The sequence below is a fragment of the Triturus cristatus genome, chromosome 10 (genome assembly GCF_964204655.1).
Source record: "Triturus cristatus chromosome 10, aTriCri1.1, whole genome shotgun sequence".
NCBI classification, from domain to species: domain Eukaryota; kingdom Metazoa; phylum Chordata; class Amphibia; order Caudata; family Salamandridae; genus Triturus; species Triturus cristatus.
The window spans coordinates 522,438,616-522,510,704 of NC_140593.1; positions in this window are offsets into that span (position 1 = coordinate 522,438,616).

The window sequence follows — 72,089 nt, forward strand, 5'->3', positions numbered from 1 at the left end:
AGCTTGCTCCATGCGCACACCTCGAGTTATGTGACTAATAAAACATCACTTTTAATTGGTTTTCATTACTTTCAGTTTCAGATTGTTTCAACACCACACCCAATCCCCTCATGGCAAGTCATGTGATCAAGAAACAACACTTTTCATTGGTTCAAAGTACTTTCAGTTCCAGATTCTTCCAAAACCACACCCACTCCCCTCATTGTTAGTTCTGATTCCCTTGGAGAAGGAGCTACTCTGTTTTTGTGAGACAATGGCAGAGCACCAGCCACCTTCTGAGAGTGAACAGGACACTCTTGAGAGACAGAGGCAGAGGAAGCAGAAAGACTCCTTTATATGGCAGTTTTTCACTTTTCCTGAGGGACAAAAGAAGGTGAATGCACCAAAAGTCACCTGCATACTTTGTCAGCGCACCTTATCACGTGGGAATGCTAATAAGAAGTACTCTTTTAGTATTCACACAATGTTGAGGCACGTTGAGAAAATGCATCCTGTGACTTTTCGTCAAGCTTCTGGAGCAAACCCTCCACCTGCTCAGCCGACAACATCTGCAGCAGCTCAGCCGAGCACATCTTTGGCAGCTCAGCCGAGCACTTCTTCTGCGATGGTGCCTTCACCTTCTTACACACCTCTGGATATTCGTCCTTGTTTTGGGAGGATGAGTACACGGTGCATGGATTGTGGTACTCTTATTACTATGGGTGAGAGCAGTGTTGATCTCATTCAGAGAAAATTTGAGGAGCACTCTTGCACTGGGCCATAGTTTTGTTATTTTTTTTTTAGTTTTTCTCTTCCTCTGTCCCTACATTAACTCAAGGGCTCTTTTTAGAGCCACCTAAAATCTAAACACAAAACCTTGTTTTTTGAATCTATTTGTCAATTTTTTTTTTGGGGTGCAAATTTGTTATTTATAATAAATAATCATTTTTTTCACCTTTAGTAAACCTTCAGGGACTCCCTGACAAAGAGAGGGGAGTGGCAAAGTAATTAAAAAAGAGATGGTGTACATTTCACAGATGAAGGGAAGAGAGTCTTCCTATTAAACTTTAAACTCTGCATCAGTACTTACGTATAGGTACCCTAAACCTATCAAAAAAGATAATAGCTCATTTTAGTGCTGCGTTTGAATTGGCTGTGTTTACAAGGAGAGGAAAAGACACACAGAGTGGCTTATCCTCTCCTTGTAAATATGGAGGAGCACCCTGCGCCACTAGTACGTCAAGAAAAGTGACGTAGTGGTGGTGCAGGTGGCTTGTAAATCTGCCCCAGAGATGTTAAGGAAGTTAAGGGTAAAACAGACAAACAGAGAGTGACAGATACAGAGACAGAAAGCAAACAACTGAGAAGGAGTAAGGCAGTTAAAAAGACTAAGACATATGGATACAGAGAAAGAAACATGGATGAAAAATTAGTGATGGAGGTAGTAAAGGTAGGGGAGTAGTAGAGAAGGAGTGAGGGAGTTACAAAAGAATAGTAAAGCAGGAAGAGAGAGTGAGAAGAGAAAGGAGAAAAGCAGAGTAAGGAGAGGTGAAGAAAAGGAAGCATGAAACGAAAGCAGTGACACATACAGATATTTTAAACTTACCTGACCGTCAAAGTAACTTATTTAGAAATAAATGTTTTTATTTAATTGCAAGGAAACTGAATTACATTTTCTAAATTTTCTTTCCAGTTCTGAAAAAAAGAAAAAAGTATTAATATTCAACAATACATTTTATTAAACAGTACATGTTTTTTCATATTTAGCAAAGCAATTTTTTGCCCTTTTTTTGCTGTTTTCAGAATGTTTTGATTTTCACTGAAAATAGTGAAATCAATTGTATTCATCATTTAACAGCGGGCAAAAAAAAAAAACAATCTGAAAGATTGTTTAAAAAAGCCCTGAGTCTATCCTCACTAAAACATACCTTAATAGAAATGTCAAAAATATCTTTTAAGTACAATAACAATTTTCAAGAAATAACGTCTGTAAACCTTGTTGCAAAAGAACATATGCCAAAATAATATCTGTCAAAGAAGTCCACAATTGTTTGTTTTACCTTTCCTTGAGGCCAAATGGTAAGTTTAAAATCCTTTTTGAGTGAAATATTCAATTTTAATCCTTTAAATTTAAATAATGCTTTCTTCAGATGCTGAATTTAGTATTTAAAATTTGGGTTTCAGAAAAATTAAGTAACTATTGGGTAAATCATAAGGCAAACGTTGCTTGAAAATCAATTGAGAATCGTTACACAGTGTCCATCCTTTTTCACATTTAAGATAAACTGTGTAATGACCAGAAGTTATAGAAGGACCGTCATGAAAAATTATTGCAACTGCTACAAAAGTTTTTCCAGATATCGATAATTGATTACCAACAAACTTCTTTAGTAAAGTTTCAAATTTTGTTCCATCAGCTCTACAACGTTGTACCATTAAAATTACATACTGTCCATATTTCTTTAAAAATAACGTTGACAACATTTCAGATTTACATTCAGAACATTCCATGTTGTGATTAGCATCTTTAACTAATTTACTAAAAGTCACTGTTTTACTTTCTGGTAATGGTAAATATATGAACCTTTCAGAATCAACATTACTACTGCATGTGTTCATACAGTTATCACAACAATGTTCCCATTTATAAGAGACACCAAATACTTTTTCTACTTCTACCCCTTCATCTTCCAGTACCATCAGGATATACATCAAGAATTCCTGTGGATCTTGCTGGACATTTTGTGTAAACTGCACATCCAGAACATACATCTAAAAGATTTCTAACATCAGAAGCACTTTCTATTTTATTTTTATCATTACTCAGCTTCTCATAAAGGAGACTCAGCAAACAACAGAATCTTTTTTCATGATTTAGTATTATCTGCTCTTGCAAACTTTCAAGATAAAATACAACATTCAGCACTACATTTGCGTAGCAGTTGACACCAGAGCTATTTTCAAAATGACAACCAACAACCTCTTCCACACTGTCCTTTTTCTTTTTGCTTGCAGTCACATCACTGTCTTTTTGTTTTCTCTTCTGTACATCCTCATTACAGATATTCTCAAATCTCCTTTTCCGACAAACAACACGTTTTTCAAACACAGGATACTGACCTAAATGAGGGGCATAGCTTCTTCTTAATCTATTATACTCCTTTACACAGTTTGCATCAGCACTTACTTTTGAGTCATCAAAGTCTATCATAAATAAACCAGATAATTTTTTCACGCGTGACAAAGCAACATATGCCATACCTTCTTTAAACACAGTAGATCCAATGTTTACAAAAGCACTATCAACAGTTAATCCTTGAGACTTGTGAATAGTTACAGCATATGCTAGAGAAATCGGAAACCTCTTTCCTACGTACATATAAGTCTTTCACTAGCAAAAAACGAACTGAACAACGACTAATGACTTTAACCTCTTCAATCTGCTCAAATTTTATTTTTAAGAATTCAATTCCATCTTTTTTCTGATACTTTACAATACCCACAACTTTACCCATAGCTCCATTCACTAAACCTTTTTCTACATCCAAATTACGTCTTAAAATTACTCTACAGTTCATACACACATAAAGATTCTTTTCCAAACCAGCTGTTTTTGAAATGTTTTTCTCCAGAGAATCCAATTTAGTAGCCAATTTGCCTGTCAATATAATAGTTATTCGTTCATGTTGAATTTTATCCACAGCTTCCAGTTTTATGATCTCTTCATTTTCCAATTTCAAAAGTTCTTGATTGAATACAGAGCATTCATGTAGTGTTGGCATTAAGCAGATTACAGTATTTTTTTCAGCAATTTTCTTGTATATTTTCTCTGGAACTATTCCTTCTGTTCTAAACAAATTACTCAGCAATCGACTCTGTAATGCTTTTCTGCCATGTTCTGTGAGTAGTCCAATTCTTATATCTTTCAGAATACTTGCATAATCCTCATCATTGGCTTGCCTCATATTGGTAATGAGTTCCTTATACTCAAAATATGTCCAAATATTTACATTGCCTATACTTCCTAACGACTTTTTCGTGTCTTCATGTGTAAGTGTATGGAATATCGGTTGTCCTTTAACTGGAGTAAGTTGCAAAAGATCCCCAAAAACTATGACGTGTTTTCCTCCAAATAACACGTCATAGTCTGTCTTTAGTATTTTCTGCATTCTTAAATGCACAAAGGCAAGCATTAAGTTTGATACCATGCTTACCTCATCAATAATGAGTACTTTCATTTTCTTCAATACTCTTGAAACTTCCAAGCATGCTTCTCCTGCTAGTTTGTGGTATTGTATTTTGCTCTCATGCTCTACTGGTAACATTAACAAACGATGTAAGGTAACTCCTTTTAGGTTATACGCTGCTAACCCAGTTGGAGCAGTAACAACACAAGACAAATTGGAATCCGTTTTCTTCTGTAGATGGCTTCTAATTATATTAATTAAGAAACTTTTACCAGTTCCTGCTTGTCCACTTACATACATTCTCATTGCTTCAAAAGATGTGCATGAGCACTCTTTATTTTCATGTAGTAATCCGTGATTAATTTTTTTCCTGACTTCTTCATAAATTTGTTGTTGTGCATCATTCAGTTGTTCTTCCAAATTCGGTAAGTTTATTAAATCATCCTGAGCTTGATTCATAGCTGTTTCGACTTCATTCATGGCTATTGCTGCTTCATTTTCTACGATTGGTTGTCCTAGAGGATCTTGACTGAATGTCCCAGAACTTTGACTGTCTTGAGAACTGTCTCTAGCTACTTCAGCTGCAATTGTTGCTTCTTGTTCAATTTCTTCATTTAACATTTGAACATAAGTTGTGAAAGTACTGCATTCTATGCTGTCTTTGCTAGCATTGAAGGAATCTTCATAACTCTTGAATTCTCCAAGTATTTCGTCCTCTGAATGCCATGGTTTAAACAGCTGCAAAAGTGCCAAGTAGTAAAATTCCTTTTTGTCAGGAGTGTCGCAACTCAGCTTCCGGTGATTTATCAAACTTCCTTTTGTTTGCTTAACCAAACATCCTTCCTCACCACTGACTTTATATTTTCCATTGTTGATATATTCTGTGGCATTCCGTTTAAAAATGAAGTTCTGCAGCACTTCATAAAGACACATGTTCTCAAGGTGATGACTTCTTTGTGGATAATATGTGTCCAACATGTTTGTTCTTAAAATGTCTGTACTTTCTGGTTCGAACTCTGCTAAATATTCAATTTCTCGAATAGATTTCAGTACCCGATTTCGCATTCCTGCAAGGCCTAAACTTACCCAAATTATTCTTCTGGATTTCGAGTACAGACTTACAGATGATAACCTATCTGAGCATTCGTAGGATCCAATTTCTCGATGCGATAACATCTTTAAACTGAAACTGTATAGCTTCTTACTGACAGTCTTCTCGTGAGAAATCTCTTCCCACATTTCCTTCAATTCCGTTTTCTCAGATTTAGTGATGTAAGATGTGACATACTGAGCAACAGCAATAGAATTGTCAGCCACATACTGTATATCCATGTTAGCATTCCACATGGATAAAATAACTGGGTTGTAGTCATTTATATATTTTGACTCTTCTTTTCTTCTTAGGTTGTAGGTATTCTTAGGCGATTTTCTTGTAATAGTATGTCGCACAGCTGACATAAAACTGTTTACTCTTCCTTTTGAAAGAACAGGTCGTGGAAATCCAAATCGACATTTTGTGTAGAATTTATCTTTACTCTTGTACTTTCGTCGACAGTATTTTCCACACCGATGACTTTGGAAACGTACAACTTTCTCTTTTAAGTTTTTCTCTTCTGTGCTTTTAGGTATAGCACATGTTGCATATCCTTCAATGAAAGATAAAACTGCTTCATCAGTATCTGTTCCAAATTTTGGGGCATCCTTGATCCACACAGCATATGAATATGAGGAGCACCTCTTGCTTGGTACTCTTTTCTCCAAAAGAAATCCACAACTTCTCCAAGAGGTGGATTTTTTTTATTGCAGATGAAGGACATCATAGCCTCAAATCTATGATTAAAATATCTGCAAACATTAACCGGATCCAATGAGCACAATTCTCCTGCTGTCTTGTATTGTATGTTTTTAATGTTTGAATTTGCCTCTCGAAGAAAATCTAGAAGATCATCCCAAGCGTACTCAGCACAGCTTAGGGTAAGGAACCATGTAGGAGTTCCTAAATTCCGTAACATACACTTCAATTCTCCATGGCATAGGTACCAATATTCATTAGTCTCACGCTGACAAGCCACCAAATTGATCAATTGAGATTCCAAATGATCATCTCGCTGTTGCACTTTGTTGATAAAGTCCTTTGCTGACACATTATGTGATTTACTGCATAAAATAGTGCAGACAAGTCACTTTCAAATAAAAGATGGAACAAATAAGGAATACTTTGACGAAATCTGGGATCTTCTGCATATAATCTTGTAGTCCGATACTCCGAAGCAGGAATCTGTACTGGACGTTCATCATATCGTCCACCTTCTCCTGTAGGAAACAGTTGGGGAAAACAACGAGCTTCCAAGCTCTCCTCCCATACACTCACAGGAGTTCCTTTTGCTTTCTTCATCTGAAACAGATCAATAGCGTTTCCCATAACTTCTTTAGAATGAAGAGGATGTATGCTGAAATGTTCATAAATTTCTTCTTCTTTTGACTTATCCACTTTTTCAATTTGCCCAGTTGGTATTCCTATGTCTTCTAGTAAAACTTCTTCATCTTCATTAGGCCTGGGCTGCAAATTCCATTCCGCTCGCGGAATTTGCGTAATTTGCGTAATTTCGCGTTCCGCGGGGAACGCGAAATTGCTCACAAGTCTGCTTTCCGCGATTTTGCGAAATTTTTGCTTGTTCGCGTTCTCAAAATGCATGTTCGCGAGATATTTCTCCTCGAGCACGCAAACAGCAATTGCGAACAGGAAAAAAGCATCGCGAACAAGCAATTCCACGTGTTCGCGGAATTTCTGCGTGTTCGCGGAGATTTTTTACCGTTTCGCGGAGATTTGCGTAACGCAATTGCGCAAATTCCGCCCACCCCTAATCTTCATCCATATAAATGCTTCATACCATTTATTATTTTTTTTCAAATACAAATTTGCTCTTTGTACTTTTCGTACATCCACCAGCTCCTGCCAAATTTTCTTATTCTTTGTAGGTACACCATTAACCAGAATAACTAATGGTTCAGTTTCCAAAGTATCTGCATCAATTGTTTCCATATTTTTTTTCAAATCCAATGGCAAATAGACAACTCTTCCTTTTAAACCTCTTTGTAAATCCGAAGGAGGTAATTTACCTGTTTTTGGCTCCATACGCACTATGGTCTGAAACGGATGGACACATTGAATGAGTATAGACTCATACGTATTTAAATCAGAAAGTTCTGGAGGAATATCAACCAATTCTAATTTATTATGTACAGCTCTTGCTGGCATTCTATTTTCTTCTAACTTGTTATAACAGTATTCACAAATACGCTGATCTTCAAACAATTTTCCAGAAATATATATGTTGCAAAATCTTTCCACTTATAATTATCTTCACTTTCACTTTTTTTATACAGATCAACATTCCTTGCTTGAATTTTATAATGGTTTCTCCGGCAACAAATACAAGTAATATTTGGTCTTTCATTAGAGATGATAGTAAATTTTGTCATTTCATCTTCAAAATTTGTACTAACAGTAAGTTCTACATTCTCTTCCACATTTTCATCAATAACTGTGTCATTTTCTGCACTTTCTTGTTCTGGACCAAAGTAACAAAACTGAATCTCATCAGTAACCTTCACTACATCTAATACAGATCCACGGAACAGAGCATTATTCAACTCATTTAACTTTAGTGCTGGACTTTTAGCAAAATACAATGTTCTCACAAACTTTCTCATTTCAGTATGATGTACTGCCAGCATCCTAAAATGGTGAAAAACACTTTGACACACTTTCCTAGATAGACAAGCCAGAGAATGTCCTTGCAAACCAGTATTCTCTCTCACTCTGCATGGATCCAGTCTTTGAAGCACCTTAATCTTCTGTTTAACACTCTTTTTACTATATTCTCTTAGAAAGTCACGTAATTTATCAATAGATTCCTGACGCACAGTACAAATACTACTACAATTCCAACTGTACACTGGGGCTTTAGGACGTCTCCCCATAACCTCATCAGCCATCACTTCTTCCTCATTTCTTGGAACCATTTTCTCCTTTTCCATTACACAACCATTTTTAACTTCATATGCTCTACCATTGGTGTCAACTGCATGCAACAAACTATTACTTTGAAGATAACTCTCTTCATTAAAAAATGGTTCAGTACTTGAACTATGCTTCCATTCTCCTAAGAACACTTTACAAAAGTAATTTTTTTCCACTTCTCTTTTCCTTTTGCTTTGTGACTTCATTGCATTGACTAATTTATCTAATCTACGCATCCTGTTCAAAATTAAAATGAATAGTTTTTTTTTATTTCTAAAGCCTTCGTAACAATACTTTCAATAAATTTATTTTTCTTATAAAATTTGGATTTCTTCTTATATTTTTTCACATCTATAGTTGTTGTTGCTTTTCTTTTCTCTTTCTTGACTTTATAGGCGTGTTTACATTTTTTCACTGTTGCTCAACAATACCTGCAAAAAACTAAAAAAAATACCTTTATGTAATTGTAATTCATTACAACTTTTTTTTGAGCTTTTCAAATCCTATCACATGAGCTGACCCTTTCCTACGAGTCCAAGTCTTACAAAACAAGAGAAACATGAATTAAATCTCTGACAACAATTCCTGTGTGCACACAGACTCATGGTGTGATTCTAGGCAGAAAACGCTATTTGATTGGCAATTTCAAAGCACATTTACTACTGTGGAGGAGCAAGTGATAATTACTGCGACAGCCTGACACATTTTCCTTATACTTTAGAGAGGCAGAAAAGAGCACATGTCCTTACAGCTACTTGAGAGACCATGACCATGTGTTACAGGGTGAGTGATTAGACTAGAGCAAAGGAAATGAGCCTTGGTGACGTTGAATGTGTTTGCATTACACACTGCTATCTGAAACACCACACAGAGCTGAGTAGTACGCACGGGAGTGTAGGAGAAGCTGCTGCGTGTGTGCAAAAAGTGTGTTTCTGGAGACTGTGTATTGTCAGTTGCAAGAGAGATCTGCATGGAAACTTGCACAACTGCATGAAGAGTGCAGACATGTGTATAAGAGTAGATGTGTGGTAAGGGTTAATTGGACTTTTGAACATGTAGGAACAACCTCAGCCATTGCAAGATTTGATGGAAAATGTACCTTGTTGATTTGAAATGTGTTAGCATTTTCCTCTCATTTTTGAGATAGTGATTTCTGCTGAGTGCTAACCAACACATTTGAAGAAAACAAGCTGGCCCTTAAAGTGCAAGTTTTACAGAACAACAGCAACACAAATTAAAACTCTGACAACAATTCCTGTGTGCACACAGACTCATGGTGTGATTCTAGGCAGAAAGCGATATTTCCTTTAGCAATTTGAAAGCACATTTAGTACTGTGGAGGAGCAAGTGATAATTACTGTGACAGCCTGACACATTTTTCTTATATTTTATTCAAGCAAAAAAGAGCACATGTCCCAACAGCTCCTTGAGACCATGACCATGTGTTACAGGGTGAGTGATTAGACTACAGCAAAGGAAATGAGCCTTGATGATGTTGAATGTGTTTGCGTTACACACTGCTATCTGAAACACAACACAGAGCTGAGTATTACGCATGGGAGTGTAGGAGAAGCTGCTGCATGTGTGCAAAGAGTGTGTTTCTGGAGACTGTGTATTGTCAGTTGCAAGAGAGATCTGCATGGAGACTTGCACAACTGCATGAACACTGCAGATATGTGTGTAAGAGTACATGTGTGGTAAGGGTTAATTGGAGTTTTGAACATGTAGGAACTACCTCACCCATTACAAGATTGGAAGGAAAATCTACCTTGTTGATTTGAAATGTGTTAGCATTTGCCTCTCATTTTTGAGATAGTGATTTCTGCTGAGTGCTAACCAACACATTTGAAGAAAACAAGCTGGCCCTTTCCTGAAAGTGCAAGTTTTACAGAACAGCAACACAAATTAAATCTCTGACAACAATTCCTGTGTGCACACAGACTCATGGTGTGATTCTAGGCAGAAAGCGATATTTTCTTTGGCAATTTAAAAGCACATTTAGTACTGTGGAGGAGCAAGTGTTAATTACTGTGACAGCCTGACACATTTTTCTTATATTTTGGACAAGCAAAAAAGAGCACATGTCCTAACAGCTCCTTGAGACCATGACCATGTGTTACAAAAACAAGCTGCCCCTTTCCTGTGAGTGCAAGGGTAATAGAGCAAGACCAACACAAATTAAATCTCTGATAACAATTCCTGTGTGCACACTGTCTCATGGTGTGATTCTAGGCAGAAAACAGTATTCCTGGGTGATACCAGTACACCTTAACTTATAGTGAAGACATACTCCATAATATCTAACATGTTCAAGGCACTTAAATGTCTTCCTTAACATAAAATGTAAAACACAACTATTAAAGTGGTAGGAAAATGTACCATGCTATTTTCAAATGTGTTTGCATTTGCCTCTCATTTTTGAGATAGTGATTTCTGCTGAGTGCTAACCAACACAGTTGAAGAAAAGAAGGTGGCCCTTTCTTAAAAGTGCAAGTTTTACAAAACAACAGCAACACAAATTAAATCTCTGACAACAATTCCTGTGTGCACACAGACTCATGGTGTGATTCTAAGCACAAAGCGATATTTTCTTTGGCAATTTGAAAGCACATTTAGTACTGTGGTGGAGCAAGTGATAATTACTGTGACAGCCTGACACATTTTTCTTATATTTTAGACAAGCAGAAAAGAGCACATGTCCTAACAGCTCCTTGAGACCATGACCATGTGTGACAAAAAACAAGCTGCCCCTTTCCTGCGAGTGCAAGGGTAATAGAGCAAGACCAACACGAATTAAATCTCTGATAACAATTCCTGTGTGCACACTGTCTCATGGTGTGATTCTAGGCAGAAAACAGTATTCCTGGGTGATACCAGTACACCTTAACTTACAGTGAAGACATACTCCATAATATCTAACATGTTCAGGGCACTTAAATGTCTTCCTTAACATAAAATGTAAAACACAACTTTTAAAGTGGTAGGAAAATGTACCATGCTATTTTCAAATGTGTTTGCATTTGCCTCTCATTTGTGAGTAACTGATTTCTGCTGAATGCTAACCATCACACTTTAAGAAAACAAACTGCCCCTTTTCTGCGAGTACAAGGCTAACAGAACAAGAGCAACACAAATTAAATCTCTGACAACAAATCCTGTGTGGAGACAGACTCATGATGTGATTCTAGGCACAAAACAGTATTCCTCAGTGATACCAGTACACCTTAACTTACAGTGAAGACATACTCCATAATATCTTACAAGTTCAAGACAGTTAAATATCTCCTAAAACACAAAATGTAAAACACAACTTTAAAAGAAGAATGACAATTCTAATATTTATATTAAAAATCACCACATACATCCCCTCTCAAACTCATAACTCACCTTTAAAATTAGTTAGTTGAGAAAGAAATGTGGCACTCAAACAGCAGATTATCAGAGCCAGAATCTCAGAGCTGTACACCTCTCTCCTCTCACCACAACCAGTAAATAGCAATGTTTCCCTCTCTTTTTTCACACATATACATGTTAATGTAAAATCACAGTCCTTCCCACATTTTTTCAAATGGAATCACACATTTCTATTGGTTGCAACTTTCAACCCCTTTCCAAATCATCCCTTCCCCCAACATGACTTCTGCCTGCTACCATAGCAACAGGTCATGGAACACTGGTGTGAGCAGAGAGGCCAGAAGTTCAGCACACAATGTTTCAAATCCAAAGAGCAAGAGTGCTTGACTTTTCAAACCTAACAGCAAATCCAAAGTAATGTTCAGTGGGAACACATTTTTCTGTACCAATCCAAACATGCTTTTAAAAATGTAAACATACAGCCTAGTTTTAACTGTAAAATAGTTTGAATCAGCCAATGAGTTCTTTTTATTAAAAAAAAGTATGTTTGCCTCCATTTTTCAACTGTCTTTCTTTTCATATTGCCATTCAACTGAAAGACACCTCCTGAGTGCATCCTGTTCTCCTTGAAAGATGTTCACAGTGTGGATTGTAGGTCATAGCTATGTCTTCTGGAGTGAAAAATTTGCAGAAAAAAGAGGTATTGTGAAAGACCTTGCTTTGCCAAATGTAGACATTAAATGGATTGGTCAGAGAGGGTTAAAGTGGCACCAATTAATGCCTTTGGTGAAAACCTTTCTACATCTCCAACAGCCTAACCTTATTATTGTGCACTGTGGTGGAAATGACCTAGGCACTTTAACTGGGGTAGGTCTGGAAATGCTTATTAAGGACACCTTTGTGCAATTGATGTCACTTTTTCCACAAACTGCCTTTGTATATTCTAATATATGCCAAAGGCAAAAGTGGAACTGGTCCAACCAATTTTGTCCGCAGATTGACAAAGCAAGAAAGCACGTCAATAAGTCTGTTTCTGCTTTCCTCAGAGACTATTGTATGGGTTCTATATACCACAACAACTTGCGTTACAACATGCAAGACATTTATAGAGGAGACGGTGTACATTTCAATGATGAAGGCAACAGAGTCTTCCTCTTGAACTTTAGACTTTGCATCTGTACTTACTTGTAGGTACCGAAAAACACTCAATAAACACAAGGGCTCTTTTTAGAGCCACCTAATATCTAAACACTTAAACTTGATTTTTATTTCTATTTTTTTTAATGTTTTTTTTCGAGTGCGCGCACAGTGCGCGCACCTCGCGATGTTTTTAAAAAAAATTAAAATCTTTTTTTTGGCCCTTCGTGGTCCTACTGTGACCCCCTGACAAAAGCTAGGGGGTCAGGAACTCCCTACTCTGCCCCCTATTCACGTTCTCCACCTTTCCTTTTCAGTGCGACAGACAAAATGGCGGCCTGATTTCGACCGATTCGAATGTTTACTGACATCTAACAACCAATCAGAATTACGCTCGCGCACGGCAGGGTGCGCGCACAGGGCTTGCACAGTGCACGCACGCTGCGCGCGTATAGATATTGATATGCTTTTAAATGCTATTTTCTCAGGAAATACTGAACAGATTTACACCAGACCTGCGAAAGGCACTTCCTTGACCTTATGGCTACCTCTCTGCCAAATTTCAAGTAATTCTGTTCAGCCGTTCGGGCTGTAGCTGCGACTAATGGTCCTATGGAAAAATGCATGGGGAAAACGCGTTTTGGGACCCCCTCTTTTTCTCGGCCCCCGCTTGACAAATCACCCCAAGACTTTCAGGGTAGGAGCTGAGCGGAGCGCCCCATTAGTTTTGAAAATTTTGCGAGGATTCGTCAACCGGCGCCAAAGTTATTCAAAATAGAATTTTGAGATTTCCTATGGAAACACGGTTCTAACTATAACTATCTACTGGCGACCGCCAGTAGATAATATATATATATATATATATATATATATATATATATATTATCTACTGGCGGTCGCCAGTAGATAGTTATAGTTAGGACCTATTTTCCATAGGAAATCCGCAACATTTTATTCCCAATAAGTCTGGCGCCGGTTGACGAATCCTCGCAAAATTTTCCAAACTTTTGGCCAGCTCCGCTCCGCTCCTACCCTAAAAGTTTTGCGGTGATCGGTCAAGCGGGGGCCGAGAAAAAAGGGGGGTCCCAAAACACGTTTTCCCCATGCAATTTCCCATAGGATCTGTTGTCGCAGCTACAGCCCGAACCACTGAACGGAATGACACCAAATTTGGCAAAGAGGTAGTCCTCAGTTCGGACTCGTGCCTTTTGCATATATGGTGTGAATCTGTTCAGTAGTTCCTGAGAAAATTAGGGTAAAACAGTTAGTGATATCTATGGCCGCGGCGGATCTGCGGACCGTACCCGCACCGTAAACGCATCCACCCCGAACCGAGCGCGCACCCTCCCGATCGCACGCTGAATGCTAATTGGCTGTCGAGTGTCTCTCTACATTCGAAACCAGGAACTGTTGGCGGCCATTTTCTGCCTCGGTAGAAGCGAGGCTGAAGAAGCAAGGGGAAAAAGTGTGTGAAACATATAAAGGGGGCAGAGTGGAAATACTCTGACCCTCTAGAGGTGCTTAGGGGGTCCCAGAAGGACCCTCTGGGGCCCCCTTTTTTAAAAAAAAACAAAAAAACTGCGAAATGCGCGCACGGTGCGCGCATCCTATCGCGTTGGATGCACGGATCCTCTCGCGGTGGGTTCGCAGATCCAAGGGGAAAAAAAATGAAATTGTTGGAAGATAAAGATTAACCTTAAGTGTTTGTTCTTGAGTGGCTCTAAAAAGAGCCATTGTGTTCATTGAGAGATTTTGGTACTTATAAGTAAGTACCTATACAGAGTCTAAAATTGTTGAGGAAGACTCTGTTTCCTTCATCAGTAAAGTGTACTCCATCTCTCCTATACATCTCTTTCATATGAAAGCGCAGATTGTTATTGTAAATGGACCCCATTCTATAGTCTCGGAGAAAAGCAGAAACAGATTTATTCACATGTTTCCTAGCTTTCTCAATCTGTGGACAAAAATGATCGGACCAGTACATATTTCAAGACTGCACTTTTGTGTCAAAGCCTGACTCATTTAATCAAAGCATAAGCCATAACTGTCTTGTAATGCTACTTCACAACATGAAAGGTTTTAAAACAGTTATCTGTCAGCAAATACACGATGTTACCAAACGCTTCTCTCACAGTGGTTCCCAATTGCGCACAGACTCACAGTGTGATCCTAGACAAGCACCACTATCCCTAGGAGTTTACCAAAAACTCTCAATGAACACAACGGCTCTTTTTAGAGCCACTCAAGAACAAAACACTTAAGCTTAATCTTTATCTCTCAACAATTTCATTTTTTTTCTCTTGGATCCACGAACCCACCGCAAGAGGATCCGTGAATCCAACGCAATAGGATCGAGAACGGTGCGCATAAGGTGCGCGGATCTAAAAACATTGAAAAAATATATAAAATACAGTTTTGCACATATAGTTAAAAAAATATTTTGAAAAATATAAAAAATATGTTTGAAAAACCCATTAAGTTTAAATAATATTTTTTAAATTTTAAAAGAATTAATTGAAAAAATAAGTTTAAAATATGGTGATAAAAAAGTATTTTAAAAAAAGATAATTAATGAAATTGACACACTGAATTTGAAAAATATAGAAATCCAATCAAAATCATTAAACATGATATCTTCAGAGATAAGTTATAGATAGGAATTAGCCTTTAAAAAACTTTTGAAATTCACTGAAAAAACCATAGGTTTCATGCACTTTAAAGTTAGGAATTGGCATTTAAAAAACCTTTGAAATTCACTGAAAAAAACAAAGGTTTCAGGGGCGTTATAGTTAGGAATTGGGATTTAGAAAACCTTAGAAATTCACTGAAAAAACCATAGGTTTCAGGGGTGTTATAGTTAGCTGGACATTTCCCTCGTACAAAACCCTAGAAATTCCCCAGTTATAGTTAGTTCAGCTAACTATAACTCGCGCCCCCGCAATGCACTGCTGATGACGTCACAGATTACATCACTCATGACATGGTCAGTGACATCACTGATGACATCACTGATGACGTCATCCATGTGATAAATGAGTGCATCTTCTAGGCCTGGGCGAAAATTTCGTTCCGTTCGCGGAAATTGCGATAATTTGACATTTTCGCGTTCCGCGGAGAGCGCGAAAATGTCAAAAATTCCGGTTTCCGCAGCTTGGCGATAATTTGTTTCTTGCTCGCGCTGTAAAATAATACATTCTCTCGTGCGCGCGATCGCCTTACCTGAATCCCTGCGTTCGCCGACAAGTTTTCTTCATCCGGTCGCGTTCTCCATGAGATGTTGTATTGTTTTTAGCCATTTGCGCTATCTCGCGACAGTTCGCGCCCGCAGTGACGTCATGCATCGCGCGATCACGTCTTTCTTCTCGCGATCTTGCACCGCGAGAACAACTCAAAACAAGATGGCCGCGCCCGCAAGCAACCACATTGGTAAGTTGGCGACCCGCAACCATGCAGAAAATCTCGCGAACATGCCGGAAAAAAACTTCTGCATCTTCGCGATATTTCCGCTTGTTTGCGATAATTTTAAACATTTTCGCGATATTTTGCGAAAGTTAATTCCGCAAATTCCGCCCACCCCTAGCATCTTCTCACACCCTAATATAACCTTTGATACACCGACTCAAAATTTCAAACGGCCATTTTGACAACCATAGATACTCCAATACCAATAACTACACACCCACTCATTGACTTTTAGGTCTACATACATGTCCACTCACTCACCTGTACAGTCACTCATACTTACAGTCACTCTGTGCATTTATACACCTATATAGACACTCACACACCGCCAATCATCCATTGAGGTACTGACACATTTAGTCAGCCATGCAAATAATTAATCACAGTCCAAATTACTCACCTATACAGTTAAACACACTCAAGTTCACTTACTCATAAAAATACTAACAAATTATGTGTCTTCCTGCAGAAAAACAAACAGCACATGACACAGATATCCTTGCACTATGGTGCATACAGCCACTCCCAAAATCACACACTCTCACATATAGATAGTTATATACTCTTACACACATATACACTGCATTTCACATATGTTGTTACTGACACATGTACAACTGAGATATACATTCAATCACTAACACACCCATACATACACTCACCCAACCATACAGTCCATCACAGATGCACTCTTAAAACCATGCAACCACTGAATCACCCACTCACACATCTAGTCACAGAGTCACACACACCCTACCCACACAAACACTCAGGCACCCATACAGATACTCAGACAACCAATCAATAACCCATATAGACACTCATATAGCTATTCCCAAAACCATGCAGCCACTTATACACCAACACACAGACACATACAGACATTCACACAGTTTAGTCACTAGTCTGCAGCAAGATACATTTAATGACTCACTTATAGAGTCGGTTACGCTCCTAGAAAATCATCCATTCACACACTTGTACACCCACTTATTCTTCAACAGGCCTTTCCCTATATATATTAAACATATTAAAACTGTTCAGAAACACATACTCAATGGATGATGTCATCAGTGATGTCATCAGTGATGTCATTTGAGATGTCATCAGTGATGTAATGAGTGATGTCACTGACCATGTCATGAGTGATGTAATATGTGACGTCATCAGCAGTGCATTGCGAGGGCGCGAGTTACAGTTAGCTGAACTAACTATAACAGGGGAATTTCTAGGGTTTTGTACGAGGGAAATGTCCAGCTAACTATAACACCCCTGAAACCTATGTTTTTTTCAGTGAATATATATATATATATATATATATATATATATATATATATATATATATATATTCATTATCTACTGGCGGCCGCCAGTAGATAGTTATAGTTAGGACCCTGTTTCCATAGGAAATCCGCAACATTCTATTTGAAATAACTTTGGCGCCGGTCGACGAATCCTCGTGAAATTTTCAAAATAGGTGGGGCGCTACGCTCCGCTCCTACCCTGAAAGTCTCGGGGGGATTCGTCAAGGGGGGGCTGAGAAAAAAGGGGGGTCCCAAAACACGTTTTTCCCATGCATTTTTCCATAGGACCTTTAGACGCAGCTACAGCCCGAACGGCTGAACAGAGTTACTTGAAATTTGGCAGAGAGGTAGTCCTCAGGTCAAGGAAGTGCCTTTTGTAGGTTTGGTGTAAATCTGTTCAGTAGATCCTGAGAAAATACCATTTAAATCAATATATATATCTGTGGCAGCTTACGTGCGCTTACCGTGCGCTTACGGTAAGCTTACCGTACGCGTACGGTGCCGTGCGCGAGCGCGATTCTGATTGGCTGTTAGATCTAAGTAAACATTCGAATCGGTCGAAACCAGGAAGCGGCGGCCACCATTTTCTCTCTCGCACTCTGAGTGAGGCAGCAAAAACAAAGGCAAAAAACATCTAAATGGTCAATGTATTCAGTTCCTAACCACCTAGCATTGATGATGGTGTCCCCAAAGAACCACCAAGGCCAAAAATTCAATTTTATTTCTTTTCGAAAAATCGCCGATTACGCTTACCGTACGCGTACGGTAAAAATTAATAATAAAAAAAAAACTATCCACACTATCCCCACCCCGTGTGCAAAAGGTGCCAGAAGGGCACCTTTTTTGCATGGCAATATGTACAGCAAATGAAAACATAAATGATTACCTTTCACAACGAAGCGCATAATATGTCCTCCATGTGCGCACGCTGCGCGAAGCGCATCGTGCGTACATGGCCCATCCCGCGTAACGTGCGTGCACGGCACTAACTGCGTAAAGTGGGCGCGCGGTGCGCGAAGCGCACCGCGTGCTCACTGTGCGCGCACGGTGCGCGAAGCGCACCGTGCGCGCACGGAACGAACTGCGTTAACTGGGCGCGCACGCCACGAATGGCGTAAAGTAACTTAGCATTTAAAAAACCGTACAAATTCACTGAAAAAACCATAGGTTTCACACACGTTATAGTTAGGAATTAGCATTTAAAAAACCTTGCAAATTCACTGAAAAAACCATAGGTTTCACACATGTTATAGTTAGCGGAAATTTTAATCATAAAAAACCATTGAAATTCCCCCGTTATAGTTAGTGCAGGCAACTATAACTCACGCAACCGCAATCCTCTGCTGATGCTAATACTGTATTTAGACACTTATTTGCCCATGTCTTCTTCCATTAAATTTTAGCTATACATATATTGCAAATATTTTTTTTTCATAAAGACACATATGTCATCAGCAGAGGATTGCGGTCGGGTGAGTTATAGTTGCCTGCACTAACTATAACGGGGGAATTTCAATGGTTTTTTATGATTAAAATTTCCGCTAACTATAACATGTGTGAAACCTATGGTTTTTTCAGTGAATATATATATATATATATATTTATTTAGTTTTTCAGAAAAAAACAGCAGTTATAGTAACATAATAGTTAGGTGAAATGTTCAGTAACACCGTAACGTTGTAAACTCTAAAAAACACAAATTCACCAGTTATAGTTATAGTTATCTCAAGTAACTATGACTTTGGCCCTAAGGCAACTATAACTTGCACCCAGACCATGCACAATTTTCTCATCAATAATTTAATTGGAAATGTTGCAGTGATATCATCAATGATGTCATAGAAGTTGTTGTGAGTGACGTAATATGTGGGGTAATTAGCAGTGCAGGGGGCACATGGCCCGTCTCCCCAAACCTTATTAGGCCCTGGGGACCCCAGGGCCTTTTTTTTATTAAAAGGGAGGGGGACGCATTTGTCTCACTTTCTGTGCCTAATTAGGCCCCGGAAATCTGATCCCAGAGGGACATTTCCTTAACTAAAAGGGGAGAGGGGCCATATGGACCCTCTCCCTGAGCCATATTAGTCCCTGGGGACCCCATCCCCCAGGGCCGCTACTAAATATGAAGAGTGGCTGCATGACCCACCTCCTTGAGCCTTTTCTGGACTCTGAGACCCCATCCCTTATGGCCCACATTACTGAAAGGTGGATGCCCTGGTGCCCACCCACGACACCCACAATACATTTGTTGGGGGCTGTAGGGGGACCCCCAGGTTCCCCACAGCCCCAGTCAGATCCCTGCATCCAGCAAGAGAGCCAGCATTGCTAACTCCTGGAGGGAGCAGTTACTCATTCTGCTCCATCCGGGTGTGAGCAATATTTTCATCTGTTCCCCTGCCACATCACTGCCTGCACAAAGCAGAGCAAAGGTAGGGTCCCAGCTGGTGAGAGACGTTTTAAAGCTCCTGTCTGCTGGGAGCAGCCTTTGTATTTGCTCCAGCTTGGCGGTTGATTAAAAAATGCTCCTGCCAAGTGGGAGGAAACACAGGTTTCCCTTCCCATGCCTGTGTGGGCAGGGAAACCACTATGTTCTGGGGTGGCTATCCAGGAGATACCTATTGAGCTGGTCCGGGGCGATGTGGTCCCCGGGGCAATTAATGGCTCAGGGAGAGGAGCTGAATTCCCTCGCCCCTGCCATTTAGGGAGATGAGAGGCCTTCGGGGTTGGGGTCCCTGGGGTAGTTAGAGGCTATGGTTGGGGAGCATATGCCCCCTCCCCTCATAAAAGGCTATGGGCCCCAGGGGATGGGGTCCCTGGTGCCCAACACAGCCTTAGGAGGGTCCCCTCACCATAATAAACACTTCTTGGCCATCACCAAGGCCCTGTCCCATCCAGGGGGGGACTTTAAAAAGAAGCACCAGAATCAACTTTTTAAAAACGTTTTGCCACACATTTGCTGATTTTCTGCAAATTTGCAGTTGAATTAAAATTTTGTCCCCAGGTGGAGTCCCGCTGGGACTCTACTAACAGGTCTAGGGGTCAGGCTAGCCCTACTCTGCCACCTTATGTCTTTATTTGTGACTGAGTCCCGAGTCCTAAGATTGCTGCCACCACTTTCTTATTGATGTGGGGCAGCCATTCAGATATCAACAGGAGATCTGTCAGCTCTGTGGATCTTCCATGTCCCATGATATATAAAGCACTCTTTGTGATTCAAGATCTAACTTTTTGCCAAATTTGGTGTAAATCTGTTCAGCCGTTTGGGCTGTAGCTGTGTCTAAAGCTCCTATGGAAAAATGAATGGGAAAAAAGCATTTTGGGACACCCCCTTTTTCTCTGGATTTGTATGACGCTTGGCAGAAACGCAAGATCTTTAGCTTACTACTGATATGTCAAGAGTCATGCAAATCTGCCAAGCTGAGGCACAGTTAAAAGGAGGTCCTAAAAGGTAATTTGCTAATAACTTGGAAACTGTTTATAAATCTGAATGAAATTATACATGTTGTTTGCAAGTTTAGCTCAGCACAGTAATTTTTATTTTAATGAGATCAATTGAGGACGGGGAGAAAAGTTAAAGGGAGTCAAAAAACTTCGATTAGCTAATATTTTTTGTGTATTATGATACATTTGTATGGGATTTGGTAGGCACTTGGCATGTTTACCTTTCTCCTAATATGCTGAGTTTTATCTAGATACTTCAAGTAGGCAAGATTAAGGGGTTGAGGCAAAACATGTTAATTAAGAGTTAACTTTGTCACTCTTTGACAAATCCACACAAAAATCATCAGGAATTTTCATGTTTAGTTTGTAGTTGGTGTTTCAAGATAAGTCCAGTGGAGGGATCTCACGTTTTATGGACATATGCCATAGGGGTAAGGAAAAAGTTACAGGGCGGCAATACAAGCTTTGATTTCATAATGTCTTTATCACCATTTGACAGAGTTTGATTTACCTTATAAACTGCCTAGGCAACAGGCAGTTAGCCACAAAGTAGGTTGATTGCCTTTTGCAAACAAGTGCTGCACACAACCAACAGCTACGTGCAGCAGTAGTAAACTGCAAGATGGTTTTTTTTCAGTACCTGGCCTGTGGCCGGGCCCTGCAGTCCAACCCTGGTGCCCAACCAATTGCTGTGCAGAACGGGGTAGGGTACCAGTGATAGAAAGGCAGTCCCATCCATCACCATTCCTACCATGCAAACACCACATATATTCACATAAACACCAGTTAAATAATTTTACCTGTCCATGTGAAAAACAATTAAAATAAAGTTATGGTTAATTTTGCTCACAACACCTCAATGTACGTTTTAAAAACTCCATGAATTCATGTAAAAAACATAGTTAAAGTGTAGTTATGATTACAAAGCAAAACCAAAAACCACTGAAATGTATAAATTATGGTTAAACCTACAAGCCTCAACAAGTACAACAGTCATGCAAGCTATACCTCAATCCTTGAACAGAGTGCTCATGACCTCGGGCCCGATTCACAGAACTAACTTAAGACAAAATCCTAAACTTACTACTTTTGGTATTCACAGAAGTTAGGATTTTGTCTTAAGTTTGTCTTAAGACAAACTTATGACAAACTTAAGACAAACTTAAGACAGACTTAAGACAGACTTAAGACAGACTTAAGACAGACTTAAGACAAACTTAAGACAGACTTAAGACAGACTTAATTTAGGATTTTGTCTTAAGTTTGTCTTAAGTTTGTCTTAAGTCTGTCTTAAGTCTGTCTTAAGTCTGTCTTAAGTCTGTCTTAAGTTTGTCTTAAGTTTGTCCTAAGTCTGTCTTAAGTTTGTCTTAAGTCAAACTTAGGACAAAATCCTAACTTCTGTGAATACCAAAAGTAGTAAGTTTAGGACTTTGTCTTAAGTTAGTTCTGTGAATCGGGCCCCTCATCTTTGATGTAACAGATGAATTTACAATTGTTATAAATAATCTTGCAGATGGGATTATGTATCAGATTACCTTCAATACCATGAAAGAGACAACCATGGATGCAACATTATTTAGTGGTTTAAGTATGTGTTGTAAAAAATGGGTTGTTTATTGGGATTGATGTGAGTTCACCATAAGGACAAGAGCAGCAAACTTGCAAGGGTAAAACAGTTTCAATCATTTAAACCTGAGCTTAACTCCTTGGTAGCTATGTCATAAAGGAGACTCACTTACCTTAGACAGTATATAATTTAGTTTATCACAACAAAGAAGTTCAAAAGTCAAGGCACAACACAGTGAAAATCCCGCAACCAATTTTTGAAAAGGCATCAACATGAGAAAAATCCAATAAGGGGAACTGAAGATATGAATATTTAAGGATGTAAGGAATAATGTGCAAAGAAAAATAAAAAATAAAGCCCCAATCAGAAGTTACTATTTGTGGTTGACCGAAAACTAGGCATGATTTTAGCTGACTGCATTGTAGCACAGGTTGGATACACCCATCAGGTCATCTGGTCAAAGTTTTTACTTTCACACTTAGGGGCTTATTACTATGTCGGTCAGAGCTGCGTCCGGCTGACACTGCCTCGGTCTTGGGACCGACCGACCTCTGCTCGGCGGTTCTGACAGCATGATTATGATGTGACTGAACTCTGTTTGGTCGCATACTCACTTTTCTCTATGGGAACTTGTGTTATGGCCATAACACAAGCTCCCATAGAAAAATGGGGGGGGGGGGCGTCAAAAACCCTGCACCCTGTGGCAGGCACCCTTTGGTGCATGCCACACAGTGTAGGTATCTATGGAGACCCTGGGTACCCCCTCGGCCCCCAACCATAGGCTGCAGAGGCAAAGGGGCCCTGCTAGGGGCCCCCAAAGTTGATTTCCGACAGCCTTTTCATGTCAGAAAGACCAGCTCATAAAGGCTGTCGGAAATAGACACCGTAATCCCGACAGCAGAAATTCCATCAATAGGGGTTTACAGCACAGTTCTGACCCACCGAAAGACTCAGAGAGCCGGTCGGAACAGCGTCGGAATGACCGGCTGGTTTACGGTCTGACCGCCCACATCATAATTTGGCGGTTGGAATGCAAACCGAACGTGTCAGATGGAAAGCCTCCAACTCAGTCAGAAAGCTTCTGACCAGTGGTCGGGGGCTTTTCAACCAACATCGTAATTGGCCCCTAAGTTTCTGAAATAGAAGTCAAAATCTTCACCCAGGGCTGGGTTAGCAGGCTGTGTCTGCCAAAGTCCTCTCGAAGTTGGATTCCCATGTCTCACAGTATCTCCCGGGGTCTTGGGAGACCAAAAATATTTAAAGTTAAACTTTTCAGACTTTCTGGTGCAGGTACTTTTGGTTGCTTCTAAGGTACCAGGGCCTAAGGAATGGCACTTAGGAGCCAGGTCTCTCTCCACCACAAAGTCCATGGTCAAGGTTCGGTCCAGTTCCCCTTGTTACTGGTCAACTGGTCACTCTAAGGAAAAGGCCTTTTGCAGCTTGTTTCTCCCTGCAGCTAATCAGGAAGTCATCTAACTGCCACCTAGAGTTCACTTCTTGGTCCTTGGTTAAAGTGAGAGCAAGTCCAGTTCACCACAAGTTCTCAAACTGCAAAAGCAGTTTTCTTCTATTTATCCATAGGTTCAGAGAATGTTCTGATGAGCTGTGGGTGAGGTGCCATTTTTGAAGGATTCTCTAACCAGTGTGTGATGGTGAATCTTGGACAATCCCATGCTCCAACTCTTCCAACTTTTGCAGCACATCCTGTTTGCCTTGCTGCAAACTATCCCACAGCTAACCATCCTAAGTACAATTCAACATTCAGCACCTTCCTTCCCTTGCAGGCTCATTTTGTGCAGCTCCTCCTTCCCAGCTACACCAAACTGGCTCTGGGACCAGCTTACCCCTCCCGCTGGTTTGGCGCCAGGTTTGGCTACACATGGCCCACGGGAAGAAAGGCTTCCCTTCCCCAGGTCTCCCCTTATACTTAACTATGAATAATAAGACTTCTCTTCTGAACTTTTTGAAACTTCTGAACCCTTCCCATCTGCCATTCCAGAGCTGATAAGAGTCACATACCTCACGCCCGTTCTTCCTGCATAAGGTATAAACACTCCTCATTAAAGGACACTGATAGTGGCCAGCTGGTTGCAGGCTAATGCTAATTAGCATACTGGGAGCTCAGGCAAATACAGAATAACGTTTAAAAAGTTACTTTTCCTTAATTTGTAATAAATTGTCTCTGCAACGTTTCTCAAACCAAAAATAGCAGAATTATTATTTTATCTGAACTTTCGTTTTTTATAGGACATCTACAGCCCTCTGCGTGGAAATATATTATGAGGGATAATCACTGTAGGTACATGCGTAAACTATATTCTTGCATAAAACACTTTAAAATATTTAGAGGCCCATTAGGATGTAGGGCGGATCGCCTCTGCCTGCATGGTGGAGGCGATCCGCCCTACATCCTTCCCCGCCCACCACCCATTTACCGCCCGCCATATTAGTATGGCGGGGGTACAGCGGCCGAAGGGAAGGCCGTCCGCCGCTTTTCCGCCTGGTCGACAAGTCGACCGGGCGGAAAAGGGTTTAATATGGTGTCGGTGTCTACTAGACACCGCCATCCATATTAGCATGGGTGCGGAAACATGCCTAACGCCGCCACGAAAAAGCATGCGGAAATCTGTTCCGGGGGCCCGTTGCGGGCCCCCAGGGTATTGGGGGGTGCACAGGGGGGTACCTATGGTACCCCCCTGCATTGTCATGGACATGGTGGCAGGCAACTCGCGGTGCCTGTCACCTTGTGCATGACAATGCACGAAGTGCATTCCCAGCATTGTGGCAGGCGGTGCTGTGAGCACCGCCCACCGCAATGCTGAGAATGGAGGATGCCACCACCACGGTGGCGGTGGCATCCTAATCACCGGTGCGGGACCGCCGTATTACTGGCGGCCGGTCCCAGCACCGCTAGGGTGATGGGCGGACGGAAGTCCGCCCGCCATCCTAATGGGCCTCTAAGCAAGGCTACTTATGCGTGACTTATTTGTTTTTTTTAAAGTAGGGTTCTTTTCTGTCAGAACCAGTTATTTTGACAGGCTTGCCTAGAGGTTTAGGAGCTGCAAGAGTCAGGCTACACATGTAAGCCTGAAGACATATTTTATTTGTCAAGCTAGTGAATGGCACAACATTCTCATGGTTGAATTTAATTATGTTGTGCTGTAGTGTTGTTACCTATTGGAATACATTTTGTGAGGTAAAAAGCACTGCACATGATGTGTGAGTTATGGTTTGTATTGTTTTTGTGTAAGTTATGGATTGCATAGCTAAACATAACTCATGCATTTCAAAAAGCTTAAAATCACTTTACTTAAACCTATTTTTCAGTGAATTTCTGTTTTTTAAAATTATATATTAAATCCAATTTCTATGAAACTATACTGTACAGTCCAGCTCAACTGCCCAACACACCATAGTTGCCCGATCCTCCATGCACATGCCCTTAAGCTGTGCACAGCAAGAGTCGTGCCCAGGGTGTGGCCTTTGGCCAAGATCAGAACCCAATATGCCTTGGGGACCCCATCTCCATTGTGCATGCCCTTGGGCCTTACATAGGGGCATATCAGCAACAACCGGCGATAATTATCGCTAAGCGCACTTAGTGCTAGGATAATTATCGCCGGCTAGCGTGGATTTTTATCGCTGAGATAGCGTGCTATTAGCAGCGCTTATTTCAAAAGCGATAAAAATCCTAGCGCTAACTGCCTAACGTGAGATTATCGCTGGAAACCCAGCGATAATCTCACGAAATGTGGCGTTAGCTTGTTGATAGGGCCCCACAAACTTAGCCATGATAATCACCTTCCATAGGATATCATGGCTAAGTCAGTCCTGAAGCAGGCGTAAGGAAAGTAGCGATAACAGGGGTTATCGCTACTTTTCCTGCCGCTATGCTTCATAGCGTGGGGCTTGATGATATAAGAAATGTCGCTTAGCGACATTTCTCCTGTCATGTTAGGTCAGGAACGCCCACTTTGCATCTCATTAGAGATGCAAAGCTTGGCGTTAAGAATTTGTTCACTAATGCAAGGTTTCATGCGTTAGCGTGACCTTGCTAATTAGGCGATAAAATTATCGCCGCTTATCGGCCGTAAACGGCCGCAAAAGCTGCGATAATTTTCTATCGCCGCCTTGTAAATATGCCCCATAGTTAGCTTTGGCCACCGGGCCCCATTTACCATTGGTGGCCAACCCCCACTGCTCATAGCTTTGGGCAATGTGAAGCACGAATTGGCAGCAGGGCCTGGCCTACAGTTAGTCCCTGTGTCCATCCCTCTGCAGGAGGCGAACCTTTGCTGCACACAGACTGCAACGGGTGGGCTCAATGCCTGGGCCTACATCTTTTATTTAAAAAAAAATCAGGGTTCTGCAGGCCCTGTTGTAGGGTTCATGAACTGTTGCAGAATTACGGACTCTGTTGGAATTTGTTGGGGTCTGTGCCCCACTTACGGGTCTGAAAACAAAATGGGGGGTTCAGCAAGGGTCTAAGACCACTTTCCATGTGGGGCTCCCTCGCATTAACCAGGGGTCAAGGGATGCTCTTAAGTCTCTTAAATCTGATTTATTTTTAATTATTTAAATGCAGCAACTGAATAAATGAGACCTGTAATAGTGCCTGCTGCTTTTTTTTACTTCATGGCCAGTCAAAGAGCTTCAGGGTGGCAAACCCAGGCTTTGGGTCCGCAGATAAAAAATGGATGACAGAACAAAAAGTTTCCTCGTGTTATTTTGTGTTTATTTTGGTCCTTGGAAGGTCTATGAACCTGCGTTTGTCGGTTATAATGGACTAACAGTCACGATATCAACGTTTTATCCCTTTTAGACCCACCCAGATGTTTTTAGATGCTAATTTCTCAAAAACGCTGAACAGATTTTCACCCAACCATGCACAGGCGCTTTCATGAGGAAAATTCTACATTTATGCTACATTGGGAATAATTCTGTTCCTCTTTTTCTTCTGTATCTGATAGCAAGGTTTGCTATAGGAGTTAAAGTAGGAAATACACTTTTTTGACCCTTCTTCAATGACCTGCACAATATGTGCCAAGCAGGACCCAAATGGGATGAACGTTTTGTTAATGACTACAACGTTATTTTTTTTTAAAAAATGCGTTTTTAATGAAAACTCCGACCTAGCTATACATACAGAGTCGCTGTATATCAAACTGATCTCCTGTGTGGAAGAAAATTGCTGGTGCTCAGTGAATTAAGCTTCCATTCACTGGTTTATTTAATCTGCTAATGTAGTCTATCACGTTGTTGTCTGCAGCATGGACATTCCTCAAAGGCAGGAACAGTTTCTGTGTCTTCACTACTCGTATTTACATGTTTTGTCATTATGCCAGAATGCTAGCAATGACCAGAAAAGAAATACTACACAATTAAAATACATACACCTTAAGCAAGTGTTACAATCCACATTCTGAATGACGGGAGTATTTTTTAATGACAGGGATTTTTTTTATTGTTTCACAGTTGATTGATTTTGAGAATTCACTGCCCGTGTTGTTTGGTTTGTAAATATCGTCACTGTATACTTTTAGACACAGTTAAGTTCTGTTGACCATGAATCAATTAAAATGCATTTTTTATTATCAGCTCAATATTTTATTTTTTACCGAATTCATTTCATTACGTTTGCCCATCAGAACTAATGTGTGGATTGTGTTTCAGTATCTTTAGCCGCAGGAGAGGGTGCAACATCAGCTGTAGTACTCTACTGTTTGGCTACAGTATTCCCACTGGGTGGGGGGCTCCCCACTACAGGACCACTTTTGCTAGACAGCAAGACTTTGTCCACTGTACAGAGGTTTGCTTTGTAATAAAGGGCTTCTCCTTGCTCTACTAATTGAAGCACCATCAAACTCAAGGAGAAAGAAGGGGTATTTTAGTAAAATCAACATTAAAACCAGGACTGAAATAGGTGGCAACATCAATGATCCAAGGGCCCCTGAGCTTCACTGGTCAATTAGCTCTGCTATCCTAGGTGTTTGGACAAAATATCAGATAAAAAATATAATTCTACATAAATATCATGTCAAGAATAATGGATTTCAAATATACGGTCAACAGGATTATCGAGGATAAAAATATTGTTTTAAGTGTTGTTTTTAATATTGTTGTCAAAAATATTCATTTAGTAAATACAGTAAATATTGTTGCATATAATATTGTTTTTCGTGTTAACTAGTATACAATGTATTTTTTTTTGTATTCTCTGTGTTTATGTTTTTTATTATGTTTTTTATAATGTTTTTATTTTACTAAATTATTTAACTTTAAATTTTAAACTGTATTAATGTTTTTAATTAATTTTTGAAAAAATATATTTTTTTAATTTTGAATCCTAAGTATATAATTTTAAAGCTATGTAAGTTAATTGTTTTGAAATTACATTTTGTATTAATATTTTTCTTAATATTTCAATATTTCATGTCAAATAAGTTATCTTTGTATTGATTTTTTTAAATAAATTGAAAATGAGATTTTTTTTTTTTTTTTACAAAATCACAAAGTAGTATATTAGGATTTATTTTTTGTTTAAATTCAAAATATTATAATATTTTTATGAAATTGTTATAATTGTATAAAAACGTTTGAAATAAAAACCTATTTTGAAAATGTTAAACATTTGTTTACAAAAGTTCTACAATGTAAACATTTTTTGACAATTTAGTTATTTGAGTTCTATTGTAATTTTAAGAGTTTTGAATAATGGGACATATTTTTTAAAATATTTAAGTTTTAATATTATTTTAAATGCATATTTAAAATGTTTAAGTTACATGTTTTATATAAAGGTTAGTAGTTTAAATCGGTGTCTTTTAATATATTATTTTAGTTCATTTTTTAATGTACTAAAATATGAGAATGTGCAGTATTAATTGTGAATTTTACATTTTAATTTTATAATATTCTAGGTAAAAAATATATTTTGAACTGGATTTATAAAATTTGAAGTCTTTACTTTCCAATGCCTTCCTTCACAGTAGAATAGATTTGAGAGTGAATACTAAGGGGCCTATTGTGTTGGCAGTCGGAAAGCCTCTGACCTTCGGTAGGAGGCTTCTGATCGCCATTGTCGGTTTCAATTCCGACAGGCTGATAATGATGCAGCCGGTCGGAATTGAACCCATCGGCCACTTTAAACCTGCTCGTAATCCCAAAGGGCAGGCCTTTCCGCCCTTGGGATTACGATGCATGATTTCCGGCATAGTTTCCATGCCGGCTTGGAAAGCATTTCTGGGGGCCACCAGCAGGGCCCCCTTGTGTTTGCTGCCTCTGTTTGGGGCCCCTCTGTTGATACCTGAACCCCATGGCAAGCACATTGAGGTGCCTGCTACAGGGTGCAGGAATGAACCACACCTCCCATTTCCCTAAGGGAGCATGTATTACATCTGGTTTACGGCCATAATGCACAATCCCATAGGAAAATATTGGAATGAGACCGAACAGTGTTCGGTCGCATCTTAATGAGGAGGGAGGGACCGCCGACCGGGTGTCTGTCGGTCCCGTTTATGGGTCGTGTCGGGTGGAAGCAATTTTACCTGAGATCGAAATCGGCCCCAAAATGTCCCCTTTAGAGTCTAACACCTTCCTCAAGTTGGTTTAGATTGAAGTCGGAGTAAATAGATGTTACCCCATTAGTGCCCAACACCTTCCTCAAGTTGGTTTAGATTGGTATGGAAATAGTAAATGTCCCCCATTTACTGTCCAACAACTTCCCCAAGTTGGTTTAGATTGGTGTGGTAATAGTAAACGCCCACCCTTTGGTGTCGAACAGCTTCTCCAAGTTGGTTTAGATTGAAGTTGGAATAGTTAATGTTATCCCTATAAAGTCCAACACCTTCCCCAAGTTAGTTTAGATTGGAGTGGTAATAGTAAATGTCACCCACTAAGGGCCTTATTACAAGTACGGCAGTCCATAGGACCGCCATACTTACGGTGCTGGTCCGACCACCTCCAATACTGTGGGTCCACCCGCAGGATTCAGAGTGTGGTGGTCGGACCACCATAGGACTTCCACGTCTGCTGGAGGTCCATGATGCCACAGCAGTCGTGCAGTAGAAAGGGACATCAATATGCTGGTAGTGCAGTTGAGAGCACCATCGTGCATATTATGAGTTGCCTGTCCACATCTCCTTTCTTGGCGGTGAGCCCACCATGAAAAGGGTGTCAGAGATGCACAGCTACTATTGGGCCTGGGGTGCATGCAAGGGGGCACATGTTGTGCCCTTTGGAATTGCACCGCAGTTCCTGCACAGTTTGGCATGTACGCCACTGTGCAGGAAAGTGCTGCAGGTGCTGTCACGGCAACATCTGCAGATAAGGCTCACCTATGAGAATTATACATTCACCACCATCAGACCACCACCATGAGACTGCCGCAGCGCTGTCCACCCGCCATGGATTACAGTTGTATTCTGGTGGGTGCGTGCTTGATGGGCTTGATGGTCCCCCTGTCAGCGCAGTGGTGGCGGGCTGACAGGGGGTCTGCCAGACTCGGAATAGTGTCCTCAGTGTATGACACCTCCCCCAAGTTGGTTTTGGTTGGAGTGGGAATAATACAAGTCACCTTTTTAGTGTCCATGATGTTCTCAAAATCTAGTGTAATGAAAAGTTGCCACAAATATTTTAAATTGTAGTTTTCTAAAAACATTTTAACAATCTATTTTTTAAGGCTTAATAGAAGCAATTATAAAGTAAATAAAAAAAAACGTTTCTTAGTTTTTAATTGTAATTTCCAGAAGTAAATCACATTTTATATATATTTGTAAAATTGACATTTTCAAATGTTATTTTTCATTGGTTACAGTTTTTAAATACATTTATTAACACTATTTTAAAATATTGTTCATTAGTACGTATTAAATTATTGTACATATTTTATACTATCATTTAATGAATACAATTTTTGAACAGTTTTATTTTTACTGCTACCTTCTATTTTGTAGTTTATTGGTGATATTTTTTGTCATTTTCCATGATCCAGGCCGTGGTTAGGTGCTGCTGTTTGACAGAGTATTGAAGGTTGGGGGTTTAGGATGCATGTTTAAAACTTGGATATAGTGTTGTTTGTGAGTTTTTGGTGTGATCATATTACTGCATAAATGTTTTATGTTAAATTATGTGATGTTATTTATATTTTGATGATAAAATGTTATATATGCATATATTTTGAACTTTTAATGTATCATGTGGGTGGGTGTTTAACGTTTCTTTTACAGGCTTTTGTTTACAAACAATTTCTATGGGAATTTGGAGTTTAGGATTTTGTTTTAAAGGATATCAGTTTTAGTTTATTATAAACTGATGGTGTTTACTTAGATTTCCTTTTTTGTTATCTTGAGCACTTCTTTTTTTAAAACACTGTTTTTTTTATGGAACCTACAGACTTTAGATTGTTTTGATTCATTTCAATGGGATTGTTTATATTTTTTTTTGTGTGACTTTTGGATTCGTTTATTTGTCTTTTTGTGGATTGCTATTTTTTGTTACATGGAGATGGAGAAAGATCTGCAGCTATAAAACAGTAAGTTTTATTTCTTACTTTTTTGTGAGTAGAAAATGTAATTTTATTTTATTTATGTTATGTGTATGTTATCATTATGTGGTGGAAATTCTGGGATTGTGTGTTGTATGTATTTAATGTGATGTATTGAATTTGCTTTCCAATTTTGTTGGTCGATAATTGTTACTTTAAAAAAAGAAATTATATAAACTTATATATGTTTGGACAATTACATTTTTCTGCACAGCATATCCGAGTGTCTGGTATATATATTATCTACTGGCGGTCGCCAGAAGATAGTTATAGTTAGGACCGAGTTCCCATAGGAAATCTGAAAATTCTATTTTGAATAACTTTGGCGCCGGTTGACTTATCTTCGTGAAATTTTCAAAACTAATGGGGCGCTCCGCTCAGCTCCTACCCTGAAAGCCTCGGGGTGATTCATCAAGCGGGGGCTGAGAAAAAAGGGGGGGCCCAAAACGCATTTTCCCCGTGCATTTTCCCATAGGACCTTTAGTCGAAGGTACAGCCCGAACGGCTGAACAGAATTACTTGAAATTTGGCAAAGAGGTAGTACTCAGGTCAGGCATGTGCCTTTTGATTAAATGGTGTAAATCCGTTCAGTAGTTCCTGAGAAAATCAAAAGTAAAATCACATATATATCTGGGCGGAGCCTAACCACACATCTCATCGTGAGATCTGATTGGCTGTCAGCACTTCATCCAAGAAGTGTTGGCAGCCATCTTGGGACCAATATACATGATAGCACCTCATTAAAAAGCATTGCAGTTAATAGAAGGTTTTAAGACTTTAGTTGCATTATAAATCATTTGTTGATGGTACCATACTCATTTTAGGAACTGTGGTGTGTTCTAAGGTGATTTTACCATGTGAAAAAGCCTTCTGCTGTGATATCATGAATCATGTTTGAGAGAAAACTATTTTCTCATGCTTTTCCCACAGAGGTTTGGAAGGTGATCTATAAGCTAACTGAGATCATATGTTCTGTAAATTCACATTATCTTTCTCAGTCATGTGAGAATGAAGTCTGACATTCTCAGTAAAACATGTACATCCAACAAGGGCAGAGACTGTCAGTTGATTCCTTTGTATTCTACTGCAGCTTCCCAGAGTGAATTTATGGCAAATGTGTGACACATCTGAATGCCTTCTTGATGGAACCAAAATAACAAACTGAAAGTATTCCCACTGAGGAGACTGCAATAAATGAGGAAATTAGGAAACATCATAACAAATAAGTCTCCCAAAATGGCCACCAGAGACAAAAGAGCCCAAATGTAGCCCAAATATCACCCAGATGTAGCCCAAGTATGGCCCAATGACAGAATGTCCCAGAGTGTTCTAATGAACAACCAGAGCGCTAACAGTCTTACTTATGACAAAAGTATGGCACACCTGAAGCCATCTTGAATGGAATAAAGTGGTAACACTTAAAACATTTAATTTACAAAGGAACACAATGAGGGGATTCATTTTGCCATAGAAATTATGATTAGTGCTGCAGAAAGAAAAATTAGGGCACATTTTGACTTCTCAATTCCTCTTCTATGTCTTAAAAAAATTCTGACATGCAGACTGAAACATGCACTTTGAATACCAGCAGCAGACTTGCCTGGTGAGCAGTAGCTTTACTACAGTGATCTAATGAGCAACTAGAGTGCTAACATTCAGAATTTATGGCAAATGTGTGACACATCTGAATGCCTTCTTGATGGAACCAAGTAAAAAACTGAAAGTATTTCCTAATGAGGAGACTGCAGTAAATGAGGAAATTAGGAAACTTCATAACAAATAAATCTCCCGAGATGGCCACCAGAGACAAAAGAGCCCAAATGTAGCCCAAATATCACCCAGATGTAGCCCAAGTATAGCCCAATGACCGAATGTCCCAGAGTGTTCTTAAGAACAACTAGAGCACTTACTGTCTTACTTATGACAAAAGTATGGCACACCTGAAGCCATCTTGATTGGAATAAACTGGTAACACTTAAAACATTTAATTTAAAAAGGAACACAATGAGGGGGTTCATTTTTCCATAGAAATTATGATTAGTGCTGAAGAAAGAAAAATTAGGGCACATTTTGAGTGACTTCTCAAATCCTCTTCTATTTCATTAAAAAGTTCTGATATGCAGACTGAAACATGCACTTTTAATACCAGCAGCAGACTTCCGTGGTGAGCAGTAGCTTTACTACAGTGATCTAATGAGCAACTAGAGTGCTAACATTCAGAGTTTATGTCAAATGTGTGACATATCTGAATACCTTCTTGATGGAATCAAAGTAAAAAACTGAAAAATTTCCTACGGAGGAGACTGCAGTGAATGAGTAAATTAGGAAACTTAATAACAAATAAATCTCTCAAGATGGCCACCAGACACAAAAGAGCCTAAGTGCAGCACAAATATCACCCAGATGTAGCCCACATGTAGCCCAATGACAGAAGTGTGCAAAACACTTATTTTTTGTGTATTTGCAGTTTTATATAGTGCAGACTTGTCAGGTATTGGAATGCTTTACATGAGCATTGGTTACACCACACAAGATCAAATTCATTTTGGTTGTAGACATGGGGAGATTAAGTGATTTGACCACAATCACAGAATGTTGAGCTGAAGCAGAAACTCCAAGCTGGTTCCCCAGTTGCAAAGTCTGCATCTCTGGAAGTAACACCACATCCTCTCGCCAAGGTGCAACATTTAATCAAGTGCTCAACTGGATAAAAAAACATAAAGATTACAAATAATTTAAAAGTTCTTTGTTGCTATTTGAAAGCTCAGAAAATATGTCTTCATTTTAGTTTTTTAGAGCACTAACCATAATTTTGATGCAAATAAGACCCTCTCATATATGTAATTTCTAAAGGAAATACTCTAGGTATTACAGTTTTGATTACATCAAGATGACGTCAGGCGTTCCACACTTTTGTAATAAATATAGAATTTTAGCAATCTAGTTGTTCATTGGGATACTGTTGAGAGGCAGAGGCCAGGGGCATGGACTCTGAAAATTGAAGGCAGGTAGGAGAGTGCAGAGGCAACAATTTGACCACACTGGGCAGGCAGGAAGGGCAGTGGCAGCACAACAGACTATGGAGGGCAGTGGAAAGGGGGGCAGGGGCAACAAACCAACAATACAGGACTGGCAAGAGAGGCTGTGGCAATATAATAGACCATTGTGGGCAGAAGGAAGAGGCAGTGGTAGTACAACCATTCATGCCAACAGACCCGTTTCAGCCAGGAAACGTCCAATGTTTTTAAGCTCAAATGGGCTTTATTTGATCTGTCTTCTGTCTACAATCTCCTCTTTTTCAATGTAACTCAAAGGGAAAAATCAATACCCCAGTTTCTTTTTCAAAATCTCCCTCTTACCAAGTTCAAAATGTTTGCAAGTATGGTACATTGAATCATGGTAGGCAGGAGGAATTGGGGTAGGGACACGGACTCGGATAACAGAGGACAGGAGGGACATGGAGAGGTACACCAAACTGACCCTACAGGGCAGGCATCAGGGTTTGCAGCAGCACAATACATCACACAGCGCATGCAGGACGGGAGTGCAGCACAACAATCCATAGAAAGCAATAGGGAGGGGACAGGACCATGCACATGGACAACAGAGAACAGATGGGAAAGAGGCAATGGTAGCTAGCTGATCATAATGGACAGACAGGAGAGAAAGCTGCAGCATAACAGACCGTAAAGGGCAGGAGGGACGGATCAGGGGCATTACAATGGAACAGACAAGCCAGGAGGGTGGGAATAGGGGGTCTGCACATGGAAACAGAGGGCTGGGGGCAAGGTGGCAGGGCAGGAGCAGCAAGATGACCATGGAGGTCAGGCAGGATGGGCACTAGAAACAAGACACACCATGGAGAGCAACAATTAGACTATGGTGGCATGCACACAGACCATGGAGGGAAGGTGGGAGGGGGTCAGGGGCAGCTAGCTGACCACACAGGGAAGGTGGGAGGGGCCATGGCAGCACAGAAGGCCATGCATGGCAAGCGGGAGGGTTAGTGGCAGCACAATGGCTATGATGGACAAGAAGGAGGGTGCAGGGGCATGCACAAAGGACCATGGAGGATAGGAGGGAGGGTCAGGACCTGGGCACAGACAACAGAGTTCAGGGGAAGAGGCCTCACAACAGACCGCGCAAGGCAGGCAGGAGGAGCAGTTGCAGCACAACAGATCAGGGAGGGCAGACGGGTGTGGCAGTAAAATGGACCATGGAGGACAGGAGGAAGGGGATAGGGGCATGGCATGTGGACAGGCATGGTGGAGGTGGCAGGGACAGGTTACAGTCATCTGACAATGCTAGGCAGGTGGGAGGGGAGTGGCAGCTCAACAGAACACTCAGAGTATATAGGGGTGGCAGGTCCATGGAACATAGTGGGCAAAAAGGATGGAGCAGGGGCATGCACAAAGACATAGGAGGGCAGGGGGAAGGAGAATAGGGGCAGCAAGCTAAGCACAGAGGCTAAGCAGGAGGTCAATGATGGGCCATAGAATTGGGCAATGGAGGGCAGGAGGAGTGGACTGGTACATCATGCTAAATGGAGGGCAGTGACAGCACATCAGACCATGCATGGCAGGAGGGAGGAGGCTAGTCCATGGATTCAGACAACAGAGGATAGGGAGGAGGTGGATGGGGCAGCAAGCTAACTTTTCAGAGAAGGTGGGTATTAGGAACTTTATTGTTTTTAAAATGTGTGTCTGTGCGAACTACTTAAAATATGAACAATTATGCAGCATAATCTCACTTTTATTCAGGAAGAAGAGGACGTCTGTGACTGTGACTCCGGGCTCACTTGGCAGAAACACCCCCTGACTCTCCACCCCCATCGCAAAATATAATGCCCGAGAAAAGGGTAGGTGGACGCAGTGTTATATAGAACATAGTCCTGAAAGCACGATTGAAAATGAAAACTAGATGTAGTATATGGTAAAAACTATGCACCAAAAAGTGTGATATAAGATGAACCGGGCGTGAAATATAATATGCAATACATTGTGCGCAATGACAGATTCATTGGAGAGAACGAGATAGCACAGGCACTAGCGCGTGCTATGCGATATGCGCCTTGGAGTGTAATATGCACAGGGCAGTGTTGTGTAACATAACTAGTCTCTAAAGTTGTAATATAAAATATGTGCTGGGGAGTGTAACGTTGCATATGCACTGTGACAAAGATATGAATCCCAGATTGTAATATGTATGGCATAGCGCTGTGTGTTATAACATACACATCGAGGAAGGCACGTCAGATGGGGCAATATAACGCGTGCGAAGGCAAGTGTGGCATGACATATTCACGGGGTGGTGTTACAGTGCACATGGGCTAGAGAGTGTCATAGCATACGCACTAGCTGGTGGAATACAACACAGAGGTGTGAGGCAATCGGCGGGCACTGGTGGGTGTAACACAGCATTGGGCTCAGCCAGGAGCACGCTGTGACTCTCAAGTGAGGTTCGTCTCCTTTCCAGAGAGTAAAATAAAAAGTATTACACATCCGGCGGTGGATGTGTTTTTTATTAACCGTGAGGGGGGTTTCTTGCATAGTTTGGTCGAATTTTTGTCGAATCCACTTTGAATGGCTTGGTGTGCGTGTATATTAAATGTGCCCGTCAATAGGTACCCATGTTTGTATAAATAAACGACAAGGGTGTCTACTTGGAGAGTACCCACCGGCGGGGGTGCCGCGATTAGGCACGGTAGGGCGTCAGACACGTCAGAGCTTCACTAGGGGTGTAAATACATTCCATGTGGATTCATTCTCTGCATAGTCGCCTTTAAATGAATATCACGCAAATCGTCATGGTGATAGGTACATACAGTTTGTCCAGCATGTCCTAGGTGTTTCTACAAATATATATATTTTTAAAATAATAAAAAACAAAGGCCGGCACCGGGGGATGGGGTCCCCGGAGCCATAAGTGGCCTGAGGAGGGGGGCAACGCAGCCCCCTCCTAAACAATTTAAATTAAAAAAAGGCCATGAACCGGGGGTTGGGGTCCCCGGGGCCGATTAAGGCCTTGGGAGGGCCAAATTTATTTTTTTCAACAACAAAAATTAGGGTGCAGGCCCTGGGGATGGAGTCCCCAGGGCCAGTAAATTAGAAAAAGAAGGGGGCCACACAGCCCTCCTTACAAAAATAAAATAAAGAAAAGACCGGCATCGCGCTGGAGGCCACGACCCTTCCTTGCAGCACTCTGCAAACGCGCCCCCTGGCCAGTTGTAAGTTGGGGAATTAATTCCCCTTCAATACTGAGGGTCACTGAGGGTCCCCGAGGGCCAACTAGCCCAACAGGTATCTCCAGTGTGCGCCAGGGAGCTGCGTTGCAGAGAGGTGTTCTGAGGCCACGCCCCTTTTTACACCTCTATGCAACGCAGCTCTGTGGCGTTTACTGGAGGTACCTAGTGGGCTAGTTTGACCCTAGGGACCCTTAGGATTCAAGGGGACTTAATCTCTCAACTCAGAACGGCCACAGGGCGCGTTTACACAGTGGTGAAGGGAGGGGACGGGGCCTGAGCTGACGTGTGCAAACACACCCTGTGGCGCGTTTTAAGTTGGGGAAATAATTCCCTTTCAATCCTGAGGGACCCTGGGGGCCAACTAACCCACCAGGTGCTTCCAGTAAGTGCCACTGCTCTGCGTTGCAGAGAGGTGGTTCAGGCCGTGCCCCTTTTTACACCTCTCTGCAATGGCGCTTACTGGACGTACCTAGTGGGCTATTTTGCCCCTAGGGATCCTCAGGATTCAAGGGGACTTAATCTCCCAACTTAAAAAACGGCCACAGGGCATGTTTACACAGTGGGGAAGGAAGGGGACGGGGCCTGAGGTGACGTGTGCAAACACGCCCTATGGCGCATTTTAAGTTGGGGAAATAATTCCCCTTCAATCCTGAGGGCCCCTGGGGGCTAACTAGCCCACCAGGTGCTTCCAGTAAGCGCCACTGAGCTGCGTTGCAGAGAGGTGGTCCAGGCCGTGCCACTTTTTACACCTCTTTGCAACGCAGCTCTGTGGCCCATACTGGAGGTACCTAGTGGGCTAGTTGGACCCTAGGGACCCTCAGGATTCAAATTAACTTAATCTCCCAACTAAAAACGGCCACAGGGCGTGCTTACACAGAGGTGAAGGGAGGGACGGGGCCTGAGTTAACGTGTGCCAACAAGCCCTGTGGCACGTTTTAATTTGGGGAAATAATTCCCCTTCAATCCTGAGGGGCCCTGGGGGCCAACTAGCCCACCAGGTGCTTCCAGGAAGCACCACTCTGCTGCGTTGCAGAGAGGTGGTCTAGGCCGTGCCCCTTTTTACATCTCTCTGCAACGCAGCTCTGTGGCGCTTACTGGAGGTACCTAGTGGTCTAGTTGGACCCTAGGGACCCTCAGGATTCAAGGGTTCTTAATCTCCCAACTTAAAATGGCCACAGGGCGTGTTTACACAGTGGTGAAGTGAGGGGACGGGGCCTAAGGTGACGTGTGCAAACACGCCCATTGGCGCGCTTTAAGAGGTAGTTTTAATCCCCTGCCCTATTATATACTAGGGGCTTACAGAGGAGGTCATGCTGATCACAGGGGGACCCCAACACATAGTGTTCCCTAGTGTATGTAGGTGTTTTCACTGTATTCTGAGTGTCTTTTAACATAGCACTGGCTCTAGGACTGGTTAGTCAGACTCAGTTACCACGAGTATCCGTCTGAAAAAGTTGAGGGTACAGGATGATTTTGCAACAAGGCTTCTTTCTGCTCTTCTGTTTGTTCTTTCTCCACGTTATCCTTCTACCTGCACTTTTCTTCGTCTTTGAGGACTTCTGTTGCTTCTTTCTGCACTTCTTTTTTTTCTTTCTGTGCGTTTTTTCTTCTTTCTTCACATGTCCTATCTCTGTAGGCATAGTTAGAAATTAGCATTTAAAAAACCTTTGAAATTCACTGAAAAAAACATAGGTTTCAGGCACATTATAGTTAGGAATTAGCATTTAAAAAACCTTAGAAATTCACTGAAAAAACCATAGGTTTCAGGGGCGTTATAGTTAGCTGGACTTTTCACTCGTACACAACCATTGAAATTCCCCCGTTATAGTTAGTTCAGCTAACTATAACTAGCGCGCCCGCAATGCACTGCTGATGACGTCACATATTACATCACTCATGACATGGTCAGTGACATCACTCATGACATCACTGATGACATCTCAAATGACATCACTAATGACATCACTGATGACATCATCCTTGTGATAGAGTGGCAGACCTCCTCTTCCCCTAATATAACCTTTGATACACACATTCAAAAATAGAAACTACAATGTTCAAAACAATGGACATACCAATACCAGTTACAACAACCTATTCAGTAATTCTAAGATCCACATACACATCCACTCATTCACCAACAGTCCTATACAGTCACTCATACATGTACTCACTCATCATATGTACTCACACACCTATACATCCTGTTACACAACGCCACTCATCCATAGAGTTACTCACACACATAGTCACTCATGCTAATAAAGAATCAAACATCCATTTACTTGCATATACAGTTATACACAAACCACCACACTTACTTCTACAGAAACTTACACATACTTAGTCTTTTAGACAATCACTTATAGAAACACATACTTATTCATACAGGAACTCTTTCAATCTCTCACTCACACATATACTCACTTATATACACCAATAGTCACATATACTAGTTTAAAACATATGTAGTTACTCATAAAGACACTATTGAGACAGTCTATCACTCACTAACACACCCATGCACACACTCATCCACCCATACAGTCCTGCACACATGCTGTCTTCAACATATACAAACAGTGAGTCACTCATTCATGCACCTATGCACTACGTAATACCCCCCACCGAACCATACAGACACTCAGACACTCATACTGATACTCAAAAAACCAACTAATAACCTATATAGACACTCATGTAGCTACTCACCAACCCATGCAGGAACTTATACACAAAGTGAGAGACTGATACAGATATTTACACATTTAAACATTACTCACTAAGCCATGTATTCACTAAGATACACGGAATCAGTCAGTTATACAATCAATTTTTCAAAAACAAATCATCCATTTAGACACTTATATACCCATTTATTCTTCCATCGACCTTGAGATATACATATATAAAACATATGTAATTTTCAGAAAAACACACATTCACTGGATGATGTCATCAGTGATGTCATTTGAGATGTCATCAGTGATGTCATGAGTGATGTCACTGACCATGTCCTGAGTGATGTAATATATGACGTCATCAGCAGTGCATTGTGGGCGCGCGAGTTATAGTTAGCTGAACTAACTATAACGGGGGAATTTCAATGGTTTTGTACGAGTGAAAAGTTCAGCTAACTATAACGCCCCTGAAACCTATGGTTTTTTCAGTGAATTTCTAAGGTTTTTTAAATGCTAATTCCTAACTATAACGTGCCTGAAACCTATGGTTTTTTCAGTGATATATATATATATATATATACATTTCAGTGTTTATTAACTTTTTGATTATATTTAACTGTTTCACTGATGTAATAAAATATTTATATTAGTTGCTTTTTTTGAAAAAGGATTTGGTTTGTTGGTTAATAATTTGTTGTAGTTTTTAAGGGTCTTGGTAGGGTGATTTCATTTATAATATGCTTTTGGCTATCATTTCTAAGAAATGTTGTTCTTTGTTATATATGAAGAGTTTAACTTTAAATTGTAGCATGTCTTGTAGCAGTCTTCTAGTGTGTTTGCTATGTTTATCATCAATTCTCAAAACAGATTGCTCTATTCTAAGTTCTTGGTAGCTTTGCTGTTTTTGTAATGCTTCGCTACATTTGTATAATGTACATTGAGTTCTGACTAGTGTGGCTTGGAAAGTATTATGCCATCCTTTCACTGTGTGATTTGTTTTATCTTCATGTACCAAGGTGTTGTCATAGATATTCCATCATGGTATCTGGACTTTGGTCCGGTATATGTGTTCTGACCAATGCAGTCAGCCAACCCAAGTGTCTTCGAAACAGCCCATTAGGTGATTTGTTTGTCTTCATTTTGTTGGTAGAAAGGGCTTTCAGTTAGAAAGTTATAGGGGTTGAACTTCTGCCACAGGGGTGTAGGCTAGTGCGATCATTTTTTTTGTTATTTTGAAAGCGAATTGTCTGTTAGTGGAGTATTCTAAACTTAGGACCTAATTACAAGCAAAGCAATCCCAAGACATGTTGATATTCTAAATGTATGGTATATATCTAAGTGAATGGTTTGTGACACATTTTGAAGTTACTATCCATCATCCAGGGTTGCCATTGGGTAAGTGTCATTAAGTTGCTTGCTGTCGAGAAGATTAGGATTTTTTTTTCATTATTTAGATTGTCAGGGTTCCTCATTATATGTCATTTTTAAATGGATAGGTATGTGTATGACTTGGAATGTTTTAGAGGCTGGTGTGGTAGCACTGGAAGCTTTTTTGGTGTGTGCAATTAAACATATTTATATATATATATATATATATATATATATATATATATATATATATATATATATATATATATATATATATATATATATATATTACCTACTGGCGGTCGCCAGTAGGTAGTTATAGTTAGGACCTATTTTCCATAGGAAATCCGCAACATTCTATTCCCAATAACTTTGGCGCCCATTGATGAATCTTAACAAACTTTTCAAAACTTTTGGCCAGCTCCGGTCCGCTTCTATCCTGAAAGTCTCGGGATGATTCGTGTAGCGGGGGCCGAGAAAAAAGGGGGTCCCAAAACCTGTTTTCCCCATGCAATTTCCCATAGGACCTTTAGCCGTAGCTACAGCCCGAACTGCAGAATGGAATTACACCAAATTTGGCAGAAAGGTAGTCCTCAGTTCAGACTCGTGCCTTTTTCTTAAATGGTGTAAATCCGTTCAGTAGTTCCTGAGAAAATCAAAAGTAAAATCACGTATATATCTGGGCAGAGCCTAACCACACATCTCATCGTTAGATCTGATTGGCTGTCAGCACTTCATCCAAGAACTGTTATCAGCCATCTTGGGACCAATATACATGATAGCACCTCTTTAAAAAGCATTGCAGTTAATAGAAGGTTTTAAGACTTTAGTTACATTATACCTCATTTGTTGATGGTACCATACTCATTTTAGAAATTGTGGTATGTTCTAAGGTGATTTTACCATGTGAAAAAGCCTTCTGCTGGGATATCATGAATCATGTTTGAGAGAAAACTATTTTCTCATGCTTTTCCCACAGAGGTTTGGAAGGTGAACTATAAGCAAAACTGAGAGCATATTTTCAGTAAATTCACATTATCTTTCTCAGTCAAGTGAGAATGAAGTCTGACATTCTCAGTAAAACATATACATCCAACAAGGGCAGAGACTGTCAGTTGATTCCTTTGTGTTCTACTGCAGCTTACCAGAGTGTTCCAAAGAACAACTAGAGCGCTAACAGTCCTACTTATGATAAACGTATGGCACACTTGAAGTCATCTTGATTGGAATAAAGTGGTAACTCTTAAAACATTTAATTTAAAAAGGAACAACATGAGGGGATTCATTTTGCCATAGAAAGTATGATTAGTGCTGCAGAAAGAAAAATTAGGGCACATTTTGAGTGACTTCTCAAATCATATTCTATTTCATTAAAAACTTCTGAAATGCAGACTGAAACATGCACTTTCAATACCAGCAGCAGACTTCCCTGGTGAACAGTACCTTTACTACACTGATCTAATGAGCAACTAGAGTGCTAACATCCTGAATTTATGGCAAATGTGTGACACATCTGAATGCCTTCTTGAGGGAATCAAATTAAAAAACTGAAAGTATTTCTACTGAGGAGACAGTAGTAAATGAGGAAATTAGGAAACTTCATAACAAATAAGTCTCCAGATGGCAACCAGAGACAAAAGAGCCCAAATGTAGCACTAATATCACCCAGATGTATCCCGAGTATAGCCCAATGACAGAATGTCCCAGAGTGTTCTAAAGAACAACTAGAGCGCTAACAGTCTTACTTATAACAAAAGTATGGCACACCTGAAGCTATCTTGATTGGAATTAAGTGGTAACACTTAAAACATTTAATGTGCAAAGGAACAAAATGAGGGGGTTTATTTTGCCATAGAAATTATGATTAGTGCTGCAGAAAGAAAAATTAGGGCACATTTTGACTTCTCAAATCCTATTCTATTTCATTAAAAAATTCTGACATGCAGCCTAAAACATGCACTTTGAATACCAGTCCAGCAACAGACTTCCCTGGTGAGCAGTAGCTTTACTACAGTGATCTAATGAGCAACTAGAGTGCTACCATTCAGAATTTATGGCAAATGTTTGACACATCTGAATGCCTTCTTGATGGAACCAAAGTAAACAAGCATTGAACATGCAATAGGTCTCGCCCTCGTTTAAGTTAAAGCAATTCTGTTTGTAATTAGGTGGCTTTTTAGCTTTGCTTTTATTAGTGTTTTTCAAACTTTCATGTAAATAACATGCACATGCATGCATATATGCATATGTATATGTATGCATGCATTTATATTTGTATTTATATAGATATGCAGATTATATACATGTTTATATATATATATTTATATATATATACACATATATAAATGCATATGCATATATATGCATATATATATGTGCATATGTGTGCGTGTAGAGAGAGGTAGAGAGAGGTAGAGAGGTAGATGTGTAGAGGTAGAGAGGTAGAAGTAGAGAGGTAGAGGTGGAGAGGTAGAGAGTAGTTGAGAGAGAAGTAAATAGAGGTAGAGAGGTAGAGAGAAGAGGATGAGTAATAGAGAGTAGAGTGAGTAGTAGAGAGTAGTAGAGTGTAGTAGAGAGTAGTATAGTGTAGTACAGAGAGTAGCAGAGTGTGAGTAGTAGAGCGTGAGTAGCAGAGAGTGAGTAGTAGAGAGTGAGTAGTAGAGAGTGAGTAGTAGAGAGTAGTAGAGAGTAGGTAGTAGAGAGTAGTAGAGAGTGAGTAGTAGAGTGTGAGTAGTAGAGTGAGTAGTAGAGAGTAGTAGAGAGTGAGTAGTAAAGAGTAGTAGAGAGTGAGTAATGGGAGAGTGAGTAGTAGAGAGTGAGTAGCAGAGAGAAGTAGAAAATGAGTAGTAGAGTGAGTAGTAGAGAGTGAGTAGTAGAGAGTAGTAGAGTGAGTAGTAGAGAGTGAGTAGTAGAGTGGGTAGTAGAGAGTAGTAGAGAGTGAGTAGTAGAGAGTGAGTAGTAGAGAGTAGTAGAGATTGAGTAGTAGAGAGTGAGTAGTAGAGAGTAGTAGAGAGTGAGTAGTAGAGTGGGTAGTAGAGAGTAGTAGAGAGTGAGTAGTAGAGAGGGAGTAGTAGAGAGTAGTAGAGAGTGAGTAGTAGAGAGTGAGTAGTAGAGAGTAGTAGAGAGTGAGTAGTTGAGAGTGAGCAGTAGAGAGATAATAGTAGAGAGTAGTAGAGTAGTAGCGAGTGAGTAGTAGAGAGTGAGTAGTAGAGTGAGTAGTAGAGAGTAGTAGAGAGCAAGTAGTAGAGAGCAAGTAGTAGAGAGTGTGTAGTAGAGTGAGTAGTAGAGAGTAGTAGAAGTAGTAGAGAGAGTAGTAGAGAGAGTAGTATAGAGTAGTAGAGAGTGAGTAGTAGAGAGTAGTAGAGAGCGAGTAGTATATTGTGAGTAGTGGAGAGTGAGTAGTAGAGGGTAGTAGAGAGTGAGTACTAGAAAGTGAGTAGTAGAGAGTGAGTAGTAGAGAGTAGTAGAGAGTGAGTAGTAGAGAGAGAGTAGTAGAGAGTGAGTAATAGAGAGTAGTAGAGTGAGTAGTAGAGTGAGTAGTAGAGAGTGAGTAGTAGAGAATGAGTAGTAGAGTAGTAGAGAGTGAGTGGTAGAGAGTAGTAGAGAGTAGTGGAGTGAGTAGTAGAGAGAAGTAGAGAGTGAGTAGTAGAGAGAGTAGTAGAGTAGTAGAGAGTGAGTAGTAGAGAATGAGTAGTAGAGAGAGTAGTAGAGAGTAGTAGAGTAGTATAGAGTGAGTAGTAGAGTAGTAGAGAGTGAGTAGTAGAGAGTGAGTAGTGGAGAGTGAGTAGTAGAGGGTAGTAGAGAGTGAGTACTAGAAAGTGAGTAGTAGAGAGTGAGTAGTAGAGAGTAGTAGAGAGTGAGTAGTAGAGAGAGAGTAGTAGAGAGTGAGTAATAGAGAGTAGTAGAGTGAGTAGTAGAGTGAGTAGTAGAGAGTGAGTAGTAGAGAATGAGTAGTAGAGTAGTAGAGAGTGAGTGGTAGAGAGTAGTAGAGAGTAGTGGAGTGAGTAGTAGAGAGTGAGTAGTAGAGAGAGTAGTAGAGTAGTAGAGAGTGAGTAGTAGAGAATGAGTAGTAGAGAGAGTAGTAGAGAGTAGTAGAGTAGTAGAGAGTGAGTAGTAGAGTAGTAGAGAGTGAGTAGTAAAGAGTGAGTAGCAGAGAGAAGTAGAAAGTGAGTAGTAGAGTGAGTAGTAGAGAGTGAGTGGTAGAGAGTAGTAGAGTGAGTAGTAGAGAGTGAGTAGTAGAGTGGGTAGTAGAGAGTAGTAGAGAGTGAGTAGTAGAGAGTGAGTAGTAGAGAGTAGTAGAGAATGAGTAGTTGAGAGTGAGCAGTAGAGAGATAGTAGTAGGGCGTAGTAGAGTAGTAGAGAGTGAGTAGTAGAGAGTGAGTAGTAGAGTGGGTAGTAGGGAGTAGTAGAGAGTGAGTAGTAGAGTGAGTAGTAGAGAGTAGTAGAGAGCAAGTAGTAGAGAGTGTGTAGTAGAGTGAGTAGTAGAGAGTAGTAGAAGCAGTAGAGAGAGTAGTAGAGAAAGTAGTATAGAGTAGTAGAGAGCGAGTAGTAGAGAGCGAGTACTAGATTTTTAGTAGTGGAGAGTGAGTAGTAGAGGGTAGTAGAGAGTGAGTACTAGAGGGTGAGTAGTAGAGAGTGAGTATTACAGAGTAGTAGAGAGTGAGTAGTAGAGAGAGAGTATTAGAGAGTGAGTAATAGAGAGTAGTAGAGTGAGTAGTAGAGAGTGAGTAGTAGAGTAGTAGAGAGTGAGTGGTAGAGAGTGGTAGAGAGTAGTACAGTGAGTAGTAGAGAGTAGTAGAGAGTGAGTAGTAGAGAATGAGTAGTAGAGAGAGTAGTAGAGAGTAGTAGAGTAGTAGAGAGTGAGTAGTAGAGAATGAGTAGTAGAGAGAGTAGTAGAGAGTAGTAGAGTAGTAGAGAGTGAGTAGTAGAGAGTGAGTAGTAGAGAGTAGTAGAGAGCGAGTAGTAGAGAGCGAGTAGTAGAGAGTGAGTAGTGGAGAGTGAGTAGTAGAGAGTGAGTAGTAGAGAGAGAGTAGTAGAGAGTGAGTAGTAGAGAGTAGTAGAGTGAGTAGTAGAGAGGGAGTAGTAGAAAGAGAGTAGTGGAGAGTAGTAGAGAGTGAGTGGTAGAGAGTAGTAGAGTGAGCAGTAGAGAGTGAGTAGTAGAGAGTGAGTAGTAGAGACTGAGTAGTGTTGCAGGGATTCTGCTCATGCACAGAACTATGCGCAGGAAACAAGGACCTCAGTGAATTTCGGTATACTAAAAACTCACCTCAGAACCCCAATCTGACTAGCATCAGTGTCCCATTCGTCATCCGTATCCTCTCGGAGCTCCCAATGTATAGACAACCCAGAACAAGCGACTTAGAGTACTCTCAGGAATGGTGGGAATCAGAAATACCTGTTTGTTATTATTCTCATATCAGCTCACAACAAGATTAATCAGTGACACGGTAAAGTTTAAAATGTTTATTTTATAAATTACGTGTCCTAAGATGCAGTACTTTGGCTAACATAAGCAGACAAATGATTAACCCCTTCCCCGCTCATGACGGAACCGCTCCGTCATGAGCCACGGTTGCCGTGTGCTCATGACTGAACGGTTCCGTCATGACACGACCGTTGGCGGCCGCTCCGCCCACGCGGCGCTTTTTCCCCGCCTGTGCGGGGGGACAATGCAACTGGGCGGAGTCATGGCGGAACCGTTCCGTCATGAGCACAGCTCAACTGTGGCTCATGACGGAGCGGCTCCGTCATGAGCACCGGGCCACCGCGCTGCCCCCCGCACCCCCCAGCGCCACGGCGGAATTCCCGCCGCGGCGAAGGGGTTAAAATTAAAACCATCAGCATTGTTACAATACCATAGAAAATGAAGGGAGAAATCATATTACAAATGATAGTGGAATACAATCACCCTCCATTCGCTAGTGAGCTAGTAATATTATACTAATAGAAGGTCTCTAGGTTTGAATAGGGAACCTCATACCGTAAAAATTCGCTTAGGTGAATCACATCACAGGATCAGCTTTGTCTGCGCCTGGAAAAGTTCTTCTCCAGAATGTGTGTCTAATGCAGGCAAACTGCAATATTAAAGGCTCTCGACTTTCAGATATTTGCAGCTGTGTGCATGTTATGGCTAGAGCGTGGGCCGATCAACCTGAACACAAAACCATACATTGTTTGGTGGCTCAGACTGTTTCTGCGCGCAATGTTCAGACCAAGGTCTCAGTGCACATCTAGGGATGTGAAGAAAAGGCAAGCAAGCATTTTTCAAATAATAACATGTAGCTGCAGTGTCGTGTGCAAAAGCAGCAAAAGTGGCAAGACGGTGTTTCTAACATCTAAGGCGCTTATGCTAACATAGCAATGTATGTAACTAAAACGCTGCCCCCACTACAGTAGTAGAGAGTCAGTAGTAGAGAGTTGTAGTAGAGAGTAGTAGAGAGTGAGTAGTAGAGAGTAGTAGAAGAGAGTAGTAGAGAGTAGTAGAGAGTGAGTAGTAGAGAGTGAGTAGTTTAATTTAAAAGGAACACAATGAGGGGGTTCATTTTGCCATAGAAATTATGATTAGTGCTGAAAAAAGAAAAATTAGGGCACATTTTGAGTGACTTCTCAAATCCTATTCTATTTCATTAAAAGATTCTGACATGCAGACTGAAACATGCACTTTCAATACCAGCAGCAGACTTCCCTGGTGAGCAGTTGTTTTACTACAGTGATCTAATAAGCAACTAGAGTGCTAACATTCCGAATTCATGGCAAATTTGTGACACATCTGAATGACTTCTTGATGGAATCAAAGTAAAAAAACTGAAAGTATTTCCTACTGAGGAGACAGTAGTAAATGAGGAAATTAGGAAACTTCATAACAAATAAGTCCCCCAAGATGGCCACCAGAGATAAAAGAGCCTAAATGTAGCACAGATATCACCCAGATGTAGCCCAAGTATAGCCCAATGACAGAATGTCCCAGAGTCTTCTAAAGAACAACTAGAGCGCTAGCAGTCTTACTTATGACAAAAGTATGTTACACGTGAAGCCATCTTGATTGGAATAAAGTGGTAACACTTAAAACATTTAATTTGCAAAGGAACAAAATGAGGGGGTTCATTTTGCCATAGAAATTATGATTAGTGCTGCAGAAAGAAAAATTAGGGCACATTTTGACTTCTCAAATCCTATTCTATTTCATTAAAAAATTCTGACATGCAGACTGAAACATGCACTTTGAATACAGGCAGCAGACTTCCCTGGTGAGCAGTAGCTTTGCTACAGTGATCTAATGAGCAACTAGAGCGCTACCATTCAGAATTTATGGCAAATGTGTGACACATCTGAATGCCTTCTTGATGGAACCAAAGTAAACAAGCATTGAAAATGCAATAGGTCTCGCCCTCGTTTAAGTTAAAGTAATTCTGTTTGTAATTAGGTGGCTTTTTAGCTTTGCTTGTATTAGTGTTTTTCATGTACATACCATGCATATGTATGCATATATGTATATGTATGCATGCATTTATATTTGTATTTATATAGATATGCAGATTATATACATGTTTTATATGTAATTATAGATATACACATACATATATATAAATGCATATGCATATATGTGCATATGTGTGCGTGTAGAGAGAGGTAGAGAGAGGTAGAGCGGTAGAGGTGTAGAGCTAGATGTGTAGAGGTAGAGAGGTAGAGGTAAAGAGGTAGAGAGTAGTAGAGAGAGAGGTAGAGAGAGGTAGATAGATAGAGAGTAGAGAGTCAGTAATAGAGAGTAGTAGAGAGTAGTAGAGAGAGTAGCAGAGAGTGAGTAGTAGAGAGTAGTTGAGTGAGTAGTGGAGAGTGAGTAGTAGAGAGTAGTAGAGTAGTAGAGAGTGAGTAGTAGAGTAGTAGAGAGTGAGTGGTAGAGAGTAGTAGAGTGAGTAGTAGATAGTAGTAGAGAGTGAGTAGTAGAGAGTGAATAGTAGAGAGTAGTAGAGAGAGAGTAGCAGAGAGTAGTAGAGAGTGAGTAGTAGAGAGTAGTAGAGAGTGAGTAGTAGAGAGTAGTAGAGTAGTAGAGAGTGAGTAGTAGAGAGAGAGAGTAGTAGAGAGTAGTAGAGATTGAGAAGTTGAGTAGTAGAGAGTGAGTGGTAGAGAGTAGTAGAGAGTAGTAGAGTGAGTAGTAGAGAGTAGTAGAGAGTGAATAGTAGAGAGTAGTAGAGAGTGAGTAGTAGAGAGAGAGTAGTGGAGAGTAGTAGAGAGTGAGTAGTAGAGAGTGAGTAGTAGAGAGTGAGTATTAGAGAGTGAGTAGTAGTCAGTCAGTCAGTGTCAGTCAATCAGTGTCAGTCAGTGTCAGTCAATCAGTGTCAATCAGTGTCAGTCAATCAGTGTCCGTCAGTCAGTCAGTGTCAGTCAATCAGTGTCAGTCATTGTCAGTCAGTCAGTTTCAGTCAATTAGTGTCAGTGTCAGTCAGTGTCAGTGTCAGTCAGTGTCAGCTAAAGCAGCTCTGCTGACCTGGATCTCTGGCTCTAAAGCAGCTCTGCTGACCTGGTTCTCTCCCTCTAAAGCAGCTCTCCTGACCTGGTTTATCTGGCTCTATAGCAGGTCTGCTGACCTGGTTCTCTGGCTCTAGAGCAGCTCTGCTGACCTTGTTCTTAGGCTACAGAGCAGCACTGCTGATCTGGTTCTCTGGCTCTACAACAGCTCTGGTGACCTGGTTCTCTGGCTCTAAAGCAGCTCTGCTGACCCGGTTCTATGGCTCTAAAGCAGTTCTGCTGACATGGTTCTCTGGCTCTAGAGCAGCTCTGCTGAACTGGTTCTCTCCCTCTAGAGCAGCTCTGCTGACCTGGTTCCCTCCCTCTAAAGCAGCTCTACTGACCTGGTTTCTCTGGCTCTACAGCAGCTCTGCTTACCTGGTTCTCTGGCTCTAGAGCAGCTCTGCTGACCTGGTTCTTAGGCTCTAGAGCAGTTCTGCTGACCTGGGTCTCTGGCTCTAAAGCAGCTCTGCTGACCTGGTTCTATGGCTCTAAAGCAGCTCTGCTGGCCTGGTTCTCTGGCTCTAAAGCAGCTCTGCTGGCCTGGTTCTCTGGCTCTAAAGCAGCTCTACTGACCTGGTTCTCTCCCTCTAAAGCAGCTCTGTTGACCTGGTTTCTCTGGCTCTACAGCAGCTCTGCTGACCTGGTTCTCTGGCTCTAGAGCATCTCTGCTGACCTAGTTCTTAGGCTCTAGAGCAGCTCTGCTGACCTGGTTCTCTGACTGTACAACAGCTCTGCTTACCTTGTTCTCTGGCTCTAAAGCAGCTCTGCTGACCCGGTTCTATGGCTCTAAAGCAGTTCAGCTGACCTGGTTCTCTGGCTCTAGAGCAGCTCTGCTGACCTGGTCCCTTGGCTCTAAAGCAGCTCTGCTGTCCTGGTTCTCTCCCTCTCAAGCAGCTCTGCTGACCTGGTTCTCTCCCTCTAGAGCAGCTCTGCTGACCTGGTTCCCTCCCTCTAAAGCAGCTCTACTGACCTGGTTTCTCTGGCTCTACAGAAGCTCTGCTTACCTGGTTCTCTGGCTCTAGAGTAGCTCTGCAGACCTGGTTCTTAGGCTCTAGAGCAGTTCTGCTGACCTGGGTTTCTGGCTCTAAAGCAGCTCTGCTGACCTGGTGCTATGGCTCTAAAGCAGCTCTACTGACCTGGTTCTCTCCCTCTAAAGCAGCTCTGCTGACCTGGTTTCTCTGGATCTACAGCAGCTCTGCTGACCTGGTTCTCTGGCTCTAGAGCAGCTCTGCTGACCTAGTTCTTAGGCTCTAGAGCAGCTCTGCTGACCTGGTTCTCTGGCTCTAAAGCAGCTCTGCTGACCCGGTTCTATGGCTCTAAAGCAGTTCTGCTGACCTGGTTCTCTGGCTCTAGAGCAGCTCTGCTGACCTGGTCCCTTGGCTCTAAAGCAGCTCTGCTGTCCTGGTTCTCTCCCTCTCAAGCAGGTCTGCTGACCTGGTTTCTCTGGCTCTACAGCAGCCCTGCTGACCTGGTTCTCTGGCTCTAAAGCAGCTCTGCTGACCTGGTTCTATGGCTCTAAAGCAGTTCTGCTGACCTGGTTCTGTGGCTCTAGAGCACCTCTGCTGATCTGGTCCCTTGGCTCTAAAACAGCTCTGCTGGCCTGGTTCTCTCCCTCTCAAGCAGGTCTGCTGACCTGGTTTCTCTGGCTCTACAGCAGCCCTGCTGACCTGGTTCTCTGGCTCTAAAGCAGCTCTGCTGACCTGGTTCTATGGCTCTAAAGCAGTTCTGCTGACCTGGTTCTGTGGCTCAAGAGCACTTCTGCTGACCTGGTCCCTTGGCTCTAAAACAGCTCTGCTGGCCTGGTTCTCTCCCCCTAAAGCAGCTCTGCGGACCTGGTTCTCTTGCTCTGAAATTGCTCTACTGACCTGGTTTCTCTGGCTCTACAACAGGTCTGCTGACCTGGTTCTCTGGCTCTAGAGCAGCTCTGCTGTTCCGGTTCTTAGGCTCTAGAGCAGCTCTGCTGACCTGGTTCTCTGGCTCTAAAGCAGCTCTGCTGACCTGGTACTCTGGCTCTAGAGCAACTCTGCTGACCTGGTTCTCTGGCTCTAAAGCAGCTCTGCTGACCTAGTTCTCTCCCTCTAAAGCAGCTCTGCTGACCTGGTTTCTCTGGCTCTAAAGCAGCTCTGCTGACCTGGTTCTCTGGCTCTAAAGCAGCTCTGCTCACCTGGTTCTCTCCCTCTAAAGCAGCTCTGCTGACGTGGTTCTCTGCCTCTAGAGCAGCTCTGCTGACCTGGTTCTCTGGCTCTAGAGCAGCTCTGCTGACCTGGTTCTCTGGCTCTGAAGCAGTTCTGCTGACCTGGTTCTCTCCCTCTAAAGCAGCTCTGCTGACCTGGCTTCTCTGGCTCTTGAGCAACTCTGCTGACCTGGTTCTCTGCCTCTAAAGCAGCTCTGCTGATCTGGTTCTCTCCCTCTAAAGCAGCTCTGCTGACCTGGTTCTCTGCTTCTAGATCAGTTCTGCTGACCTGGTTCTCTGGCTCTAAAGCAGCTCTGCTGACCTGGTTCTATTCCTCTAAAGCTGCTCTGCTGACCTGGTTCTATTCCTCTAAAGCAGCTCTGCTGACCTGGTTCTCTGGCTCTAAAGCAGCTCTGCTGACCTGGTTCTATTCCTCTAAAGCTGCTCTGCTGACCTGGTTCTCTGGCTCTAAAGCAGCTCTGCTGACCTGCTTCTCTCCCTCTAAAGAGCTCTGCTGACCTGGTTCTCTGGCTCTAAAGCAATTCTGCTGACCTGGTTCTCTGCCTTTAGAGCAGCTCTGCTGACTTGGTTCTATGGCTCTAAAGCAGCTCTGCTGACCTGGTTCTCTGGCTCTAAAGCAATTCTGCTGACCTGGATCTCTCCCTCTAAAGAGCTCTGCTGACCTGGTTTCTCTGGCTCTAGAGCAGTTCTGCTGATCTGGTTCTCTGCCTCTAAAGCAGCTCTGCTGACCTGGTTCTCTGCCTCTAGAGCAGCTCTGCTGACCTGGTTCTCTGGCTCTAAAGCAGCTCTGCTGACCTGGTTCTATGGCTCTAAAGCAGCTCTGCTGACCCGGTTCTGACCCGGTTCTCTGGCTCTAAAGCAGCTCTGCTGACCTGGTTCTCTGGCTCTAAAGCAGCTCTGCTGACCTAGTTCTCTCCCTCTAAAGCAGCTCTGCTGACCTGGTTTCTCTGGCTCTAGAGCAGCTCTGCTGACCTGGTTCTCTGGCTCTAAAGCAGCTCTGCTCACCTGGTTCTCTCCCTCTAAAGCAGCTCTGCTGACGTGGTTCTCTGCCTCTAGAGCAGCTCTGCTGACCTGGTTCTCTGGCTCTAGAGCAGCTCTGCTGACCTGGTTCTCTGGCTCTGAAGCAGTTCTGCTGACCTGGTTCTCTCCCTCTAAAGCAGCTCTGCTGACCTGGCTTCTCTGGCTCTTGAGCAACTCTGCTGACCTGGTTCTCTGCCTCTAAAGCAGCTCTGCTGATCTGGTTCTCTCCCTCTAAAGCAGCTCTGCTGACCTGGTTCTCTGCTTCTAGATCAGTTCTGCTGACCTGGTTCTCTGGCTCTAAAGCAGCTCTGCTGACCTGGTTCTATTCCTCTAAAGCTGCTCTGCTGACCTGGTTCTATTCCTCTAAAGCAGCTCTGCTGACCTGGTTCTCTGGCTCTAAAGCAGCTCTGCTGACCTGGTTCTATTCCTCTAAAGCTGCTCTGCTGACCTGGTTCTCTGGCTCTAAAGCAGCTCTGCTGACCTGCTTCTCTCCCTCTAAAGAGCTCTGCTGACCTGGTTCTCTGGCTCTAAAGCAATTCTGCTGACCTGGTTCTCTGCCTTTAGAGCAGCTCTGCTGACTTGGTTCTATGGCTCTAAAGCAGCTCTGCTGACCTGGTTCTCTGGCTCTAAAGCAATTCTGCTGACCTGGATCTCTCCCTCTAAAGAGCTCTGCTGACCTGGTTTCTCTGGCTCTAGAGCAGTTCTGCTGATCTGGTTCTCTGCCTCTAAAGCAGCTCTGCTGACCTGGTTCTCTGGCTCTAAAGCAGCTCTGCTGACCTGGTTCTATGGCTCTAAAGCAGCTCTGCTGACCCGGTTCTGACCCGGTTCTCTGGCTCTAAAGCAGCTCTGCTGACCTGGTTCTCTGGCTCTAAAGCAGCTCTGCTGACCTAGTTCTCTCCCTCTAAAGCAGCTCTGCTGACCTGGTTTCTCTGGCTCTAGAGCAGCTCTGCTGACCTGGTTCTCTGGCTCTAAAGCAGCTCTGCTCACCTGGTTCTCTCCCTCTAAAGCAGCTCTGCTGACGTGGTTCTCTGCCTCTAGAGCAGCTCTGCTGACCTGGTTCTCTGGCTCTAGAGCAGCTCTGCTGACCTGGTTCTCTGGCTCTGAAGCAGTTCTGCTGACCTGGTTCTCTCCCTCTAAAGCAGCTCTGCTGACCTGGCTTCTCTGGCTCTTGAGCAACTCTGCTGACCTGGTTCTCTGCCTCTAAAGCAGCTCTGCTGATCTGGTTCTCTCCCTCTAAAGCAGCTCTGCTGACCTGGTTCTCTGCTTCTAGATCAGTTCTGCTGACCTGGTTCTCTGGCTCTAAAGCAGCTCTGCTGACCTGGTTCTATTCCTCTAAAGCTGCTCTGCTGACCTGGTTCTATTCCTCTAAAGCAGCTCTGCTGACCTGGTTCTCTGGCTCTAAAGCAGCTCTGCTGACCTGGTTCTATTCCTCTAAAGCTGCTCTGCTGACCTGGTTCTCTGGCTCTAAAGCAGCTCTGCTGACCTGCTTCTCTCCCTCTAAAGAGCTCTGCTGACCTGGTTCTCTGGCTCTAAAGCAATTCTGCTGACCTGGTTCTCTGCCTTTAGAGCAGCTCTGCTGACTTGGTTCTATGGCTCTAAAGCAGCTCTGCTGACCTGGTTCTCTGGCTCTAAAGCAATTCTGCTGACCTGGATCTCTCCCTCTAAAGAGCTCTGCTGACCTGGTTTCTCTGGCTCTAGAGAAGTTCTGCTGATCTGGTTCTCTGCCTCTAAAGCAGCTCTGCTGACTTGGTTCTCTGCCTCTAGAGCAGCTCTGCTGACCTGGTTCTCTGGCTCTAAAGCAGCTCTGCTGACCTGGTTCTATGGCTCTAAAGCAGCTCTGCTGACCCGGTTCTGACCCGGTTCTCTGGCTCTAAAGCAGCTCTGCTGACCTGGTTCTCTGGCTCTAAAGCAGCTCTGCTGACCTGGTTCTATCCCTCTAAAGAGCTCTGCTGACCTGGTTCTCTGGCTCTAAAGCAGTTCTGCTGACCTGGTTCTCTGGCTCTAAAGCAGCTCTGCTGAACTGGTTCTCTGGCTCTAAAGCAGCTCTGCTGAACTGGTTCTATGGCTCTAAAGCAGCTCGGCTGTCCCGGTTCTCTGGCTCTAAAGCAGCTCTGCTGACCTGGTTCTCTGGCTCTAAAGCAGCTCTGCTGACCTGGTTCTATCCCTCTAAAGAACTCTGCTGACCTGGTTCTCTGGCTCTAAAGCAGTTCTGTTGATCTGGTTCTCTGCCTCTAGAGCAGCTCTGCTGAACTGGTTCTGTGGCTCTAAAGCAGCTCTGCTGACCTGGTTCTCTAGCTCTAGAGCAGCTCTGCTGACCTGGTTCTCTGGCTCTAAAGCAGTTCTGCTGACCTGGTTCTCTCCCTCTAAAGCAGCTCTGCTGACCTGGTTTCTCTGGCTCTACAGCAGCTCTGCTGACCTGGTTCTCGGCCTCTAAAGCAGCTCTGCTGAGCTGGGTCTCTGGCTCTAGAGCAGCTTGTCTGACCTGGGTCTTTGGTTCTAGAGCAGCTCTGCTGACCTGCTTCTTAGGCTCTAGAGCAGCTCTGATGACCTGGTTCTCTGGCTCTACAACGGCTCTGCTGACCTGGTTTCTCTGGCTCTAAAACAGCTCTGCTGACCTAGTTCTCTGGACTCACGATGCACGCACCCGACTTCACGAAAATATATTAAAAAATAATATTAGTTTATTATAAGTACAAATATATTATTTTTATGAATATCTTAGATAATCTCTTGCCCTAATATGTATATTAAAGACACATACATATAATTTTGGAACATACATTTTTTATGTGGGAGTCGCGCACCCAGCGCACCCCAGCATGTATAGGACGTCACGCGGGACCCGCAACCGCGCAAGCATCTCGTACCGTAATGCTTATGTGTTGCGAATACGTGGGAGCAGGAGTCGCGGACCGTTCGCATACCAATCGCACACATCACGTAATATTAAATGTATATGATGTAACTAAAAAACACGCAGCCGTACGTGAATCCTTCATGACTTTTCTAAAATGGCGGCTAAAATGCGCGCCCCACCGTCATGTGTACGTTTTGAGTGCGCGACTCCGAAAAAAATTTGGATTTTTAAAAAAGAAAATAATATAAATATATTAAAATTAAAAATGAAAACAAGAAAATTAATCAATATTTCAGTTTGAATTTTTTTAAAAAGAATTGGGGGGAATTTTCAGAAAAATATATAATGTTATTTAATGAATACACTTTTTATAAATAAACAGTTAAAAAACTGTAGAAAATCATTACAAAAAAATAGGTATAACTACTATCACACTTAAAAATTAGCATTTCAAAAACCTTTGAAATTCACTGAAAAAAACATAGGTTTCAGAGACGTTATAGTTAGAAATCAGCATTTAAAAAAGCTTTGAAATTCACTGAAAAAAACGTAGGTTTCAGAGACGTTATATATAGAAATGAGCATTTAAAAAACCTTAGAAATTCACAGAAAAAACCATAGGTTTCAGGGGTGTTATAGTTAGCTGGCCATTTCACCTGTACAAAACCATAGAAATTCCTCTGTTATAGTTAGTTCTGCTAACTATAACTTGCGCGCCCGCAATGCACTGCTGATGATGTCACATACTACATCATTCATGACATGGTCAGTGACATCACTGATGACATCACTGATGACATCTCAAATGACATCACTGATGACATCACTGATGACATCTCAAATGACATCACTGATGAATGATGCAATATGTGACATCATCAGCAGTGCATTGCGGGCGTGCGAGTTATAGTTAGCAGAACTAACTATAAAGGAGGAATATTCTATGGTTTTGTACGAGTGAAATGGCCAGCTAACTATAACATCCCTGAAACCTATGTTTTTTTCAGTGAATTTCAAAGCTTTTTTAAATGCTAATTTCTAACTATAATGTCTCTGAAACCTATGTTTTTTTCCAATGAATATATATATATATATATATATATATATATATATTTATTTATTTATTTATATATATATTCACTTAAAAAACCATAGGTTTCAGGGGCGTTATAGTTAGCTGGACATTTCCCTCGTACAAAACCCTAGAAATTCCCCCGTTATAGTTAGTTCAGATAACTATAACTCGCGCTCCCGCAAAGCACTGCTGATGACGTCACATATTACATCACTCATGACATGGTCAGTGACATCACTGATGACATCACTGATGACATCTCAAATGACATCACTGATGACATCATCCATGTGATAAATTAGTGCATCTTCTCACATCCTAATATAACCTTTGATACACCGACTCAACATTTCAGACGGCCATTTTGAAAACCATAGATACTCCAATACCAATAACTACATACCCACTTATTGACTCTTAGGTCTACATACATCTCCACTCACTCACCTGTACAGTCACTCATACTTACAGTCACTCCGTACAGGACTTTCATATGCATTTATACACCTATATAGACACTCACACACTGCCAATCATCCATTGAGGTACTGACACACCTAGTCAGTCATGCAAATAATTAATCACAGTCCAATTTACTCACCTATACAGTTAAACACACTGAAGTTCACTTACTCATAAAAATACTAACAGATTCTGACACTCTTATACAATTACTGATACACGCTCACACTCATCCATACAGCCACTCCCGCAATCACACACTCTCACATATAGATAGTTATATACTCTTACACACATATACACTGCGTTTCACATATGTAGTTACTGACACATGTACAACTGAGATATACATTCAATCACTAACACATACTGGTTAGTACGATTAGAATTACTTTTCAGGGTCAGTGCTGGGCTAAAAGATGCAGCCCTGGGTTCTCTCCTGATAACAGGTGAGTAAATCGGAATTCGTAGTTCGGCTGATTTTAGAGGAATATTTGTACGTTTCAAAATTGGACACTTGGAAAATTTTCTGCTGAAAACCACACAATGGATTCCTATGGAAGGAAATACAAGTTACTGGTAAGTACACTTAGAATTACTTTTCAGGGTCAGTGCTGGGATAAAAGATGCAGCCCTGGGTTCTCTCCTGATAACAGGTGAGTAAATCGGAATGCGTAGTTCGGCTGATTTTAGAGGAATATTTTTAATTTGTGAAAAGAGACACTTAGAAACTTTTCTGCTGAAAACCATAAGTACGCTTAGAATTACTTTTCAGGGTCAGTGCTGGGCTAAAAGATGCAGCCCTGGGTTCTCTCCTGATAACAGGTGAGTACATCGGAATTAGTAGTTCGGCTGATTTTAGAGGAATATTTGTACGTTTCAAAATTGGACACTTAGAAAATTTTCTGCTGAAAACCACACAATGGATTCCTATGGAAGGAAATACAAGTTACTGGTAAGTATGCTTAGAATTACTTTTCAGGGTCAGTGCTGGGCTAAAAGATGCAGCCCTGGGTTCTCTCCTGATAACAGGTGAGTAAATCGGAATTCGTAGTTCGGCTAATTTTAGAGGAATATTTTTAGTTTGTGAAAATAGACACTTAGAAACTTTTCTGCTGAAAACCACACATTGGATTCCTATGGAAGGAAATACAAGTTACTGGTAAGTACACTTAGAATTACTTTTCAGGGTCAATGCTGGGCTAAAAGATGCATCACTGGGTCCTCTCCTGATTACAGGGGAGTAAATCTGAATTCGGAGTTCGGCTGATTTTAGAGGAACATTTGTACGTTTGAAAAATGGACACTTAGAAACTTTTCTGCTGAAAACCACACAATGGATTCCTATGGAAGGAAATACAAGTTACTGGTAAGTACGCTTAGAATTACTTTTCAGGGTCAGTGCTGGGCTAAAAGATGCAGCACTGGGTTCTCTCCTGATTACAGGTGAGTAAATCGGAATTCGTAGTTCGGCTGATTTTAGAGGAATATTTGTACGTTTCAAAAATGGACACTTAGAAACTTTTCTGCTGAAAACCACACAATGGATTCCTATGGAAGGAAATACAAGTTACTGGTAAGTACGCTTAGAATTACTTTTCAGAGTCAGTGCTGGGCTAAAAGATGCAGCCCTGGGTTCTCTCCTGATAACAGGTGAGTAAATCGGAATTCGTAGTTCGTCCGATTTTACAGGAATATTTGTAAAATGGTGAAGGAAGGGGGCGGGCCTGAGGTGACGTGTGCAAACACACCCTGTGGCGCGTTGGGGAATTAATTCCTCTTCAATCCTGAGGTCCCCTGGGGGCCAACTAGCCCACCAGGTACCTCCAGTATGCGCAAGGGAGCTGCATTGCAGAGAGGTGTTCAGAGGCCACGCCCCTTTTTACAACACTCTGCAACGCAGCTCCGTGGCGCTTACTGGAGGTACCTGGTGGGCTAGTTGGTCCCCAGGGACCCTCAGGATTGAAGAGGAATTAATTCCCCAACTTAAAACGTGCCACAGGGCGTGTTTGCACACACATCACCTCAGGCCCCGTCCCCTACCTTCACCACTGTGCAAACGCGCCCCGTGGGGTGTTTTAAGTTGGGGGGTTAAGTCTCCTTGAATCCTGAGCTTCCCTGGCGGCCAACTAGCCCACCAGGTACTCCAGTATGCACCAGGGAGCTGCGTTGCAGAGAGGTGTTAAGAGGCCACACCCCTTTGTACAACACTCTGCAACGCAGCTCCGTGGCGCTTAGTGGAGGTACCTGGTGGGCTAGTTGTCCCCTAGGGGACCTCTGGATTGAAGAGGAATGAATTCCCCAACTAAAAACGTGCCACAGGGCATGTTTGCACAGTATCACCTCAGGCCCCGCCCCCTACCTTCACCACTGTGCAAACGCGCCCTGTGGCACGTTTTAAGTTGGGAGATTAAGTCCCCTTGAATCCTGAGGGGCTAAATCAAAACGAAGCGCGAAAGCCCGCACTTCGATTTTTTTTTGTCAGCGTGATGCGCATCCCGCGTTTAAAAAAAAAAGAAAAAAAAACATTTTTGGGCCTTGGGGGTCCTTGTGGGACCCCCTGAGACGGCCTAGGGGGTCAGGATGTTTCTACCCTGCCCCCTTTTTTTTTTTTGGAAAATCATTTTTATTGGCACTTATAGATAGTAATATACACATGCACAGGCGGTATCGCCATTAACATGGAGACTTACATAGCAGGAGCGCCCAGTCACAGCCCTTTCGACCTCGCAGTCTCGTGGGCGCTCAGGCCATCCAACCCTATCCTAAGTAGGGCTGCAGGTGCGTGTCCGGGATCAGCCGCTGGGTATGCCCTACCGGAGCGCGCCCTGATCGCCTCGCCGCAGGGGTGCCGTGCAATGTGATTGAACCCCTTTGAGGGGTGTCGCGGAGGCTATAGAAGTGCAGCCAATGAGTAACTATGAACAAACTGGGGGCAGAAAACCAGGGAATGGGGGTGCACTATGTCGTCTATCAGGAATACTTGTGGCTATGCGCTCGAGAGCTAGACCAACGTGAGGGAAAAAGAAAGGGGGGGTCGGGGTGGTCGCGGATGCGGAGAGGGGAGGGGGCAGGGGGTGTTGGAGCATCGATCGTAGCCTATGAGGGATCTGGCGGTGGGGCCTGTGATGTCTGCCTCTGCGTTCTACCCTGCCCCCTTGTCGCGTTTTGGGCCTTTTTTTCGGTTTTCTTGTGCCTCGGTTCTACCGAGGCAAAAGATGGCTGCCAACACTTCCTGATTCACAGTGTTGGCAGCCAATTAGCATTCAGCTCTTGCTCAGGAGGGTTTAGGGAGGGTGCGGGGAGGGTGCACGGATCCTCAGAGGCCATAGATATATATGTACTTTTAACTCTAATTTTCTCAGGAACTACTGAACGGATTTACACCATTTAAGCAAAAGGCACGAGTCTGAACTGAGGACTACCTCTTTGCCAAATTTGGTGTAATTCCATTCAGCAGTTCGGGCTGTAGCTACGTCAACAGGTCCTACGGGAAAATGCATGGGGAAAACGTGTTTTGGGACCCCCCTTTTTTCTCATCCCCCGCTTGACGAATCACCGTGAAATTTTCAGGATAGGAGCGGACCGGAGCTGGCCAAAAGTTTGGAAAATTTTGTGAAGATTCGTCAATCGGCACAAATGTTATTCAAAATAGAATGTTGCGGATTTCCTATGGAAAATAGGTCCTAACTATAACTACCTACTGGCGACCGCCAGTAGGTAATCAATCAAAACTTCTCCAATTTATAGAGAGAGCCTGCACCCTAAGCCAGGGGGGGGTGGGGGTAATCCACTCATTTAATTGCATGGGGCAGCACGGAAATCCAAGCCCGTACAACAAGCAGCGACACAGCAGAATCAATTTCCAAATAACTAGCAACTTTCATAAAGACATGTTTTAGCTAAAAACATCCTTTTTCAATTTTTTAAATCACCATTTTGAATGCCATAGCACATGCTTAATATATACTCCCCTTCATTAAACTTAAAAGACAAGCTTTTTAAAGATTTCCCAGTTAGCATAATTAAGGCTCCCAGTTTTCCATTTTTTTGATTTTTACCGATAAATGCAGGCAGAAAACCATCTAATTTCCTGTCAGTATTTATTTTTAAATATGAATGAATAAAGAATATAGGTTTTCTTTTAGACGATACTCACCACTGTCAGTCATTACTGTGAGGTCAATAACTGTGCAGAATGACAGGTAGGAATGTGAAAGATTTCCTAATGAAGCATAAATAACTGCAGCAGTATAGCTATTTAAGCTGTTCTACAATGTAAATGGTTTCAAATGACTTTATTGTACAGTAAATGGCTAAAAACCATTCGACATTGAAACATGAGTAAGTGTTTGTTGGTTAAATAAATGTGAAAATATACCTATACAGCTTAATTTTTTACACTAAGCACAAAATCAATATGGATAAATGAAGACAGAAATGTTAAAAAATAATACCATAGTCCGGGAGTCTTAATCATAATAATACATATATTTTCTCCATTTCATTGGTCAGCATGCTTGTAATCCATGTTTTGTAGTTTCTGTCCACCGTAATAGTTTATTTTCTAATAACAGTACACACAAGATTCATAAACTGAAATGCAAATATTCCATTAGTTCCGAAGAAAATAAATGTTGCTTTAACTGTAATCAGTAAGAAAGCACACACCTGCAAAGGTAATTGCTGTGCTGTTTCTCTAATAGCATACACAATAAACTTCGTACTTTTCGATCCGCCAATGAACTGTATATCCCCAGTCTCGCACTGTAAGGCCAGTGCTGCAGTGCCATGCTTATGACATCAGGAATCCACAAGTAAAAAACACGACTTCTCGCAGAAACCAAACTTCCCTACCTTCCACATTGGCGTCGGGACTCACAAGGTCTATGTGGAAGGAGGGACATTTTTGGCTCAACATAGGCACAGCAGTTACAGTTGCAGGCATGTACTTTCTTACTGATTACAGTTAAAGGAACATTAGATTTTTATATTTATATTAATTTTGGCCCGCAGACTCCATCCCCGGGGACCAAACATTCTTTTTTTATCAATAAAAGGAAGGGGGCCTCGGGGCCCTCCTCCCAAGCTGATTTGGGCACCAGGGACCACATCCCCTGAATTCTCCCCTATTTCTTTTTAAAGGGAGGGTGCCAAACGCCCTCCCTTCTTGTGCCATTTTCAGCCCTGGGGGTCCGGCCTCTATTGTGGTTCCACTGGTCACACCCAGGGCACCCAGACACTTTTTTGGGGCCTGTGAAGAGAGCCTCATGGAGCCCGGTGTCCCTGCCAGCTCCCTGTATCCTGCAGGCGCCGGCATTGCTTTTGGACAAAGTGAGCTGGTGAACATGTAGCTCCCTCTGTCCCAAAGCAATTCTACTCTACTTTCTGCAAGCGAGAGCATCTTTAATGCTCTTGCTTGCTGAAAGTGGAGCAGCCTTTGCTATGGCTTGGCCGGAGCTGTAATGCTCCTCCCATGCCATAGAAAACTGCAATGTCCCCGTGGTGGGTACCCCGGGATATTGCAGGAGCCGACCCTGGGGGGTGGCAGTCCCATGGGCCATTATTGACTTCTGGAGGGGGGGTGCCCACCTCCTTTCTTTGATTTTGCCCCGGGGAGGTGGTTGTCCCATGGGCTGTGGGGGAGTCACAGATCCTGAGCGACTCCGGGCTCATTTTTAAAAATGGCTTTTTGTCCTGCGGGGTCCCAGAGCAGGTCTAGGGGGTCAGGGCATTCCTACCCTGCCCTTTTTTCTTTATTTTTATATTTTTTATGTGACTTTGTTCAAGCCGAGTGACAAGATTGCTCCCAACACTTCCTGGTTTGAAGAGTAAGCAGCCAATCAGATCTCATCACGTGATTGAAAGGGGTGGTGGATCCTACGCGTTACTATATATACAACTGGAAATTTCTTTACCTAACTCCGCAACTTCTGAGTGGGTTTACATTTTTTCAATTCTATTTCCTAAGCATAAAGCCCCTGCAACCTTTGCTTTTTAAAGTCATTTCCTAAGGTTTTCCAAAAATAGCAAGGAGTTGACCCATAGTTAGTTATATGCACACAAATGTTGCCATTTTAAAATTCTTGTTTGACTGTACTATGTCTACAAACACTGTTTTAGAACTCTGAACAAAATTTCCTCTCAACTTAACAGTATTGTATTGAATCATGGTGTGCATTCCAAGTTTGAGGCTGGTCTAGGAATGTTTGTTAGTGAAAAATAGAATTGGGACAGAAACAATGTGTGTTTTACTTTGTAAATTTCATTAGCACATATAAATATAGTTTCATAGTAAAATGAAAGTAATGTAAACACTGTTTAAATTAAGGATTAAAGTAGCATAATATTTGTAATTATTTTTTAATTTTATTGTTTTGTATATAATATTTTTACAACTTTTCTGCTTCTATGGCTCCACTGGCATTTACAATGTCTTTGTTAACTGTAGAGACTGCGCGGTTTTGAACATGTTGTAAGACATATATTTGGATAGTGTAATCAATGTTTGCCTTTAGGGGTTTGCTAGTAGGCTGCTTTAACTAGTACTTTTATATCTGGCTTTCGTAAAATGTATGTTTTTAGTGTATTTTCTTTGTTCGCGCAGTGCCGGAAGTCGCAGTGTCTTTGTCATCCATGAAGTGCACATGGTTTTCAACATACTGTAAAATACATATATTTAGATCCTGCAGACGATGTTTGTCTTTAGGGGTTATCTAATGGGCTTCTTTAACTAGTATTTTTGTATCTGGCTTTCGTAACGTCACTTAGGGGTGGGCGGAATTTCCGTAGTCGCGCTACGCAAAGCTCGGCGAAACGGTAAAAAATCTCCGCGAGCACGCAGAAATTCAGCGAAAATGCGGAATTGCTTGTTCGCGATGCTTTTTTCCTGTTTGCGAACACTGTTTGCGTACTCGGTGGGAAATATCCCGTGAACACGTATTTTGAGAACGCGAACAAGCAAAAAATTCCGTGAAGCCGCGGAACGCAGAATTTTGGACAATTCCGCGTTCTCCGCGGAACGCGAAATTACCCAAATTCCGCAAGTTCCGCGACCGGAACAGAATTTACCGCCCAGTCCTAAAAGTCATGGTGACTTGGATAGTGTAGGCGATGGTTGCCTTTAGGCGTTTGCTAGTAGACTGTTTTAACTAGTATTTGTGCATCTGGATTTCATAAAATGTACGTTTCCAATCTATTTTGTTTGTTAGCGTCTCAGCCAGAATTCATGGTGACGCCGCCATCCGCTAAGACCACGTGGTTTTGAACAAGTTTAAAAATTAAGTATAAAGTTATATTGTGGTGTAATGCAAACTTTGTACTAGTGTGCACATTCTCAAAATGAATGTATTTGTTTATGTTTGATTGGAAATTACTTTTTATTACCATTACTGATAATCGCAAAGAAGTCGGTAGTCGCGAAGAACACGTGACCAGGACAAAAAGTTATGTGATTGAATAATACAGTTTACTAGTATCTTCACAGAGGGACCCACCCATATATATTTTCTTGAAGGTTCTTCAGTTTTCAGAAGCATTCATGCAAGGTGGTTGTGGTTTCTGGAAAGGGAGAAATCTCTTTTTTTCCCAGTGCACTGTTAGGGAATGGCTTCAGAAGAAGAAGTAGAAGAGAAGAAGGTCGGTCAGGAGGCAGAGGGAAATATGGAGGTAATGCATGGAGAAGACTCAAAATAAGATAAGCCTCTCCCCAAAATAACAAGTATTGCTTTGCATTTTTAAGTAATTCCATCTGGAGAGTCCAAAACAGTAGCAAAGCTTAATAAGTGCCAACTTTGTGAAAGGATTTTGTCAGAAGGTACTAGCAAAAAGGACAGCTGCTGGACAACCTCTATGATATATCATTTAAAGACCTACCATAAAAAATAGCTAAAAAGAGCACTGTGTGAAAGAGAGGTTGGTGAGCCATCTACATCACTTAAAGCAACATCAACACCTGGACAGAAGATTCCTTATGTGGTGGAGAACCAAACCCAAGAAATGGCTCCAGAATTTCAACATGTAGCCATGTACTGTATGGACTGTGGTATTATACTATCTGCAGAAGAGCAGGCCATTTCAGCGATGCATGCAGCAGCTAAAAACACACATGTTAATTTTGTTTGAAAAACTATATAGTACTACTAATGGGCCGATTCCGATTGCCGGTCGGACAGTTGTCCGTAGCCTTACCGTGCGACCGACACGTACCCGGAGCCGGTCCATCCTGTAGAGTAAGTACGATGCGCATAACTGCCAAAAACACGACCGACACGTAGGCTGTGAATCAAGCCCCATTCTCCGTCTGAGCCGTAACTCCCAAAGAGGAACCGTGCTGCCCGGAAGCAGTATCCATAGCAGTTTCCGGCATGACAAGTACGATGCGTACTTCCTACATGCCGGATGAGTTGTCACATACGGCACGTCACAGCATCCGGAAAACAAGCATATCAGCTACGATTCACGCCACAAATCAATACACGGCTACGAGACGGACCAGCTTGCAGCGGGTACGAGACAGAGCAACAAGCAGCGTGTACGACACAAACACATCATGAATCCCATCACGCAGGTCATACCAGTACTCTACATCTATGACCGGCTCAGGGACCGATGCGTCAGACACCTACCACATAAACAAATGACACAGACCCGCAAAATGGCACACACACACAGGGGATCCATATCCTGGCCGCTAACAACAGCCCACCATAAGGGTTGCATGGCCAGCACCACTAACACCTCCACCCATAGGGGTCCTGTTGCCCATCACTACTGCCACCCCCACCCATAGGGACTATGTTGCCCATCACCCCTGCCAGCCCCACTCACAGGGCTTATGTTGTCCATCACCCCTGCCACCCCCACCCATAGGGACTATGTTGCCCATCACCCCTGCCACCCCCACTCACAGGGGACCTGTTGCACATCACCCCTGCCACCCCCACTCACAGGGGACCTGTTGCCCATCACCCCTGCCACCCCCACTCACAGGGGACCTGTTGCCCATCACCCCTGTCACCCCCACCCATAGGGACTATATTGCCCATCACCCCTGCCACCCACACCTCTAGTGCTTATGTTGCCCATCACCCCTGCCACCCTTACTCACAGGGGACCTGTTGCACATCACCCCAGCCACCCCCACTCACAGGGGACCTGTTGCTAATCACCCCTGCCACCCCCACCCATAGGGACTATGATTCCCATCACCCCAGCCACCCACACCCCTAGTGCTTATGTTGCCCATCACCCCTGCCACCCCCACTCACAGGGCTTATGTTGCCCATCACCTCTGCCACACCCACTCACAGGGCTTATGTTGCCCATCACCCCTGCCACCCCCACCCATAGGGACTATGTTGCCCATCACCCCTGCCACCTCCACTCAGAGGGGACCTGTTGCCCATCACCCCCGCCACCCCCACCCATAGGGACTATGTTGCCAATCACCCCTGCCACCCACACCCCTAGTTCTTATGTTGCCCACTACCCCTGCCACCCCCACTCACAGGGGACCTGTTGCCCATCAGCCCTGCCACCCACACCCATAGTATGGGTGATGCGTAACACATCCAGCATACGCAAACATCAGGTATGTCTGCAAAATACATCCCCCATGACATCATGACAACAGTATGTAGTCTGTGACAAATGCCCACAACAGTGATTATGGCTACGAGCATACAATGTAAGTAACAGCACATGTGTGATCAACACATGAGTGTGACATACACAAGGCAAGCATCACCATAGCACTGTGCCAATGAAAAAAGAAGACCCCCTCACTGTGTAGAACAAAAGTTAAGTGTGGGCTTCCAAACTGCAGCTGATGTTGAGCATTGTGGTGATGGGGTCTAAACCCCCCCTCATCACAGTGACCAAAAGGTAAGTGTCATCATGGTCAAAGCTGCAAATAACAAACAACAAAACAGAAGTAGTGCCAGTGCTGCACTGAATTCAGAAAACAATTTTAACCATGAACTGAAAGAAACAGTTTCACTCTCAACCACTTTTTCCGTTGGTGTTAATTTCAGTACTAGATTAACTCATTAGTTTGCACGGTTTCATTAAGACAATTGTGACATTTCAAAAAGTAGAAAAAAACAGTACACCATTGATATTTACATTACATTAACATATAGAAATGACACAACCACTACCATACTCAAGTCAATCACACAACAAAACAGACATCCTTCTCAATCATACATAATGGACATTTTTTTGTGATAATCAATAACAGTTTAGAAAGAAGGCCATCTAGATCAATTGGAATAAATGGAAAATATTGCATTCAAATGTCTAGAGAATGATTAGCCCAAAGCGAAGAAGGGTCTACGCGTTTCGAATCCCTCAGGTTGTGGGGATTCTCATCAGGACCATACGCTCTCTAAAAAAACAGACAAAAAACTAAATTAGACCAAATGACCCTGTCGCACTGCAACTACCTAACCGCACACCTTATTCTGAAATCTTACCTGTCACTGAATGAGCACAGGAAAGACTTGAAAGTATGGAGAATCAATCTGTAAAACACCTTCACAAAAAGCGGAGGAGGAAGAAGGTCAGTGAAACAATATCGCCTAGAACACAAAGTCACAGAATACGACAAGGCAGGAAATGAGGGAAATCTTACTTGTCAGCCTAATGTTGTGTCTCTGTTGTATATCTATCAACTGGCGAGAGGGTTGCAATTCCGATGACAGTCTGGAAGACTTTGAATGGATGAATTTTCAGGTTTAAGCTTTCTCTAAAAAAGACCAACCCAGATTGGCATGAGGTCTTGGCGCTAGTTGGATATATAAGTAGCTCACAGAAATTTTTGTAGTGCTGTGAGACAAAGTGTCGCTTACCTTCCATCAATCTTTGTGAAGCTTACGGGGAACCCTCGATCCGTGCGTGTTACGCCATAGAAGAAAAGTTTGTCTGGAAACCGGAAATCCCATCTCTTTTGACTTCCCGTTGTTCCGCCAAAGGGGGAGTCTGGGAGTTGTAGTTTCGGCCGAACGACGTATGTAGACAAAATTGCGTATAAATCATTTTCAACAACAAGGCTGGTTGGAGCCTCGTGTCAGACGGTATTTTAGTGAAAAAATTCCCGGGGACCACTGGGACAATTGCGAGAGAAAGAGATGTTGGAGGCTCATGGGAAGTGAAGTTCGCTGAGAATGTAGACAAAACTTTATTTAAATTGGTGGTCAATAGAGGGGCTCAAAAGAGTTGTGATTTAGCGAAAGCTCCCAAGAGTTGTGATGGGCAAGGAGGGTGTACAGTATAATGTAGAGTTTTTTATGGCTCGTGGAAGCTGGAATTTAACAAGAATGTGATTAAGGGGGATTTAACGAGGACTTTATTGTAAGTGATACATGGCCTCAAAAACATAATAAATTGCAGTGGTGATGGTGGACCTGAAGAAAATCGCAAGGATGTGTATAATTCAGGGGGACAATATTAATATACTGGAAGCTTGAGTTGGTCAGACAAGAGTTCACAAATTGAAGATCTCAGAGATTTCATTCAAACCGTCAACTGACGTGTTGAATTTGATGATGAGCATCGCTTCCCTTTTTAATAGTTTAGCATCCAGATCTCCTCCTCGACTATCTTGTGTAACTTTTGAAATGACAGTCCACTTAACATCTTTCTCTGTGTGGTTGTTGAGATGCCAATGGTAGACCAAAGGGGCGTTTTGTACTTTCTTGCGTATTCTGGACTTGTGTTGTTGAATTCTGAACCTTATCTCCTGATTTGTTTTTCCAATATATAGTTTGTCGCATGGGCATAGTATTCCATAGACAACAAATTCCGTTTTGCAATTTGAGAAAGAGTCATGTTTCCAATGAATGTCCTGGTGGGTGAAATGGTTGCCTTCCAAGGTGGACTCACAACATACACATGTTCCACATTTATGGTGGCCTTGAATTGGAGGGAGATTTAGGAAACTTCTCATATTCGAGCTTTTTTGCTTTAGGAAGAGCAGCTCGCACAATCTGGTTGGCTATGCTTCTGTCTTTCTTGAAGGCGAATAGTGGGGGTTCCTTGAGTGAAGTGTCAAGGTTTTTTACTAGGTGCCAATTTTGAAAAATGGTTTTTTTGAACCAATTGGACGTAGGGTTGAAAGTGGACACACAAACAATTCTGTCCATTTTGGATTTGTCTCTCCTTTCAAAAAGTACCTCGCGTGGGGTCCACCAAGCACGTTTAATGGCTCTCTTCAGTAGTTTTTTGGGGTACCCTCTGGCTAGGAGGTTGGTTTTTAATTTGTCGACATGAAGAAAGAATTCATCCTTGAATGTACAATTCCGACGAATTCGCAAAAATTGGCCGTAGGGCAAGTTGTCCCTTAGGCTGCGTGGATGGTTACAAATAACAAACAGCATGTATGAACCCTGCTCCCAACACATTAAACAATTCTGGGGTGAAGTGGTGTTTGCGTCCCATTCCCACAGAGATGTGGTGAGGCTAACAGTGCTGTGAATACATAACACACTCTCGGCCATGTGCAGACAGGCACCACACATGGGGGCTGACAATGCATACAGTGTACAATGACACAAGAGCAGAAGTGACCATCACAAAGCATACGCACATCTCGAAAATAGACACACTAACCAAAACAACCTGTGTAGACTGTAGGTGTAGGCTCACAAACTCCCATTCCATGCCAGCAATGGCACCTAACAACAAGGATGAATGTGCACAATGATGTGATATGACTCACAGGGACAGCAGGCAAAATCATAGAAACGGCATCCAGACAATGGCCCACGACAGCAATACCAATGCACTGACGCAGATGCACAATCACAAAAAGGCAACCTCACACTGCACATCTTACACAACATGTGTGTGTGTATGTCTCAGTATCCCCAGACAACTACACAACACATGAGGGAGGTTGAACCACAGTGACACAGATGTGGACACAGTGCCATACAAAAGTAAACCATCATTGGGACACCCACAGTGGGCAATCAGGCTTTGGGAGATGAGAGGAAGCACTACAGACACATGTGACATAAGCTGGAATGAACACCAACTAACACAGCAAGAGACTGACACACAACACCACTACCCCCAGGGAACAGACAGTGGGGTGACACAAGCATGCATGACACCTCCACTGTGATGACAAAGGCAGATGTCTTACAAACTGGGAAACCCAGACATGTGCCCTGTTCCACAAACGTACATCACAAATACACAAACACAAATCACTCAGCATGGCCCCTCATCCATGGACAAACGGGAGCTAGGGGACCATCCATGCAAACATTCACATCAGTCCACCATCAACACCACACACCTGAACTGCAACAATTTGTATCTGTGAAGTCCACATGGACAGGTGACATTGCACATGCACCCATGACGAACACAGGAATGTTGCCAGGAACTAAGGTGCACACACACATCACACAAGGACTGTTTACAACCCTGGGGAATGACAGACACACTGCACAGTATGCTGTACATGGCCATGACCTCAAAGGTCATGTAACCTTCAGAATCCCTGCCACTGTCCCAGGACTATGCAGATGCAAAGGAGGAACACAAGGCACCCATGCTGACACCTGCCAGCATCGCTGCCATGAACCCGACAAGTGGGAGCAGTCACACACACATTCAAATGTCTCAATCACTGAAAACTACCACCTAGGGACAACTAGATGATATTGCGAAC